General features: G+C 43.6%; 1 protein-coding gene and 1 pseudogene across 1 annotated transcript; one reads left to right on the forward strand and one right to left on the reverse strand.

Moving 5' to 3' along the window:
* Window positions 1-2,083: 2,083 nt before the first annotated feature.
* On the forward strand, window positions 2,084-38,762 carry TMEM185A (transmembrane protein 185A). The gene is made up of 7 exons (XM_049767515.1): window positions 2,084-2,247; window positions 26,689-26,865; window positions 29,440-29,647; window positions 32,554-32,637; window positions 36,111-36,287; window positions 36,741-36,864; window positions 37,366-38,762. The coding sequence occupies exons 1-7, from the start codon at window positions 2,210-2,212 to the stop codon at window positions 37,608-37,610; spliced, it is 1,053 nt and encodes a 350-aa protein (XP_049623472.1). The 5' UTR covers window positions 2,084-2,209; the 3' UTR covers window positions 37,611-38,762.
* LOC125999373 (protein O-mannose kinase-like) lies at window positions 24,136-26,425 on the reverse strand (annotated as a pseudogene).
* Window positions 38,763-72,089: the final 33,327 nt, after the last annotated feature.

The following is a 72,089-nucleotide window of genomic DNA, read 5'->3' on the forward strand; positions in this document are numbered from 1 at the left end:
CAGAAGTGAAGGGGAGAATTTTCAGGTCTGGCCAACTCTAAGATGGGAAATGTGAGGCCCTGTGACTTTCCAGTTCCCCCAAATGTCCTCATGAACAAGCCCATGTGTTCCAGTGGCAAGATAGCTCATAAGAACAATGGGATACATCGATGCTTAATTCATAGACTATGTTCTGTTCCCGTTAGGCAGCTACCAGAGCTTGTTCCTTTCCTGGGGGACTATGGGCCTGTAGCACATTAGTTGAGCTCTGAGTTCCTATGGGACCTCCACATATATTTCTGTTAGTGACTTTCTGAAGGTTCTATCACAGTGTTTTCCCAAATGGGCAGTACATCCCATGGGTGGACACTGAACTAGTGGGTGGGTGGCAATAATGGCTCTGGTGCAATTGTGAGGCACTGCTTTCTGTTTTCTTATTTAAAGGTGTATTGCTAGGGGTCACCAGGTTATATTTTCCTGAAATAGGATGGTAGGTCAAGGTAGAAATGGTTTAACAACCTTAGCTTAAGACTCTGAGCTCTCTGCCTAGTCTCCTAGGCAGCGCTTTAAAGGACAACAGTTCTGTGACTCAAGCATCTTAACTGACAACCTCACTCTTAATGCTTGTTTGGAATGAGGCCACCTATAATTAAGATGGTGTCGACTTGTCTGGTTACTGGTCACTCAAGAACCTCTTCTTTGTTTTTGTTTTTGTGGTTCTCAGCAAGAACACAGTTGTATTTTTGCTCCTTCTCCCTACCTAGCTGGGTAGCTAAATTGGCAGACATAGCAGCTCTGCCCCTAACCTTTCTCATATATATATATATGTGTGTGTGTGTGTGTGTGTGTGTGTGTGTGTGTGTGTGTGTGTGTCCACTGGCATCTCCTCAGAGGTAGACAATAGACTGTATTCAGAAGCTGGACAGGAGAGTTGAAACCAAAAATGTCTGGGCCAAGGTCCTGGTGCTTCAACTGCTGACAAAGTTGCTCAGGTTACTCATCCTCCAAACCAGCTCATGTAATAATAATCATTCCCAAGTGGAGTTGGAAAAGAATAATTAGCACTTGTGAAATATTTTAAGGTTCTCAGAAGAAAGGTGATACATCTTGGTAAAGTATGACTACCATATTGTGATCTTGTCATGCTGCTTCGGGGATAACCACTAGAAAGTTGCTATTCATGAAACTCTACTATTGTCATTAAGTACAGCTATTATCCATAATGACATTCAACTAATGTCTAAAGAATTGCTGTACTCGTGGTAAATTCTTAAATCAGTTGGAAGTGAAGGAGGTGGACGTGGTCACTCTGTGAGTCTGTCCGGTTCTCCAATTCTAAAAGCAACCCTGCAAAGATGGGTCTTTGAGAAAAACAGTAGATGTAACCACATTCTCTGACCAAATCCTAGAACTGGCAGCAGGGCTCAAGTGTTCTCACCGATTAGGAAGTTAGGTGTGGCTATTTCCATTTCAAAGAAAGATAGGGGCACAAAGATCTTGACTGGCCCAAGGATGGTGAAGTTGGCAGTCACAAGAACAAGGGCCCAGAGCAGAGGAATAGGTCAGTGAGAAGCACCACACAGGTGACTGCAAGCGAGTGTGCGTCTCCCATTCACACTCTGGGGCATTCCCCTGCTGGGGACCCCACCCCCCTACCAGGCCCAGATGCCCCCCAGGAGAGGCCAGGTTGGGGAGGAAGACTAGCACACTTCGGAGGCCAGAGGCCTCTGTCGTACAGTGCCCTGGGTTTGGGTCAGTCTAGCTGCATTTGCTGCCCTGGTTTCTGGAAAGGAAGTGGTGACAGCAACTTGGGGTCACTGACAGATCTGACAGGCCACGCCCAGGCTGCAGCCAGGAGCCCAAGTGGCTCTTGTGTACAGGCCACATCCCTGCCTGGGCCCTGGTCTCCACGGGGCCCAACGCCACAGGTGTCTGCAAAGCCGCTCCCCATCTGCAGACCTCGCGCCCTTCCTCACCCCCAGACACCCCCCGCTGGCTCTTGGGGCGGCCCCGCGCGAGTGGAGGCGAGGCGCATGCGCAGCCGCCCTACGGAAGCCCAGGAGGCGGGGCGGACGGCGCGCGCACGCGGGACCGCGGGGACGGGGACGGGCTCGGAGCCGCGGGGACAGACGCGGGGCCGCGGGCGGCGCGGGCACCATGACCCCGCGCTGAGGCGCAGGCGGCAGGGGGGCGGGGCGCGAGGGACGCCACCGCCGGGAAGTTCTCCGCCATGAACCTGAGGGGCCTCTTCCAGGACTTCAACCCCAGGTGAGGCGCCGCCGCCACGGACGGTCCCCGGGGGCCGCTAGGCTCAGCCCGAACGTCTACGCTGCGCCCCCCGGGACGGGCACTCGGGGCCCCTGGCAGTACCCGCGTGACCCTCGCCGCACCCAGTCCCTGGCCGCTTCGGAGCTGGCGCGCTTGGTCCCCCATGGCCCGGCCCGGGCGGGTCTCAGCCGGCCCCGCCACCGGCCCTGCCCCAGGTGTGTCCTCCAGCGCCTCCGCCGCACCCTCGACGGCCCCGCTATGGGCACGCAACTCCTGGAGGGTTTGGCTGCCCGCGGAGCTGTGGGCCAGGACAGGCTTCAGCCTTGGCCCCGGGGGCTAGCTGTGCCTTACATAATCGCCCAGGCGCCTGAAGCTGTCCAATCCCCCTATGCCTGCCGGTCCGTCTGTCCAGCCATAGTGGAAGTTTCTGTGCAGAAAGTAGCTCGTTGCAGCCCCGATTCCCAGACGGCCAATGGTCACTGCATATTGGACATTGAACAGTGCAGAGAACCATGTTGTGATTCCATGGCCCAGGGTGTGAGTGCCCTGAAATCCAGACCATGGATCTCTTGCTCTCCCTACTCCCCACCCCACCCAATACTGCCTCTAGCAGTGTCAGCCACTTAGTTTCTGGGGAACTAAACTTAGCCTGCAGAACAATCATGTACTAGACTATAGAACCCAGAGGATTCTCTGCCCATCTATCTAGCACGGAATTTCCTTGCCCCCTTTGGGTCATAATATTAGGGAAAGCGTATCTGTGCTCCTTATTTGTGATGGAAGGTACATTTAGTCAATCTTTTCCGATGGCAACCTTCAGTCTATGGGTTTTGGATGTTGGGAGGTTAGTTGGACACTGGAGAAGGAAATGTAAGTGTATAGGATTTCAGAACTTGGTGAAACTGTACTTTGGTGGTGGTAGGGTTGTTGGAGAACAAGTCAGGTCTGCTGTGAGAAATGAAAGGAATTTTGGGGCGTTGGGAAAAGGGCACCCACATGGGATTGGTGCTCAGATGCCTCTGAGATGTGCCCCATGTATATTTTAGTGTGCCAGGGCCCACTCACAGCACAGTCATTTGTCACGTTTGATCAGGAGGACACACTGCATTGCTTGTTGGTTGAGAATTGGTAAAGGACAACTTTAGTACCTTTATCTGCTGCCTCCATCTCTCTGCAGGGTTTCTACATTTGTCCAGTAAAAGTGATAAAAAGTGGGTGCAAAGCTGAATTGTGTGTGTCTTTGGTCCACTCACAAATCTATTTTATCTGCAGGAGCATAATCTTTTTTGCTGCATAGGAAAGTAAATGAATGATTGATTGCTCCTTGTTCTACAGATAGAAAGTTCCAGTACTATAATGCAAGGTGACAGAGAATTCAGAAACTACGAGCATTTGCCATGAACAATCTTAACTGGGTGACAGACTTGGTGAAGCAAGTAGTGCTGCCAGTCCTGCATTTCCTCAACTTTGCCCCACTTTGGGGAGGGAGCTTGCTTCTGTCCTCCATTAGAGTGTGAAAATGAAAATGAAGACTTATGGTCGAGTACAGGATTGTTCTTTGGGCTGAATCTAGTTCTCCAAAATTATTAAGTGTCAGGCTCTGCTGGAGATGGGGAGTAAGGGGAGCAAGAGATAGAAGGTCTGGATTGCGGGGAGCTCATAGACTGGGAGATGGTATGCTATTGGGAGCCAAGCAGCTTCATTCCAGTAATCAACATGAATCTTCAACACCAGGATTCTGTGCTTCTATGCCAGAAAAATGGGAAGTGGTGTTCTGGGGTGCTCTCTTGGTCAATTTTGTTTTTCTCATGGAGTTTCCTGTCTCCTGTGGGCTCCTGAGCCTGTACTTGACATCATTATTTTCCTCTTGTTCCATGTTGAGGGTCATCTCACCATCGGTTGGAGAGAATATTGAGGGGGGTAAAAGGGATAGCAGTTTGTGCTGTGGCCTCAGACCTGGCTATTGCCACCTCACTCCCTGCCACATCAGTATCGCCCTCCTGCCCCAGTATCTTGGCACATACTTTTATTATTTATTTTTTGCTAGGACTGTTTCCTCTCCTTTTGACTTAATTAAGTCCAATTTCTCCTGGAGCGCCCAACTTGTTATTTGCTGCAACACCATTTAAACATCCTCTGGTCAGCACTGTTTTCCTTCATTAGCACTTTTTTGTACCTTTCTGTGTATGGGCTGATTTGATAAATGGTTATCTCCTTACTAACAAAACTCTTTTAAGTTCTGTAGGACCTAGACCATGACTGTCTTACATTATTACATCCTATGGATTGGAACAGTACGCAGATACAATGATAGCCTCTAGTAAAATGAATGATGAGAAGAGCCTAAAAGACAATTCTAGAGCACTATTTCTTGACATTTTCCCAACCATCCTCATTTCATGATTTCCTTTCTGGGTCCCCTTTTCATAGCACTTGGCTCCTTAGTCTTGAGTCACAGCTCCTCATTTATTCAGTGTTCATCTGTGGCCCCTTTTGAATATTCTGGGGCCCTCTGGGAGCTGTAATAGCACCTGGTTGAAAATCAACTGCTGCTCTGGCTTTGGTTTTCCACTCACTGAATTGCTTCCCAGTTGTCTTGCTGGCTGGCTAGTTTCCTAGCTGCCTTGATGCTCAGTTGTCCCTCCTTCAGAATGCAGTCACTGCTGTAGAGAGATGGAAAAGAGCATGGTCCTCAGGGAGAAGGTGGCTGCCTTTAGTTTGTGAATGATGTTTGTGTTGAAGAAACAGTCACTTATAAGATTGATGATTCCCAAGGCCTGGGCTGTGGTGCCAGATTGCTTTCCCAACCTCTCAGTCTGGGGTTGTCTGAACCTGCTGTTGTCTTGCCAAGGCTCTGGATAACTGCGGTGATGGGATGAATCACGGGTTTCCACACTCACTCAGACACTGGGGCTGTCAGCCGACCTAGTGCCTATTTCTATCTGGCACAGAATTGGTTGATCATCAACTTCTTTTTACATACTAAATTTAAGAGGCGCTGAAACAGACACTCAACCTTCCACATCTTCTCCTGAGCACCAGAAACTTCCTAACAACTGGGCAGCTTTGTACACAAAATAGATGAATGATTAGAACTAGGCAGAATTGGCAGCCCTCCCTGAGTTGGTCCTGAGGGCTAAGGATCTGGGAGTGAGTAGCCCTGAGCCAGGCTTGGTGCACATCATGGAGTCTCGGGATTTTTATATGAATTTAGTGGAGTTGTTGCCCCAGAGGATCAGGCTCTTCTGCCCTTGTGACCATTGAGAGTGCCTGAGTCAACATACTCTGTAGGTGTGCTGGACTGCACATTCTGTGGATCACTGCTGAGGGGGCCAGCAGAGGGATCTGTGGGCATGGTGTCCCGTGGAGAGCAGACATATTTAGAAACTTCCCTGTGCTGCCACTTCCACAGTTGTTTTGGGGTCTGTGCAAGTTACCTTGTCTCCACTTTAAGTCGGGAAGGTGGAATGAAGGAGATGACTGGCAGTTGTTAAGAGAAGACAATTACCTGACCTTTGATGGTGGTTTTCAAAATGTTCGTCTTAAAGAGTGTTCATTTGCCAAGCAACATCTCCCAAGTTTCTGCTGTGTTGCCAAGAGATGCTCTCTGTTGATTCAAGTGTTCTGAGCACATCGAGTGGGATGCATCCCCTTTGCATGCCCAAGTGTAATGGGTGGAGAGATCATTGACAGCAACAGAGTGAGACATTCCAGAGATAGTGACCACTGGCTGCCAATGGGTAGGGTGGTGGTGTACACTGGTCAGAGCCGAGGATGCTGGTTAGGGCAAACAGGCAAGGATCCACAGCTTAATCCTAAAGGAAAATTGTGGGCAAATGTCAGACCAGAGGACAATAAAGACATCTTAGGAGCGCAAAGCATTCTAAGACCCATCTTCATACTAGGTCCTCCTAGTATGTTCAAACTATAGTGAAGGTCAATGTTGGGGAAGTACTTCGACCAAAATGGATCACCCAGTTGACAAATTCGACATCCAGTGTAAGAAAAGACTATTTATGGATTACTGTCCTCAGGAAAGCGCAAGCTCCACATTTGTCAGTAGTGACTGGAGGTCAGTGCAGGTAATGAACTCCTCTCCACCCAAATGTTTTTGTATTTGTTTTCCTGAAACAGTTTATCTATATCCATCTAAGAAACCTCTTGATTATACTGACCATACTTTTAGTAATAGCTGTAACTGATGGGTCACCTGCCAGGTGCCAGGCACATTGTCAGGGCCTGTAAGCACTAGCTGGCATCTTGATAGTCCTGCCAGGCAGATATCAACCATATTTTGCAGCGTCTGACAAAGCTCTTGAATTCCTGAGATGGCAATGCAACGAAGGGCCTAGTGGGTTTTTTACCCATGTTGGTTCGCTTCTGAAGTCCATACTTGTTCCTGCATCTCTAGTCCGTCCAACCTACTGAGGAGAGGTCTGTGTGACTAGACAGACTCAGTGCAAGTCTTCAGAGAAGTTTCTTAGGGAAAGGAGAAAATATCCCTTTGCTTCTACTCCATGTTACTCATCTAGAATTTTCTCCCAATCATTATAAAATACATCTCATTCTTAACCATTTCTGATTGTTTTTGTTTTTGTTTTTGGGTCACACCTGGCAGCTCTCAGGGGTTCCTCCTGGCTCTACGCTCAGAAATTGCTTCTGGCAGGCACAGGGGACCATATGGGATGCTGAGATTTGAACCACCATCCTTCAGCATGCAAGGCAAACGCCTTACCTCCATGCTATCTCTCCGGCCCCCTATTTCTGATTTTGAACCAAAATCTTGCCAACGTAGTCTGATCACTTAGACATACAGTTTGTGATGCTTTGGCTTATTCTGACTCTTGAATGTCTCCAAAGATTGAGTCTTACTTTCCTACCATTGAAACTATTCAGAAAAATCATCCCTATGTTCTCTGGGTGATTCCAGAAATAATCTCCAAAAATGGTTTGAGCAATGAAGTGGTGCTTCTTGCCTTGTTTCAAGGAGACAGGTCTAATTTGAATGTGTTGTTTCTGGTTTTGAAAGTTCCCTCACTTGGTAATATACACGCGGCTGTGAGTCCTGAGAAGCAGGTGAGGTGTTGTATTACTGATCCTACCCTAATCAATAATTGTGCCCCACCCTAGAGTGTGACCTGGTGATAGTATATTGGATTATTGCTTATTTGGTATTCTGTTCCCACCCTAGGGTGGTACCTGATCCTTGTCAATAAAAGCAAGGGTCTGAGGAAGGCTGGGGATTGATTCTTCAGCCTTATACACTGAATAAAGCTGATATCTCCAGAAGCCTGACTGCCTGTGAGTTTTCTACCTGCCGCTATCCTGAACCCTCAGATTCGCCGGCTGAACAGGGTGGCAAACGAGTGGTCCGAGCTGCAGGAGAAAGACTTCATCCTCCGTCCCATTACCTTCCAGCCCCATCAAGGGCTGAATTGCAACAGTGAGGCATCCCGTGGTCAAAGTAGACATGCCCTAGTGGGGACTTTTGTCTTATAGGATAGGCTGTGGGTTGTTGTAGGTGATTTCCATGGACTCCGGGAGTTAAGCTTCCCAAGACAGAGGTTTCTAATTACCTTGCCTGATCATAGGCTCTGCCTGTACAAGGCGCTTTAGAATTTCAAATGAAAACCTTCAGCTGAACTTTAGAGATAGGTGCATTCTAACCAGTGATTCATGTTTTGTCAGGTGTGACCCAATAGTGAGAAGAATGATTGCTAAATGAGATATTATAACTTTTCTCTGTGAGGTACTACCAGCAGCTCAAGAGGGTGAATCATTAGCCTCATTTTGGGCATCCCCTTCTCTGAAAGTATTGCTGTGTGAGCAACCCTGGTTGGAATCAGGCTGGGGCAGAGTGAGTGTCCTGCCTGAGGGCATGCTTCCTTGCCTGGGCTCTGACTCTTTCTAGTCTCTTCCAGACTGATTTGATTTTGGACTTGCTTTTTGATGAAGCAAGATAACTTTTCTAGAAGCTTATTTATAAAGATATGATAGGAGAGAAAGAGATAAGTTCTCTCAAGAACAGAGGCTTCTCCTAAGTGGAAACAAGCAAAGAAACAGAGAGACAAGCCAGTGAGATCCGTGTTCAAGTGAGATCACGGGCTTGAAGAGCAAGGCTGGACTTTCAGTTTGCTGCTTAGATGCTTTTAAGCAGGTTTCATCTTAAAACCAGAAACATTATCACTGAATGTTTTTTCAGTTCTCTTCCCTTTTGAACACTTTGAGGGGTGTCAGTTAATGATTTGTGGATTAGAGTCACTCAGAAAAGCCTCCCAGGAACCTGTGTGCATATGCATATGTTCTTGTTTGCACGGGGCCCTGCTGCAGTTGGACCAGCAGCTTTTATTGCAGGACTCCGATGGGTTTTATATTTTTTTCTTTATGTTTATTTGGGTCTTGGGGTCACACCGGCAGTTCTTGGGATTGTTCTTGACGGTGTTTAGAAAACCTTGTGGTGCTGGAATTGGCCCCAGCCTTCTGCTTGCCTTAGGTCATTGATCTTCCAAATGGGTTTTTTGAAGAGTATAGTTGCACTCATTTGATTCTTAGAGACTAGATACTAGAATTTTGCACTCATAGTTATCTCATTACACATATATGCCTGGCCAAGGTCTTTTTTGACTCCCCCGACAAAATGGAGAAAGGAAATTTGAGCCCAGAGCACTCTAGTTAGGATCATGCCCTACCATTACAGATCCAGATGAAAGTGAAATAGGTTCATTTTAAAGGAATAACTGAAGGGATTGGAGATAGTACAGGGGTTAAAGCACATCCCTTGCATAGGGTTGACCCTGGTTCCAGCTCCATTTCCACATGGGTCCCCTAGCAGCACCCAAGAAAGGCAGGGATTGAAATCAGGCCCACTGCATATGAGGCAAGTGCCTTCCCACCTTCCCTCCTGTGATCTCTCCCTCTCTCACCTTGGTCTTAGGAAATTAGGCAGTTTCTCTCTGTGGACATTAGTCTGAATACTTCTTTATTTTGATGAAGCAAGATAGTTTTTATGGAAACTTACTTAGAAAGATGTGAGGGGGAGTGTGTGTTCAAGAGAGAACAGTTTCTCAAGGGAAATAGGCAAGCAAAGACAGAGAGCGACAAGCAAGTGAGGTACATGTTCAAGGGAGAACACAGGCTGGAAGAGCGAGCCTCTAGTCTGAATGTTTCAGAAGAAAACAATTTAAGCTTTGACAGCAACATTTCCAATTACTGTCATTGTTGAACCATATTTTCTTCTTGCCATTCAGGCTTGGCATATCGTCTTTGACATTCCTCTTTTATCCTTGGCTCTTGGATGTGTGGGGATAGTTGAGATACCATTACTTCCTTACTCCCATTAAAGATGTGCTTGTACATTACATTTTTGTTAACCTTCCTTGCTTTTTTGGCCACACCTGGTGGTTCTCACAGCTTGCTCCTGGCTCTGTGCTCAGGCATCACTCCTGGCAGATCTCAGGAGACCAGATGGCATGTCAGGGATTAAACATAGGTCATTTGTTTGCAAGACAAACAAGCCCCTTACCCACTCTGCTCTCTTCTTTGCTCCTATCTTTTGAGAATTTCTGATTTGTATTCATTTGGGTTATGTTGTCAAATTTGTGGTTTGGTCACTTTTTTTCAAAGAGCCATCTGTTGGCTTTCCTTTTAGCTTTGACTCTGTTTTATTGTAATTTTAGTTTTATTATTTACATTTTTTTTCTCCCTAACTTTCTTAGTTAAGAAATCAGTGTGGCAGTTTCCTCTTTTGGTTTTATTTTTCTTTGTTTTTGCTTTTACTTGAAACTTTGGGAGTAGACATTTTCTATAATTACTAGCAATCTAGCTGTTTTGATATTTTCCATAATATTCCTGAATAGTTGTTTTGTGTTTGATTACCTCATTATTTAGGGAAAGAATGTAACACTTACTGAGAGTCAGTGCTGAGCCCTAAGCCCTTAAATCCTTGCCTCAGCATTACCTTGAAGAGGTGGTGTCACCTCTATGCATGTTGCCTTTGAGGAAACTGAGACCCAAAGTTGCATAAATTATTACTTCAACTCTACTATACAGTGGAACAAGTTAATCTTGGAAAAAGCTCGCATGGTAAGGCAATTTTCATTATTCTAGTCTCTGGCTTACTATCTATTTCTCACACTTTTGTATTGGGTACAGTTTCACACACCTCTTTAACAATCTCTTTAGTATATATCTTCTTTTTCTCTTGCGCCCAAAACCTTCAGTGCAATGACTCCCTATGGTCTAATATTATTATCCTGCCAGGACAGCTAGCTGGTAGGCTGCCATCTTCCCAGCATTTCAACTTGGTCTTCATTCCTACCCTGGGATCTACAGGGTGGCAGGCAGGACATTGCACAGAAATAGACAGTCATAGGAGAAAGTGCTTAAGGTCAGGGGGCTTCACACTTCCTGGATGAAGCTGAGCCAGTACTGTTCTTTCCCAGCCAACTTCCTTAATTCACCTGAGGGCATAGTTAACAAAACAAAAAAGTACTTATGCTCATTAAGCCTAGGTTGGGCCTCTAATCCATCCTAGGTGGGGTTTTTTTAATTACTCAATAAGGGTCGGAGGAGGAAAGGAAAAGCAAGGAGTGATCTAAGAATCCAATACAAGTGTCTACAATACCCCAAGGAGCATGCCTTGACTTTTAAATGGTAACCAAAACCTTAATCCCTCTGGTACCCTTTCTCCCTTCTTTCACCCACCCCAGTTTACTTATAAATATATGCCATGAATTCCTATCTCTCAGGATATGAACCTTATACTTTCAAAAATCTTAGCCCTGGAACTCCCTGTCCACAGCCTGCTACCCAAATTCCAGCACCCTGCTCAGCTTTCCCAAGGAAATCAATTCACATCCCATGCTATGTAGTGACTTATTCAGAAGCAGCCCCCTCTGCTTCTATTGGTCCTTGAGCATCCACAAGGGTAGAGGCACTTTCTGGCCATTCTTTATATACCCACACGTTGCAAGCATTTGAGCAATGTTATAAATTTTAAATTAGATTTAAGTTTGTTTTTTTATGGATGCCCCCCAGAAGAATATATATGCATGCAAGAAAGCAAGTATTTTTATTTCTTTGAAAGCAGATGCACACTGGCAATGCTCAGGGCTAACTCCTGGCTTCAGGGATTTATGACTTACAGGATCACTCCTGGGGTGCTGGGATCAAAAAATGGTTGGCTACATGCAGGGCAAGCACTGTATTATTGCTCCAACCCCAGGAATCATATTTTTGTACTGTCATTTGCCTTACTGATTTTCATATGTTTATGTAATAGACCCAGTCTTTTTTTTTTTTGGTTTTTGGGCCACACCAGGTGTTTCTCAGGGGTTACTCCTGGCTGTCTGCTCAGAAATAGCTCCTGGCAGGCACGGGGGACCATATGGGACACCGGGATTCGAACCAACCACCTTTGGTTCTGGATCGGCTGCTTGCAAGGCAAACGGCGTTGTGCTATCTCTCCGGGCCCAGATCCAGTCTTTTTAAATAGTTTTTAAATAAGTTTTATTGTGACCAATGTGAATTACAAGTCTTTCACCATTATATTTAAAGTACATAGTGACAGTGAATTAGGGCCATTCCTACCACCAGTGTTGTCGTCCCCCCACCCCTGCTCCCAGTATCACATACCACCTCCGTGTCCCCTGGAATGCTAGTGTAACAGGTCCCCTTTGTGTATAGCTTGCTGTATATTGGGTTATCATGATTCTGTTGTCATTGACTTTGGGTTTGGTGTTTAGGTCTGATCATTTTTTATTTCCTCTCAATGCTCATGTGATATTTGCTCTTGGTACCATCCACTTTATTTTTTCCCTCAATTTTTGAGGCAGAACAAGAAGATTCAAGTTTTGTGGTTCTGTTGGAAAAAGAAAGAAAAAAAGCTGGGATGAGTTTGTTGAGAAGCTATAAATATGGATTTAAAAGAAAAAAAGAAAGGGCTGGAGTGGTGGCGCAAGCAGTTAGGCATTTGCCTTGCGTGTACTAACCTAGGACAGACCACAGTTCGATCCCCTGGTGTCTCATATAGTTCCCCAAGCCAGGAGAGGTTTCTGAGCTCATAGCCAGGAGTAACCCCCTCAGCATCACTGGGGTGTGGCCCAAAAAAACAAAAGCAAACATAAAAACAAAACAAAAAACAAAACAAGCAATAACAAAAAACACAATAACTAAAGAAAAACAACAATAAAACAACAACAAGAGGAAAAAAGGAAGGGGGGCTGATGTGGCAAGGTATTTTTTTTTGCATAGGCACAGGAAGTGTTGAGGAAATTAGAAAGGGAATTCCCTTGACCTAGGAGATACAGGGTTTCTCCACCCTTGAAGCATACTGTCATGGAAACAACTACAGACTCTGTACATGCTCATTGTTGAACCCCAAGGTCTTTTTATGATGCCAGTAAACCTTCTCAGAGTGGCTGTAAAATCAGTTCTCTATAATTAGAGATCCTGGTATTTGCAAAGGTCATAGGACAAATTTTAGGATAGAGTCGAGTCTTTCTTTATGGATCCAGACGTTATGCTCCATCCTGGTTGTTGTAGTAATTCTTCTGTTATTAGTGATCTTGGTTTTTGCATAGAGGACAGAGCCTAAGATAGAATTTTCCCTTCTGGTTCAGAAGTTCTGTTCAGTGGCATTTGTCAAAGTCAGACCTCTGGAATTAGAGATCTTGTTTTTTGCACAAATCCTAGACCAAAGCCTAGGCTACGGTTTTTCTTTTTGGTCCCAGGAAAAGCTCTGCTCAATTGCAGTTGTCAAAGTCAGTCTTCTATAGTTAGTGATCTTGGGTTTTGCACAGATACAAGGATGGAGTGTTCTGATTTCATCTTACCATTAGGTGATGAGGTAGGTCAACCTGCTCTTAGATCAAGTTGTTGGTATTTCCTCGTTATCAGGCTGTCGTATCAACTTGCAAGTTGGTGCCAGAGCAGTATTAGGCACTCCCCGGAGGGTGTTTGATTCCTGGTGCTGTTGCAGGGAACTGTGTCACTTCTACGGTAGGGATCTGGGGTTTGGGGTTGGACTACAACTGTCCATTCACATGGAGTCTAGGTCAAGTCCCCATGACAAATGTTCAGGGTGGGAGATACACATGTGTTATAAAATGCATGGGTTCTTATCCCTAGTAGATAAGAGGTTGTTTCTATACATAAGATTTCCCCTCTTATTTAGTATGCCTATGCAAAAGGGAACGGTACCATATTATATTTCTGCTGCATTTGGGGGTAAGAATGACAGGTTATACAATCTCTGTGCTGTTTTAGAGGTGAGATTTTATTCCAAGCATGACTTTTTCTTCTAGAATTTCATACCAAGCAGAACCAAAACAAGCAAAATTAAAAAAATACATAAATGAAAAAATAAATTAATTAATGAATATAAAGGATGGAAGAGCTACCTTTACTTTTGTAAATAAACACACTAAGGTATAACTATTGAGGTATTAAACATACAAAGAAAATATATATCTCTACTAAGTCTTTTGAGATATTCTTGGGGGGGGTGAGATCCAGGACACATTTTTATCCCACACCGTGATCTTATTGAGTTTGAGAAATGGTTTGCAGCAGTAAGTGATCAGGTAATGTCCTTGAGTTGAGGGTCCTTCTGAAGCTGAATTCGGTAGTGTAGTATATGAAAAAGTTTTCATAAGATTATTCTTGGAATTGTTGTATATAAAAGTATTTCCTTAGGATTGTTCTGTGACTATTGCCCCACCTAGACATTCCAGGTGGGGGCGCTGTGGAGTTGGCAATAAATAGCTTGATGGAGAGGGGAGAGGGGGCCTTTTGCGAAAGCTGCAGGCTGCAAGAGGATTCTCTCGCTCTCTTTGCCCAATCTTTTACACCCTACCCTTCTTGTCTGTGTGGATTATTATTTGCTGCAGATAAATATTACCAAGGTCTCCCCCTGAAAGGGGACAAGGGGATGGGAAGTAATTTCTCGTTCTGGGGACTGTTCTTGGATTCACAAATACCCAACAAAGGATTTAACAGCCCAGATAATTTACAGGTAGCATGCAGCAGTCCACATTTGGGGAATGAGAAGGGCCACATAGAATGAGTCATTGGAAATGGCGGTTGCATCTTCTTGACAGGGCCCGAGATTACTGTCTTTTCACTTCGGGAGCTGGATGGTGGCTAGCTGGGGCAGGAGGTCCTTCCCGGTACCTAATGAGTTAAAATCTGAGGGTAAAGAGGTTTAAATGGGGGTGGATAACAGATTAGGACTGGGGGGGGAGAGAATAGGAGTTCTGAAGGGGGAGGAGGGATAATATATATGAGGGGCTATATACAATATAGGTATGGATTGTTTGCAGTATAGGTTGGGTAGACAAAGAGGAGTCCATTATATACAAACTCATGCCCACTTACAGACAGACATTAGATGTCTATTCATAAGTTGTTGGAGACCTGACCCTAATAGGATGGGTTTGAGCACTTAAATAATTGATGTAAGAAAAGATAAATAAATAGCTAAGGTATAGATTTGGAGAGAAAGAAAAAAAAGATAAGATGGAAAAAATAAAGAAGAAATAAATTTAAAAAAAGCAGGAAGGTTTTCCAATTTCTAGGCTCTTCATCCATGACAGGGGTGAACTTTGCTAAATGAAGCTTTTATGGTTAGATTGTAGCTGGAGCATAAGTGTAATTTTCATGTCTAGAGTACTAAGCAATATGGTAGGGAGCACTATAATAGGTGTCTACCCTATGTAGTCTCATCTTCCATGTCTTGTGCATTGAGGTTCCTTTCCTAAGAAGAAACTGTTATCATGGTATTTATGATATAATAGTAACATATGTTGAATTGAAGAAGAAAGAAAAGAAGGAAAAAAAAGAGAAAAAAGGAAAAGGGAAAATAGTAATTTGCATAAATGTACTCAATGAGTGTAACCTGTAGTATAAGTCTGCATGGTTATCTGTTCCAGTGGTTTCAATGGTCATATTCTTTACGCCCTAATAGAAAACAAGCAGAAGGAAATAGGTAAATTGGAGTATTTTGCCACGACATTGTCATAATGGGCACTGTATATGATGTCTAATATGACTGAGCAGTGGGTTGCAAAATTAGGGTGTCCACCCTTTATATCCAAGAACCACTGTGGACAAAGAAACTGAACAATTACCAAAAAAGTGGGGCTGTAGTGATAGCACAGTGGTAGGGCATTTGCCTTGCATGCAGCCAATTCAGGATGGTCTGTGGTTAGAATCCCGGCATCCCATATGGTTTCCCAAGCCAGGAGCGATTTCTGAGTGCATAGCCAGGAGTGACCCCTGAGCATCACTGGGTGTGGCCCCCCAAAAACAAACAAAAAGAAACTGAAGAATTATTTTATACCTCATATAATTAAAGCATTAGAACATATTGATAGTAAGCACTTCAGTGGAGTCCCTGGCTTCCGGTCATATCTGCACCTGGTTCTATGGAAAGTACATTAGAACATTTTTATAGGCCTTTGTAGTGAAAGGTTGATTGAATAGCTGTTCACTCTAAAGGACTGTTTCTGTTGTTGCCAGTTTCTTTATGGTATAAAAGATAGTCAAGGCTTTGTGTTTCCCCTCTTTGCTTGATTTGATTGCTTCTCCTTGCTATACCTCGCTATGGTGTTTGGAACTTCTACCATTTAGACTAGTGGTTTTCAAACTACGACCCACGGGCCACATATTGTATTTGTTCTTGTTTTACTTCTTCACTTCAAAATAAGATATATGCAGTGTGCATAGAAATTTGTTCATAATTTTTGTTTTCACTATAGTACAGATCTCCAATGGTCTAAAGGACAGTGAACTGACTCTGTTTAAAAAGTTTGAGGACCACTGATTTAGACTATTGTTTCTTTATAAAGTATTGTATGTATATATGGTATATATTCTAGATACCTCAAATAAGTACTATCATTCTGTAGTTATTCTTCTTCTGGCTTACTTTATTTTTAACACAATATTTTCTAGTTACATCCATTTTGCTGCAAATTGCATGATTGTATCATTTCTTACTGCTATGTAGTTTTTCATTGTGTTTATGTACCACATCTTCATGATCCACTCATTTGTTGTTGAACATCTAGGGTTATACCAACTCTTGGCTATTGTTCTGAGTGCTGTAATGAATAGTGGTGTGCATACATATTTTTGGGCGAATGTTCTTCTGTCTTGGGGATAGATACCCAGTAGTGTGATTGCTGGGTCAAATGACAGTTCAATTCTGAGTTCACTGAGCACCCTCCATACTGCTTTCCATAGGGGTTGGATCATGCAGCATTCCCACCAGCAGTAGATGAGAGTCCCTTTCTTACCACATCTTCACCAACAGATTGCTTCCATTATTTTTGATGTGTGCCATCCTCACTGGTGTAAGGTGCTACCTCATTATTGTCTTGATTTGGATTTCCCTAATGATGAGCAATGGTTAACATGTGTCTATTGGCCATCTGTTGGTCTTCCTCAGAGAAGTGTCTATTCATTTCTTCTCCCAATTTTTCTATGGCTTTATTAAGTTTTGTGGAGCTAACCTTTCTGAATGCTTTGTATGTTCTAGATATCAACCCTTTATCTGATGTGTTGAGTGCAAAAGATTTTCCCATTCTGTTAGCTGTCTTCTAGTTTAACTAGTGTTTCTTTCGCCATATAGAAACTTTTCAGTTTGAGGTAGTCCCATTTATTTAGGTTTGATACTATAGCTCTTGCCATTGGCATCCTATCATCAAAGACTTCTTTGAGATATAAGTCTTGGAGTGTTCTGCCAATGTTTACTCCATGAACTTTTTAGCTTCGGGTCTGATTTCTAGGTCTTGATTCCATTTGAGTTGACTTTAGTTTCTTATAGGTGGTTATTTAGTTGTTCCAACACCATTTGTTGAAGAGATTGTCTTTGTTTCATTTCAAATTCTTGGCATATTTGTCAAATATTACTTGACCATATATTTGGGGGTATGTCACTGGATATTCTATTCTGACCCATTGGTCTGAGATTCTGTCTTTGTTTCAGTACTGTGCCATTTTGATTTGGCTAACCTGTAGGCCCAGTCCTTTTTTAGTTTGTTTTGTTTTGGGGTCATAGTCAGAAATCCTCAGTTGTTGTTTCAGTTTGGTACTTTGGGTTGCTACTGGAAGTGCTAAGGGACCACACCACGTGGAGCCATAGGCCTTACACATGCAATGCATGCAATCAACCTTTTGAGCTCTCTCTAGACCATAGACCCAGAATTCTTAATTTTCCTATTAGTTACATCATTACAAAATTATAAAATCACTTTTCCAACTTTTAAAATATTTGGGACTTCTATTTTCATTATTTTTATGAATCTTTTATTAAGATTGTCTTAGAGAAGACAAGCTTACAAGATTTACTCTCCTTTAATCTCATATTTTTGTTTATAGTCCGAAATATTTTTTTGGTTTTGGGGCTATACCTGGCAGTGATCAGTATTGCTTCTGGCTCTTTATTCAGGAATTATTTCTGCTGGTTCTCAGGAGACAAAATGGAATACCAGGAATAGAACCCAGTTGACTGCATTATAAGGAAAGCACTCTGGCCCTTGAATTTTTAGAAGACTTTTATCTCCATATTCTCATTTACCTTTGAGTTATTTGTTTATTATCTTTTTATTCCTTTATAAAATAATTTTTATTATAACACTATGATCTCCCAAATTGTTCATAATAGTTGTTTCAGGCATTAAATGTTCCAACACCAATCCCACCATCAGGGTGACATTCCTTTCACCAATGTCCCTAGTTTCCCAACTAACACCACAGCCTTCCCCCGTGTAGGTAAAAATTTACTTAATACTGTTTTGTTTCAACACAAAGGCAAATGGAATTATCAAAACTTAGATCAATAGAACTCATTTTGCAATAATTGTTATATCTCTCATTGTCAAGGATTTACTGTGTTGTGGTTGTTGCTGGTTGAGCTTTCTTTGTAACTGTTTAACTCACTGAGCTTGGTGGTTTTCTATGCAATTTTCCCACCAAATTTGCTGTAATGGTACTGGACTGACACTGCTATGAAATTTTGAGGTGCTGTGGCCAGGCCAATATATATAGAACTGGAATAATTTGGTGATGTAGCAGCTTGATAAGATTCCTTTGTGCAGCTGGGCTGTTTATGACAGAGGGTGTCAGGTATGACTATGAGCTGTTGTGCCTTCAGGCAGAAAGGGGAATCTTCCTAACTCCATTCCAAGAAAGCCCCAGTATCTTTTCTTTCCTTTTTTTTTTGGAGGGGGGGCACACCTGGTGATGCTCAGGGGTTACTTTTGGCTATGCGCTCAGAAATCACACCTGGCTTGTGAAACCATTCGGGATACAGAGGGTATCAAACCACAGTCTTGCCTAGATTAGCATGTGCAAGGCACTCTACTGCTTGTGACACTGCTCCAGCCCCACCAAGTATCTTTTTAATTTTTAGTGTTCTAGTTCATTTTTTTTTCTTGTTAAATATTCTGTCTTCAAGTCCATTGTTTTTGGTTGAGCTTTGGTTGATAGGTTAGTTCAGACTTTCTTGACTTTGTGATATATATCCCCTTATACTTACACAGAGAAAGTCATCTCAGCTGGTTTCTTTCTTTGTGATATCACTTGTTTCTCAGACTAGTGATTTGCCTATTACCCTAGCCCAAGAGCCCTGGCCTTCTCCAGAATGTAGCACAGTTATTCTGATTTTGGCATCTCTCAGTCTTACTTTATCCTTTTCTTCATAGCAGCTTATGAGTGCTTCTCCTTGTCTGGAGCATTTAAAAGCATATTTATTAATCATGAGTATGTTGTGCAGCATATGATTATCAAGTTGTTACAGGCCTGCCAGGGAACTGAGAGCCTTTATAAGGATCTACAAGTGCAAAACTATTCAGAATAATGTTAAGTTCTTTGAAGTTTTCTCCATGTTGACATTTACAATGATGATACAAGATGCAGTATGGCAACTGGGTGGAAGCAGTGGTCCAAAAGTAGATTTGCCACCATCAAGCCACCATGCATGGGTTGTTGAACAAAGTCAACTCCAATAGAATAACCAAAACATGTTGTAAAGAATGAGAATCTCATTCAGTGGTAGTCCTCAGGCACACTGAATCTTCTGGGTGACAGCAAAGAGGAATGCATAAGGGCTAGTACATGAACTGAACTATGCTGGTTGGTTCAAGGAGCAGTGCTCATGCACTTGAGTGGCTGACTGCTTTTTTCATGGACCATGTTTTAACTAGGACGAGTAACAGACAAGATGTGATTATTTGTTTTGATAAAGATTTCCTTGAAAATACATAAGGATCTGTCACTTCCAGGAAAACTGATGGTAGTGATTTAAAAATGGTAACTTTTGGGCCAGAGCGATAGCACAGATGTAGGCCATTTATTTGTCTTGCACGTGGATGACCCAGGTTGAATCTGGGTTCAGTCCCCAGCATCCCATATGGTTCCCTGAGCCTGCCAGGAGCGATTTCTGAGTGCAAAGCCAAGAATAACCCCTTAGCGTCACTGGGGTGGCCCCAAAAAACAAAACAAAACAAAAAACTACAAATGGTAAATTTAAGCAATCATGGAAAATACTGTATTTTGGAAATTATATATTTACCACTATAAAATATTTCTGATAAAGTATATCTTGATAATAGCTAATTTGATTTAATTTTTGCTATTGTATATCAAAAGGGTCAGCATACGAGGGATACTCATTCATTATTCATCAAATTAGTATTTTCCACTTGACCCACATGGAGATTACACAATTATGCAGTAATAAAAGATTCATTCCAAGTGCAAGAGAGACCAGTGGATTTTAATGTTACAAAGTAGAATAAGATCATTTATAACATTTCATATTACACATCACTGCTAACCCTTCAAGAAACCACCACTTGCTGAATTTTAGTGTTCTTTTAGAAGAGGTTACATCATTCTCAGAACAAGCTATTAAAACACTCAATTCTTTTCTAACTGCACATTTCTGTGAAGCCATAATCTCTCCATATATTTGAACCAAAGCAGATTCATGGATAACTGCATATATAAATAAAATGATCCTTTTAATCCTCTATGAAGACAGACATTTAAAATATCTGGCAAATTTGTAAAATAGTTTTGAATATTTTATAAAATTATGTTTCTTGAGGGCTGGAGAGATAGCATGGACGTAGGGTGTTTGTCTTGCATGCAGAAGGACGGTGCTTCAAATCCCGGTATCCCATATGGTCACCTGAACCTGCCAAGAGCGATTTCTGAGCGTAGAGCCAGGAGTAGTCCCTGAGCACTGCTGGGTGTGACCCAAAAACAAAAAAAAATATGTGTTTTGCAGGTTCAGAGCAATAGCAAAGTGGTAGGGTGTTTGCCTTGCACGTGGCCAATCCAGGATGGACGGACCTTGATTCCATCCCCAGCGTCTCATATGGTCCCTTAAGCCAGAAGCGATTTCTGAGCACATAGCCAGGAGTAACCCCTGAACATCACTGGGTGTGGCCCAAGAAACAAAAACAAAATAAAAATTATGTGTCTTGCATTAATATGTAATTGTGTCAATTTAAAATTAACAGATACTTCAAAATAGCGATTTTGAGCTGAGTTAAAGTACATATCAGAGTGTAACCCGTGAAAACAAAGCTTTTTGAAAGAATAAAGAAATTGAGACACTAAATCTTTTGAGAACCACCTGTTTATTTCTTTACAGAAAATACTTTTGATATTAGCTTATATTCATATCCACTTTATGAAATATTTAATACTCTGATTTTACAGATGAGTATGAGTATGGCAAAGGAAAAGGATGTATAAGAGCATAGACTCTTGCTCTCCAAATCTGATGTTTCTTCCACTGTAGTTTACATTCTTGAAATTTGACTTCTGGCTTGAATTTTATAGGTTCCATCTTCTATTTTTCCTAGTTGATACTCTTGTTTTTCATGTTATAAAAGCTGTACATGGGTCTTGCAGAAAATTAGTAGCAAAAGACCTTATTGGGGAGCTTTGTAGTAGTAGGATTTTATATTATACACACACACACACACACACACACATATAGTAGTCAGGATTTTATATTACTCAGTTAAAAGAACTTTAGTGTCAAATAGATCTCAGCTTGAATCATAGCTTTGTGAGCTTCTATATGCTTAGAAAAATTGTTTAACACCTAGACCTCTTACCTGTAAATGGGAAATAGTGACAGTTCTTCTCTATAGGGCTTCTGCGAGATCTGAGAGAATACATGAAAAACAGTACAGTACCTGGACTTTTAGAAACATTCAATAAGCATTGGCTTTAGATGTTTTGTATGTGAGATTAGTAGATAAACCAAGTTTATTGACATTTATCTGTACAATATCTCCTTTTTGGGAGATGTGAATTTTGATGACTATATTATTTTTTTAAACTTTATTTATTGATTAATTGATTGATTGATTGTTGGGCCACACCCAGCAGTGCTCAGGGGTTACTCCTGGATCTGCATTCAGAAATTGCCTCTGGCAGGCTGGGGGACCATATGGGTGCCTGGAATCAAACTGGGTCCCTCCCAGGTCAGCCGCATGCAAGGCAAATGCTCTACCACTGTGCTATCTACAGGTCTGACTCTATATTACTGTATAACTACCAGCCAAAGACACAGATATAGAAAAGGCCACTCACCGTGGCCTTTGTCATCAAAATGTTCCATCAACATAAATACTTCTAACTACACTGATATGTTCCTGTGTCTCTACTTTTGACTTTTCTGAAAGGGCTGTGCTAGCCCTTTACTAATTAACTTACTCTTTACTAGTTTATTGACATTTGTGCTATTTCCATGACTGTATGAATAAAATGTCTTTATTATTTTGCATTCCCACCAGAATATATGAGCTTTCCAATTGCTTCACATCCTAGTGACAATGATCATAGTTGATAGTTTTAATTTTAGCCATTAGAGTGTATATATCTTCTTAATGACTGAAAATATAGTGTTTCTCTTCTTTTGCTCATTTGCTTATATGGAGTGTGCTTATATTTTTGTCATTTTTGGTCAGACAGTTTTTCTTACCTTTGAATAGTTTTTTCATTTTTTTAAATCTTACTGAAGCACCATGATTTACATGATTCACAGTTTAATCTTAGACATACACTGTTCCAGCACCAATCCCACCACCTGTGTCAATTTTCTTACACCAGTGTTCCTAGTTCTTTCTTATACACCACTATCTCCTCATAACCTGCCATGTGAACAGGTACCTTTTAAAGTTTCATTGTTAAAGTTAGGGTCTTATGATTTCAGTGTTGTTGACTGCTTAGATATTTAGCTCTGTCCTTCCTTAACACCACTGATGTACCTGAATCCCCTTGGCCCCTGCCCCCTTTCTTCTCATTTGTTTCTTTTCATGCTCACTTTTATTATATTTATTATCTTCATCCTGTACTCTGGGGACAAAAGTGATATAGGCAAACCTACCCTTTAAACAATTGTATTCTATAATACAGTTATTCTAAATACCACATATAAGTGATATCATACAGTTACTTTTTATTACAGCCTAGGTAATAAGGTTCTGATAATGTTTAAATTTATAGTATTGATGTATGAGGTTAATGCATGTCACAGAAATACCCGTGATCTTTCACCAGTGGCCATATGTCATGCCTGGTTCTGTATAGAATTCTACTAGCTGTTGCTGATTGGTAGTAATGTATTTGGTACACAGAAAACTCAAGTTTAACTCAATTTACCACCACTTATGTGCCCAGCATCCTCTATCAGTTACCTTGTATTACTTCTGGTCCACCTCATCATTCCCATAATCTTTTTCCCCTCAAACTAATATTTTCAGGTCTATAATCAAGTTCCCATTGTTATTGTCAATTGATAATAGCTCTGTCCTTAAGAGTATGTCCTGCTTCTGGTTTACTTTCTAAGTGTAATTCCCTCCGGTTCCATCCAAGTTGCTGGGAACTGCATGATTGAATTTTTCTCCAGTTGCTGTAGAGTATTTCATTGTGTATATAAACTACACAATGATTTTATGTACATTTATTGTTATTGGACATTTGGGTTGCTTCCATATCCTTTTTGTTTTATTCAGTGCTTCAATGATCATGGATGCTCATATATCTTTTTGGATTAAAGTTTCTGTGTTGGGAAAGACGATGGATAGCTGGCTCATATATGAGCCTCATTATATACATATTCATATATATATTGAAATATCTATTGTTTTCCATACAGCTTGGACCATATTACATTCTGACCAATAGAGAGTGAAAATTATTTTTACCATTTCATCCTTGCTAACACAGTATGATATATATAAACTATACATATGATTTCTATGTATGCGCCATTTTCATTAGTGTGAAACACCTCCTTGTCATTTTAATTTGCATTTTCCTGATAGTAAGTGATGAGGAACACTTTTTTATAACTTCAAACACTATAGTTTGCAGGTATACAAAATTGTTCATAGTACAGTTGTTTAGGGCAGTAAATGTTACACTACTAATTCCACTACTAGTGTGACTTTCTCTCCACCACTGTCCCCACTTTCCCTTGAAAAGCACAAAATAATTTATATTGATTGTTACAACAAAATAGTAAGTGGAATTATCAAAAATTAATTCAGTAAAAGAAAACTTGTGAAAACTGTTCTATCTCCCAGTGGTGTTATTAAAGTTATTGTCTATGGACTTACTGAACTGTTGCTATTTGAGCCTTTTGCATTATTGTTTTCGCTTATTGAACATAGTGGCCTTCTAATGCTACTTTCCCATGAAACTTGTTGTGCACCTACTGAGCTGTTAGTGTTATAGAATTTTGAGTTGTTGCGTAGCTGCTTATCCTCAAGGAGTTCCAGGATCTGTGGAACTGACTCAATTCTTGGCCTGTCCCTCCTAAGGAAATGTTGCTAGTGCTTATCACTCATAGACTGGATTTCAGAGCATTTATCTTGCCTGAGGCATTAAAGTGTCTCTAAGTATACTCAAACCTTTTTCCTAAGTGTCTTTGACACTGGGCCTTTCTGAGGGAGTCTAGCTCTTACATGTCTTATGAATATCAAACAAATGGAAGCAGACCATATCACTCACTTTCACATGTCCTAAAAGGAAACTTGAGATATCTGGAATCGTCTAAAGGTCAATCTTCTCATCATATGAAGGCATGAGATCATCCTGAAAAGGCACATCCTCCCCATGGGGCCACAGCTGCTCCAGAGCCACAAAGTCCTGATGAAGCTGCCTGTGGCCATACTTTCACAGAGTCCCAGAGATGTTATTCACCAGGGATAGGGCATCCAGATCATTGGCCACATTACAGAGGTTACTGCTCAACAAATACTGGAGCAGCATCTTTGGAAAATCACTATAATCACATGACCCGAGTGCCCAAGGGGCTGTGGTGCAAGTAGTCAATGATGCCCATATAATCTGTAGCCAGCTATTGTTGCTGCTGCTGCCATGTGTTTACATTCTGGTCTCTTCCAAGTTGCTCAAGGAACCTAAGGGGTGATACTCAGTAAGGATAATATTATCTCTCACAATATCCAAACAATGTGATAACATGTTTGCTTTGTAGAGATTTCAGCATCTGCAGTCCATGCAGGAAATCCTCTTGCATTTCCAGACTGGTGAGTTGTGAGAGAGCAACATTATGCTCCTAGTACTCAGAAAGAAAGACTCTCTTGACAGCTCCTTCTCCCACATGCACCAGCTGTCTCACTTCTGCCTTTAGCTTCTCATAGGACAGCCAGGGCGAACACTTTCTCATCTGTCCCATTCTGAAGTAACCAGGGGGACAATGACTGAAGTTCATTGCAGAGTGTTGAGGGGAAATGAAGAACCAACCCAGGAAGAGATAGAGTATTAATGAGGCTGGTAAGATGTTTAGGGCTTACTTCTGATTCTGCACTCAGGCAAACTCCTAGTGGTGCTTGAGGCACCATGTGGCATGTTGGGGGATCAAACCTGGGTAGACAAACGGCAGGGCAAACACCTTAATTGCAGTACTATCGCTCCAGGCCCAAGATCTACTTTATAAGTTCCATCCAAGTTGCTGTGACTGTATGATTGAATTTTTATCCAGTGGCTATAGAGTATCTCATTGTATGTATATACTACACAATGATTTTTGTACATTTATCTGTTGTTGGACATATCCTTTTTGTTTTACTCAGTGTTTCAATGATCATGGATGATCATATATTTTTTTGGATTACAGCAGACAGTCAAAGAAAGGTACTGGAAATCTGTTGCCGACAATATGAATGAGTTTGACTGCAGATTCTTTCCAGAGACCCTTTGATAAGAATTTATTAAATTAATATCTTGATTTTCTTATTGAGACTAAGAAGAGAAACCAACCGAACCTATCTGAACCTATCTGGACTTCTGACATACACACCGAAAATTATGGTTTGTTAAGTTTACAACAAGTTTTTGTTGCAGCCACAGAAAATGAAAACAGATTAATATAGTCAGTCCTGATCTCTTTTGGTTAGTGTTTCCTTGGTAATTTTTCTGTCCTTTCACCTTCAATCAGTAACTTTTTAGATAATATGGAGTTCTTATTGATGGTATCTAATTATCTTGATAATTTAAAAATAATTGGACAATATCAGTTATTTAACTGGTATTAGACCATTAATATTTAATAAACTGTCAAAATAGTTGGACTTTATCTGTCTCTTTTCTCCTACCTATATACTGCACCCAGGCATATAGGTGGGCAGTATAAATCGACTTCCTTTTGTTTTTTTTTCTTTCTGCCACCACAGTCTTAGTGTCTAAAAACTGTTCTTTTATGTGTTTTATTTATTTTCTTAAGGTGGGATAAAAAGCCCCATTCCACCTGTTATATCAAAGCCAGAAGTAGAAGTCCTCAACAATGTAATATTAGGTTCTCATACATTAAGAGCATTCTTTTCAGAAATGATATGATGTGAAGTGCATGTGTATGTGGGGGGGGGGGGCTTTGTGGTGGTGGTGGTGGTAATGATGATGGTACACCTTAAAAAAGAAGAATAAAGTACTGAATTAACTAACTGTTCTGAGTATGTCCACCTTTTCTAGCCTTAGTATCTGGTATGCTTAGATCCATCAGTAGGTCTACATCTCACACATTCCCTTCGTGTTAGATATGTACACATTCTCCAAAATCAGATATAGTCATCATCTCTTTCCTTACCAGAATCCCCAAACAATTCTCCTTTTTTTTCTGGGCTCTCATCGCCCACTCTGCTCACAGTACATTATAGAACACAGAATTCTCTATTTTAATTATTTCTATGAATCAACACAGAAGCCCAGGAAAACAGGGAACATATTTTTGTCTCTTTATGTTGCTCTATCCCCTTACACAAATGTTTCTATTACATAGAACTTTTAATGAATATTTGTTAAGTTCGTGACTCATTTTGACATGATGGGAAATAAGCATGGTCATATGTTGGTAAAAGAAAATTGACTTTAGTACTTTTTCTTTTCTTCTAGTAAATTCCTCATCTATGCCTGCCTGCTGCTGTTCTCTGTACTGCTGGCCCTTCGTCTGGACGGCGTCATTCAGTGCAGTTACTGGGCTGTCTTTGCTCCGATATGGTTGTGGAAATTAATGGTCATTGTTGGAGCCTCAGTTGGAACTGGAGTTTGGGCACGGAATCCCCAATATCGGTAATACTGCCTTATAAAACTATTGTTTTCTTCCTTGGATAAAAATAGCATTTTTAAAAAAAAACTTTTGATTAAGAAAGGGCTACTTTAATTTTAACTGGCCTGGAATTTTATAAGAACTATATTGAGGCTGGATGGGAGATAGTATTATAGTTATAGCACTTGTCTATCATGTGCTCAACCAGCTACTGGTTATAGATTTACTACTGGTTTACAGGTTACTCCCATCACAACATGGTCCCTGTAGCATCGCCAGGTGCAATCCTGTGGTATCCCAAGAATCTTCGGAGTCACCCAATTATTCCCAGCACTACAAGGCTGAACAGTATCGCATCCTGGAGCCTTGGCACTGCACTGCTGGCCCAGTTAGCTGAGAATCACTGGTGGGGCCCTTGGACCTCCTATGCATCACTTGGGAACCCCTCCCCACAAAAAAGTACTATAATATTGGCAAGCTGTGTCCTAAGTTTTAAAACTTTAGTATTTAATATGAATTTTCTTGTAAAAACATTATTATTTTTCTGGGTTAAGATCCTCACTAACCCACAAAAGCTTATGCAGTCTACTTGATTTTTAATCAAGATGTATAGCACCCCAAAGTATACAAGTGTTATCTTATGCTCCACTAAGAAGCATGAAACCATCAGGATTGTAGGAGTCATTCTATAAAGCAAAATTGTCACTTCAGTTAAAGACTCTAATTTTGTCCTATTCAGTCCTGAGACTGTGACCCCTGGAAATTTTAGCATTTGGAGGACAGATAACTGTAAGACAGGGAAAAAGGAAACCCTGATGCTGCACAGGAGAGCAGAGCCTTTGGAGGCTGGGAAGAAGGATGACCATTCCCTATGTGCACCCATGCCTTTCATCTTGGATGCCTCCATTGCCCTGTTCTCTGGGAGTCGGTTCACTTCAGTGTACTGATGTGCCTGTGCAAGTCTCTTTTCCATATAATGGGACTTCTAGAAGGAAAAAGTTGTGGTACTTAACTCTTGAAATAGAGCCTAATTCAACTTTTGTTCAGGGGTTACTCCTGGACCTGTGCCTAGTGGTGCTTAGGAGACCATATGGGATGCTGGGGATTAACTGGGGTTGGCTGTGTGCAAGGCAAATGCCCTACACACTGTGCTATTATTATGGCCTGAACTTATCTCATTTTTGATTATTAACTTTTTAAAAAGACTTAGATTACATAAAATACATTGCCATACATATTAATATCACATATCTTAGGCCATTTGAATGGCCATACAAACCTTGGGAGGTGAAAGGCACTCATTAACTGTTTTAAAGTTCTTAAATCTTTTTTGTCTATGATTCCCTGTGGTGTCTGTTATAAGTTGACACATCTAATGTTTGTAATAGAAGAATGAAAACTTTAGATCCCACTATTTGATATTTCCAAACCATTTGAACTTTTTTTTTGTGGTTTTTGGGTCACACCTGGCAGTGCTCAGGGGTTATTCCTGGCTCCAGGCTCAGAAATTGCTCCTGGCAGGTACAGGGGACCACGTGGGACACCGGGATTTGAACCGATGACCTCCTGCATGAAAGGCAAACACCCTACCTCCATGCTATCTCTCCGGCCCCTCCATTTGAACTTTTTAATGTTGGTTTGAGTTTGTCCAAGAAAGAGAAGGAATGTATGTGTACATTATACAGTTATGGTCATTCTGATGTTCATGATATCTAGTGTCTACAGAGAGAGAAAAATGTGGGTCCTATAAGAATAACCCCTCAACCCCTTTTTAGGGGTCCTGTAAATCTGTACCCTAGATTTTGGGGTATTTATTTGCAAAAGACATGTCAGAAATTTTCATCTTTAATTTTGAATGAAACAGCATAGGCCTTTCAAGTGCATTATTAGGCAGTTTCCCAATTTGAGACCTTATTAACAATTTTTCATTGTTTCGAAAGGTCATGCATGGCATATAACCAGCTAATTAATTTCACTTTACTTGTGAACTGTTTTAACACTTGCTATTTATTCTCTTTGATCTTTAGATGTTAATTCATTCTAATAGAATATAAATGAAAGTTGAACAGCATTCATATTTTTATTTTATTTTTAAGTAATACCTACCAATAGTTAACTATAAATTTTTGAAATATAGCCTACTATGCTCATAATGCATATTGTGGAGTAATTGATGATGTGTGCGATAGGATTTCATGGTTTGTAATTTGTAAAGAGATTTGAACATAATAAGTTAGGGGACATTTGTCAGTTTTTAATAGTGGAAAAACTCTTTGATCAATCATGAGTCTAGTTGACTTCAGAATTCTGAACAAGAGAGTTTATATACTGTCAGGATATGATGACTGTAAGTTCTGAAAATACCAAACAGTTAAAACATTAAGTCCAGTTTGCTTGCAATGTTTTGTTCTTTGGATGGGGTTGTAGTTCTTTGAAATTTGGCAAATTATTTATTCAAGGTCAGTTTCAGTAAACTTTTTTACCTAGTTTTTCCCTTTGCTTTTAGTCAGGTTTTTCAATTGTACTTGAAACCATCAAAGTATGTTCTGTGTTTGGAAAATTCTAACTGAGGATACTTTTCTTCCATCACTTTGCAGAGCAGAAGGAGAAACATGTGTGGAGTTTAAAGCCATGCTCATTGCCGTGGGCATCCATCTGCTCTTGTTGATGTTTGAAGTTTTGGTGTGTGACAGGATCGAGCGAGGAAGCCACTTCTGGCTTCTAGTCTTTATGCCACTCTTCTTTGTATCCCCTGTGTCTGTTGCTGCCTGTGTGTGGGGCTTTCGACATGACAGGTCACTGGAGGTAAGAGGTCATATATTTAAGAATGTTTTCTCTAGTGCCATAGTAATAGTACAGCTAGTAGGGTGTTTGTCTGGCATGTGGCCAACCTGGCTTCAATCCCCAGCATCCCATATGGTCCCCTGAGCCTGCCTGGCAGAGCCTGAAATAACCCCTGAGTACTACTAGATGTGGCTGGTCCCAAAATAAAATCAAAGAAAGGAATGTTTTATGAAATCAAATGTTTCAATTAGTTACTAGAATATGGTATGCGGGTTTGCTTCTTATTACAAAGGGAGTGATCTTTTACTACAGGTCATGCACATAAGGAAACCAACACAGTGGGAATAAGCATATTTCTCTTTCTTGACTTTTCAGCCAGGCTGTCAGACTTTGTCCAGTTTCCCTTCCTTTCCTTTCTGCCCACAAACATGGGTCTGATTCTGAGACCTCGATTTCAGAGGGTAGGAGTTGATTCAAATACAAGTAGATTTAGTGTGAGGAGCTGCTCAACAGGTATGAGGCTGGGCAGGACTGATATGCATTGGACAGAGTCAGGAGGCCCAGTTTTCTTCTCTTGGGACAACTGAGTTTGTGAATACAGTCTTTCAATGGATTGAATAGACCCATGCACCTTACCAAGAGGACCATTATCTTTGCTGCAAAGACTAGATTAACGTTTGAAATGAGAACTGGACACAGTGACATCTAAAATTCTCCACTTTGGCCTTTTAGCCAATACTTCCCCTCCTCTTTGATTAACTTTAAGCCCCTTTTTGCCTGAACTTAGGGGTTACCCAGGTGGGAAAAAAGTGGTACTAGCAATACTAACATGGGTAATTAGAAGTCATTGTAGAGAATGCTTACTGAATACTGGCAGTGTGATAGGTACTAACTAGCCCCTTCCTAGGTGCAGTATCTCAGGCTAGAGTCGTGCTGATCCTGATAGTTGGAGATAGTCACTTATGTGCCTCAGAGAATCAGCAGGAACTAAATGAGCCCACATTCATGCCCTGACCCAGAGGATGAGGCCCTTTGCCCTCTTTTCAGGTCAAGATCCAGAGCTGTAGAAAATTTGAGCTGGGTTTGGAGCCACGGATAAATGTAGAGGAAGGAGACTGCAGAGGAGCATAAGGGTAGATATGTAAAACTTCAGGGGGAATATTATAGAGCCAGACTCTGGGAGAACTCCCAGAGTTCTGGGACACCTTGGCCTTGATTCAAGAGAATAGACCTCCACTCTGGTGCTGGAAAAGGAAGAGGCATTCCTGATGGTGGCTTCTTACCAGCTGCAAATCTCCTTGTGGAAAGCAGCTAATGAGGGTGGGACTGTCTTGAGAAATGGAAATATATATGCTACACACACAGCCCTTTTGGTGTTAATTGAGGGTTATTTGAGAATAAAATGAAAGTAACTTTGTCATGGGAATTTTTTTCAGATAAGCCATAATTTCGATCCTGATGATTAGCTCAGTGGGACCAGGGCACTCTTTGACCCATAGTTCTGTAAAAGACCTGCCACCTTAGTAAATGCCCTCTCCTGAGCACTGAAAACTTAGAGGATGCAGGATTAGGCCCATTTGCTTTGCTGACTTTTCACTGTACAGACTGGGACGCCACTGCAAAGCAGCCAAAGGGCAACCTGGAGGACCAGGGAGTCGACCTCCAACTCTAGTGGCTGGCAGGGAATGGGGCCATTGTGAGAGGAGCTGGACTAGGTAGCGGTACTGACAGCATGTACTGGCTACCTGAGATTGGGGAAAGACATCCGGGCACACCTGCACAGTGAACAGAGAAATGGGATGAGTCTATAATGAACTCTCTTTGGATCACATTCCTTTGGAAGTATCTCAGCAGGCCAGATAGGTGGGTAGTAGTGACTTTGAAGACCAGGCAGTAAGCAATCATGCAAGCCAGGGCTGAGAGTACAAAGGGGGGTAGTGTTTGAGTAGTACTGCCCAGTCAGGAGTAAGAAGAGAGGCTGAGGCTCTCAGAGAAGTACTCCAAGGCCCCAGAGGTTGTGCTGCCTGTATGAGGCAGTTTCTGGGTGTCCTAGGACAGAGGCCAGAGCCAAGAAGGTGGCACTGAGCAGGACAGGGGAGACTAAAGGGGCAGATGTCTCCAGGGTGTTGCATGAATCTGCACTGAAATGGGCAGGGAGTTGGGCCACAGAACTACTGCCTCAAGAGAACTCCACTTGATCTTGGGGTTTTGAGGAATAGAACTTGTTGCTGGTGAAATAAGTGTGGTTTATCATGTATCAAAGTGCTTGCAGTCCAAGTCTTGGCATCATAGGGTCCCTCCCCCAGGAGCCAGGAAGGAATACCTGGAGTGTCTGAGTATGAAAAGTAGAAGGTATGTGGTGGTCCTGGCTAGAGATATCTGGTAAAAGGGGCAGGAGGGGGGCCAGAGCAGTGGCACAAGTGGTAGGGTGTTTGCCTTGCATGCGCTAACCTAGGACGGACTGTGGTTTGATCCCTCAGCATCCCATATGGTGCCTTAAGCCAGGAGAGATTTCTGAGTGCATAGCCAGGAGTAACCCCTGAGCATCACCAGGTATGGCTGAAAACCAAAAAAGGGGGGGCAGGAGGGAAGCTTGGGGACTTCCCCACAAATTGCCTCCATACTTGTGAACCTAGAAGCAAGGCCAAAAACCAAAAAGGGGGGGCAGGAGGGAAGCTTGGGGACTTCCCCACAAATTGCCTCCATACTTGTGAACCTAGAAGAAAGGCCATTGCCTGAGTGAGCAGACAATGCAGAAGGGCAAGGCAGGGGACCACGAACAGATTCCTCCATGGCATGACACAGTTTATTTCTCTAATGCTAAAAGTAAGGTGTGTCCAGTGTGCTCTTTGTCAGTGAGGTAACTCAGGAACAGCCATGGTGAATAGAGTGTTTGCTGTGCTTAACTGACTCCTCTTGATTTTCAGTTAGAAATCCTGTGTTCCGTCAACATTCTCCAGTTTATATTCATTGCCTTAAGACTGGACAAGATCATCCACTGGCCCTGGCTTGTATGTAACTGATTTTACATCTTTAATGAAAATGTTTTATATTTTAAAATTAATTAGTGTTCATTGTATGACATTGGGTAAAAAGAGACAGGCATAGGTATTAGGAAAAGCACTCCAAATCCATGGGTTATAGTCTAGCTAATGTGTTTGATTGTGTGGTGTGAGAGTTGATTGTGCTAGAAAGATAGATGAAAGCAACTGTGTCTGTAATTTTCTATCCTACTATTTTATTCCAATATTGCATCCTTAGCATTTCCATGTTAATTAAAGTGCTCTATAAATACCACCTTTAGGATTTAATTGACCTCAAATAATCTTCAAATGTATTCCCTAGACCCCTTCTTTCTAAGTATTTCTGTTCTTAGCAATGCTGTTAGAGTTAGAAAGCATAATACACCACTATTTTTGACCAAAAATGATTTGCATGCATTTTCTTAGTTTTCTTAGGAAATACTCCAGAAACCCTGTTACTGAGCCAGAGGGTGAGGACTTGGTATTTGGGAATCAGTGCAGTTTACCTACTTTTCTATAAAAACACATACCTGCCAGAGTAAAGCTCATATTGTCCTTGTAACCTGTGGCTTCCATCCACAGATCTTTGATTAAAATGGACTATGCATATGGATCAAAGGGAGGGAATAACAGATTGATGCATATATGGATGGATGGAACTAGAGACAGATACATGGCCAGCCACAAATGAGAACCCAATATGGCTTCATCTGTGACCATATGGAAAGAAAGTTAAAACAAAGGCAGAAGAATTTTATTTCTGCTAGAGGAGAGATGATGCTGATGGTTGTCCTTACTGATTAATGTGCAGTGTTATGCCCAAGACATTTCCTCTAACTGATTTGATTTATTTTAAAAAGAAATAGAGGTTCAGGGATGTGGCTTAAGTGGTCAAGCATATGTCTTACATATGTGAAGCTTTTGGGTTGATTCCACAACCACACGAACCCCTCGATATCACCTGTTGTTTACTTTGCAGCAGTTTAAAAAATGATAAAAATACAAAAACAAAGAAAGCATACAAAAGAGGTGTCAGAGAGATATTACCGGGGTTAAAATACTTATCTTGCATGTGACCAGTGTCAGTTCAATCCCCTGAGCACTTGGAGTAACTCCCTAATACAGAAGCAGTAGCAGGCCCAAAACTCCACTAGGTTTGTTTCAAAAACAAAACAAAAAGTATAAAACCAAAAAAAATCACTCCTTAAGAGCAGGGAAGAAAATCATAGTATATAACTGCCATTAATAATGATGGAAATCCTCAGTTCCACTCAAAGTTTTGCAAATAAAATCTTCCTAAGAAAAAAATACTGTGAAACTACCCATTCTTTATCATCAGGGTGATGTATCTAGCAATTGGGTTCAAAACTTTCTCCATGTTATAAAGTGGAAGGAAAACATGGATAAATTTATGTTTTAGAGTAAGGGACAATAAAAAAGTAGCAATTTGGAAGTGATTATCTTCTGTCAGTTAACAGACTTTTCTAGCTAGCCCTGTGCAGGTAGTGGCAGATGAGGTAATACACTGATTTCCTATATCTGAAAGGATCACAGGTGAGCTCGTAAGAGTACACTAACTCATGTCCAGGGCTCACTCCTGACTGAGAATCTGATCATAGGCACTTGGTAGCTCAAGCAAAGGTGGGAGAGGCTCTTCAGCCACCTGTGATTAGGAACTGCAAGCTGCTTCCAGAGGGTTACAAGGAAAGCTCCAACTCAAGATGAAAACACTATTCAAAGAATGTGAAGAAAGTCTTTGGGACCAACAATTGGATGAAAAAAATCCTGGAAATGACACCAACAACAAGGTGTTAGTGAAGAAACTCAACATTGAAGTGAAATGAATGAAAAGGATGCAGACAAGAATGTCTCTGTTTGCATGCTCATATTATGCCAGGGTGCTTAAAGTAAGGGGCCATGACCACATATATAATTTTAAAATACTTATATTGGTCTGGAGTCATAGTAGTGTAGGTAGGATGTTTGCTCTGCATATAGCATACTCACCTTCTACTGCAGCACACTAGATGCCCTTTCAAGTATCACCAGGTATGATTCCTGGGTGCAGAGCTAGGAGTAAACATTGAGCATTGCTCCACTGAGTATAGCCCAAGAAGTGAAAAAACACTTTTAAGATAAATTTCTTTATGATCTATTTTTAGTAAGCATTTAATTTTATACCTATTTTAGCTACCTATGTACTAGTAGTCACTTAAGCATTTCTCAGGTAAAAAGGGATGTCAGTGAGAATAGTGCAAGAGACCCTGATCTTAAAGCATGTAAACAAGTCTTAAAACTCGAAAATAATAGAACAGCCTAATTAAAACATTGACAAAAGATTAGTACATTCAGCTTACCAAGAAAGTCTCCACAAATGGGTCAATGAGCACATGGAAAGGATTTTATTTCCCACTGGGGAAAGGCCAAAGCCAGCCTGAGGTGCACTGGCACAGCATCAGAATGGCAGGGATGAAACAGTGAAAGAGGCCAGGCTTAGGGGTGCAGACAGGAAGACACACACCCACCAGTGTCAGGCATGTCATGCTGTGTGCACCTTCCCCAAAAATGCTTTCATTCCTGGCAAGGTCAGCAGACAGGGCCCCAGTACCAGTAGTCCCAGTCCTGGCTAATTCCCCTGGAGAAATGTCAAGCAGCAGCCATAGAAAAAACCTGAGAGAAGGCAGAGCAAGAAACTACCCTGCTCCTCTGGTGGCAGTGGAACAGACTGACCAGCTAAGCCAGGCACACGTGGAGCACTGAGCCTGCTGATGGAGCAAAGAGGGGGAAATGTGTGAGTCTAAAATAGAAAAACTCTGGAGAAGCCTAGAGGAGCGGGGCCAGGACTCCATTAGTGGCTCCTGGTGTGATGATGTGACACCACTATGACACACAGCCCTAGACTCTTGTTGGGGGCAAAGCTGCCCCATGTCCTGCCTGTGGTACAGGCCAGCACTGGACCCTAGGGAGAAGCAGGTTTTATGGTAGCAGAAGGCTCAGGTATGACACACCTTGTACCAGAGGGGCACCCAAGGGAGAAGGAACTTTGGGGAGTTTTGTCTGGCCAGTTGGACGCCCAGGACAGGTCTTGGAGGTAATTGTAGTGTGGAGGGGGGGAAATGTGGGGAGCGCAGTCTTTCTAGTACAATTAATAGCTAGGGAGGCTGTGGAAGGAATGGATCTGCATGATCCTCAGATTACAGGGCAGTGCTCCAGTAAGTGGGCACATCAGGGAGGTAAAGTGCCAGGAGGGCAGCAGAGTCCAGGCAGACATGACAAGAAGAGAAGTAACTGTATCCCCAGGGGTCCTGCAATGAGTATCTCCCGCCCACCACAGGCATCTCTGGGCCCACTCTGGGCCATCCTGACCTCACAGCAGTCCTGCAGTATAGTAGGGTCTGCTTGCATTCTGACCCCCATCCCCCAGCTGCTCAGCAAACTGTAGATCTGTGTTTCCCTGGCAGGTGGTGTGTGTCCCCCTGTGGATTCTCATGTCCTTCCTGTGCCTGGTCGTCCTGTACTACATTGTATGGTCCGTCCTGTTCCTGCGCTCCATGGATGTGATCGCAGAGCAGAGGAGGACACACATCACAATGGCCCTGAGCTGGATGACCATCGTCGTGCCTCTCCTCACTTTCGAGGTGAGCTGTGAGCAGCCCAGAAGCCCACCTTCCCCATGACCCTGTCCTGCTCACCTCATGGAACGCTGCTCCCTGCAGAGTACCCAGAGCCCACTGTGAAGAGCTTATTTCCCGAGCATGTTCTCGCTCACAGTTTTGGGGAGGAGCAGGCACAGGGGTCTGCAGAGAGCATGCACCTTGCCAGCCACCAGGTATCCCTTTTGAAGGAGGATTGCCACAGTGGCAGAATGGCATGTTTGAATTTGCCTGCAAATCTTCATATGTGCACCCTTAGCCTTTAGACCCAGTGGCAGCAGGTGGAAGAGTACTTGGGCACTGATCAGGAAGGCTTGGTCCTGCACCTTTCCCTACACTGGAGGGGTCTGGATCAATTCCGGAGATGTGAGGCAAGAACTCATCCCAAGGGAGGGGTGCGCACTGCAGATTCGACCTCACTTGTTGTTCTTCCTTCAGATTCTGCTGGTTCACAAACTGGATGGCCACAATGCTTTCTCATGCATCCCGATATTTGTCCCCCTTTGGCTGTCGCTGATCACTCTCATGGCCACCACATTTGGGCAAAAAGGAGGAAACCACTGTAAGTACTCAGCAACTCAGAGCCCTGTGCGTGGCTGTGTGAGGGTTAAAAGTGAGTATATGTGAGTGTGGGCGGGTAGCAGCCCTAGCCCTGGAGCTAGGGGCTCCACTGTTTCCCATGTGGATGAGTAAGCTCTGCCTCCTCTTGCAAGATTTTACCCACTGTCTCTTTTTCTGAAGTAATCACTTGGAGACCTCTATTTTTTCCTTTTAGTTTTTTGGGCCACACCTTATGGAGTTTAGGCATTACTCCTGGCAGGCTCAGGGGACTATATGGGATGCCAGAGATTGAACCCAGGTTAGCCATGTGCAAGACAAAGCCCCGCTTCTGTACTGTTACTTTAGCCCCTTAGGGGCCCCTTTCTTTAAGGAGGCTACCAGAAAGTGCTCAAAGGCCACTGCCCCCTCCAGTCATTCTCATGTCCCTGGGAGAGGGGATACCACCCAGATGAGGGGATTGTAACTTGAAATTGGGAGCCTAAAGTAAGAATTTCTCTTGCAGGGTGGTTTGGTATTCGCAAGGACTTCTGCCAGTTTCTGCTTGAAATCTTCCCATTTTTGAGAGAATACGGAAACATCTCTTATGACCTCCATCATGAAGATAATGAGGAAATGGAAGAGACCCCGGTTCCAGAACCTCCTAAAATCGCTCCCCTATTTCGAAAGAAGACCAGGGTTGTCATCACACAGAGCCCTGGGAAGTACGTCCTGCCACCCCCCAAATTAAATATCGAAATGCCAGATTAGACAGCCATGTGCTCAGGATGCACTCTCTTCTCCCTGCCTCCTCAGCCTCTTTGTTCACCCCCAGAACTGGCGCTGGAACTGGGGCTCCAGGACCTCCATCTCATGCCTTGTTTGCAAATGCCTGCCAGTGACTCGGTGCTGGGGAATCCATAGGGCCGTAGCAGTGGATGTGATGAGGTGAGAGAGACCGAAGAAGTGTCTCTCTGCAGACTGGGCCTCGGGGTGGTGGGGACAGGATGCTTGCCCCTGTTGGGTATGAAGCCAGAAGGGCTACTTGTAGGCGGCTGCTTTGCCAAGTGCTAAAGTGCTCACGGCAAGTATTTGTTAGTGCGCAGTTTGGCTTCCCCTGTGGGGGATGCTGTGGCAGGGGAGCTGGAAGGTCTGGCCCCACATACACACCATCAGCATTGTGTGTGACTGGCAGCAAGTGACCAATCGTCCACCTGGCCCTGTGCCTGCAACTCTCCAGGACTGGCTTTGCGCCTGTGCAGTATTTATATAACTTTAAGCATTGTTATATACCTTGTGCACTCCTCGTTCTGTACAGGCAATTCTGCAAAGTATTTTTTTACAAGCTTGGATGGACCTGTACATGTGATGTACCAATCGTCAAAGTCAGTGGCATGCCTGCCCCAGCCACGGCAGTGCCAGTCTTTTCCCTTAGGAATTTCTCCACCTATACTGTGTCTGCAGCAGCCAGAATGGCCACAGCAAGAAAAGCCAGGGCTCCTGGGAACCCCTGACAGCCCACCAGCACCCCAAGATGCTGCCAAGACCTGAGATAGATGTGTGGAGGTTAAGGGCTGATGCTTTCTGTTTCCTTCCCTCTTGTAACAGCTGTGCTCGTGCATTAAGAGATGCAGGAGGAACCCAGAGTCAGGGAAGGGACCCAAATCCCCAGACAGAATTTTCTGCCCAGAAGCACAGGAGGTGATAGTACTGGCTCCCCCCGCCGGGACAGTACTCCCTGGTTCCCAGAAGAAGCTCTGCTGCCCCCCACCACCACAAGTATGATCACCTTCTGTTCTGTTGAGGGCGGGGACTTGGGGAAGGATGTCCTCATTTTCCCTGCCTGCTGTGTGACAAATGTAGCTCCATCACCTTTTTGGATCCCTTTAGCTGTTCAATAAACTGGCTCCTCGTTTTCCATAATTTATGTGGGACTCTGGCTTAAACATGCTAGGACACAGGGATCATAGTTAACCAGTTACTATAAATGGCAACATTCTGCTGCCATGAGCAATTAGGGCTGGAGGGTGGGTGCACATCCTCAGGGAACACCACAAGTGTAGCCTGGACTCAGATTCTTTGGGGGCTTGTGTGGGGGTCAGGGAGCTTGTATCTTCTTTTTTGTTTTCCTTTGGGTCCACACCTGGTGGCACTCAGGGATTAATACTGGCTCTTTACTCAGGGATTACTCCTGGTTTTTCTCTCAGAAATCACTCCTGGCAGGCTCGGGGAAGCATATGGGATTCTGGGAATCAAACCCGGGTCCGTCCCAGGCAATGTGCAAGGCAAATGCCCCACTGCTGTGCAACTGCTCTGGCCCAGCTTGTACCTTCTTAGCTAACAATTGTCGCTCCTTGAAAGTCTTTACTCACATATTCTCCAGTGTCCAGATGGTCTCACACTGAAATCAGCATCTTCAAATAAATCTGCTTTCTGCCTGGCTCACTCACCCGTCTGTACATATTCACAGGCTCTTAATTCAGGCATTTGAGTACATGATTTTCTGCAGTTTATGGGAAAAGCAACGTGCCATGGCAGTGGAATGGCAGTTTATGGGAAAAGCAAAGTGCCATGGCAGTGCCATGGCAGAGGCCCTATGGTAGCCAAGGTCACACAGAACGTTCCATTAGTTCTTTCATTGTCAGCCTTGCTGTACAGGAATCTTTCAAGTAGTCACTGTGACTGTGACCTGACAAGTAACTTGCTCTCTATTCACCAGCACACACCAACACCTTGACCATGACTCATGCTCACAAGATCAGACCTCATGGCTGTGCAGGGAGGTACTTGGGTCCTGGGAGGTTGCACCAGTGGGAAATGGCTAAGCGCTTAGTCCAAAAGGCCATGAGTGTTGGAGAACTCTAATTTTCATCCATTGTGCCTATGTAGTGTCTTTGGGAGTAACTTCTTAAGTTGGAAGTGATTTCTTCTCCACGAAACTAGTAAATCTCTGAGGTCTGCACCCCAAATTCCATGGTTGGGGGAGCCTCTGGGAAGAATGGTAGTGGCCCCCTGCCAATTTGGATCTCAACACCAGCCCACAAAGGCAGGATGGCAAATCTCAGACTTCTCAGCAATGCAGGGGTAGTGCACAAGCACAAAGAGTCCTTGGAGCATGGCAGGGTCCATGCCTGTTCCAGAGACCTTAACAGACTCAGTTGGTAGCTAGGTGCCTCCCCACTCAGAGCAGAGGGCAGGTGTGAGTTGCAATGCCCAAATATGCCTGCTCCTTGGGCTGTACAATTCAATTTGTGCCCTGAGAGTCAGGTACCACTAGCCATCTGGTAACCAAAGGCAGCAACTCATGTTGGGGTGCAAGGAGTCTGTGCAGGTTCTTGCCGTGACACTGAGTAAGAAGGCCTGGCTACAACCTTGATTCTAGTTGTCTATCCTGTATTAATGGAGCTATTCCACAGAACCATTTGGCAGTTGAAGGAAATCCTCAGTTTCCCTGGAAACAACATGCATTCATTCTGTTGATCTCCAGAAAGGGTTTTAAAAAGAAACAGTGACATCATCTTCAACTCCTCACTCACTGTGAAGGTGAGGAAATGTTCAGTCTATGAACCACAGAGACAGAAAGGGTGATATGTATGGCATATGTATATCTAGGAGAAGGAACAGCTGCACATGGGATGAGCTTATGAACAGGCCACACACCCTCCCACCATACCATGAGAAGCCAAAGCAATAAAACAGGGCTGCCCGTATTTTCAATCCATCACCTGGAATCCATTGAGAGGCAATGTGTTAAGCGACCAAGAATCATAGAGAATTGAGCAAAGCTATGGCTGGAACTTATACCAAGAGATGTTACCACTGGTCACCACTCATTTCTAGCCAGTTGGCATGGTTCTGGGCTTGACTTGAGTACCCCAAGAAGAAATTCTTAGGCTGAAATGAGTTCCAGCATTTTCTCAGGGATTTGATGACACAGAATTGGAACCACATTAGTCCTGTTCTGAGTGTAGTCTCACCTCCACAACTCCGAGAGCAAGTCAGTAATATTACCCTGGAAGACAGACAATACTTTGAAAAATAAAACAAGAGAGATCCAAGTATTGCACCTACATCCAACCTCCAAATATACTGCATTTAAATCAGACAACCAAACTATATTTTGCCCCCCCCCCCCAATTGTCCTGTTTTTATTTCAAAACATTCTACAACCCCATTTATGTCAAAAACATGGGTGCTTTTCCATAATTTCCCCAGACTTAGCAATTTCCCAACTAATGGGCCCATTATCCTAAGGAAAAACACACAATGACTCTGGGGCACATAACAGTGCATTTATTTCTCTTACACAGAAGGGGACCTTTCCGAACCCAAGAGAAAGCACAGTAGCTAAGGCACTTATCTCAAACACAGCAGCCTGGATCTGTGAACCCTGGCACTGCATACAGGGAAATATAGACAGCAAAAGAGATACAGGGACTGGCATTTGCAAATGACAGTTCAAGTAGGGATCTTGATAGCACCTTTGTGGGCCCATTGGTCCCGTGGGCCTGTCAACTGTGGTCCATTTGTCATCTGTCACCTGACCTATGGTCCTCAGAACCAGGAGCACAGTGTCAGGAAGAGACTCTGCACACCATCGAGTGTGGCCCCAGAAGAAAAAGAAGCAGAAAAGAGGCTGTGGTGTGAGTCAGAGGCCACAGAGGAGACATGGCAGGGAAGAGGGAGGTGACATCTTCCTTTGCTGGCTTTGGCCCTGGGACCCACGTGGCAGCTGCAGCTGGGACCAAAGTGGTCATTGGACATGTCACTTCCCTTATTCTTTATGGTCAGCACCAAAATAGACAAGGCTCTCAAGAACTAGGCTCCCTGTTCAGGCATTCTTATCCCTTAGAGCCTCCAGCAGCCTGTGGCTCCCCTGCAGAAATGGAGTCCCCAGGCAGGACGGATGGACCAAATAGCCTGAGGAAAGCAGAGAAGGGACAACAACTATGCGGGAGCCTCAGGGTGAATAAAAGAACCCTGTTAGTTTACTTTACTCTATGAGATTTGATCACTCCCACCCTGGTGCCGGTAGGCCAGAGGAGCCCCAAAGTGCCCCAGAGGCTGGGGCATGAGGGCTTCCATAAGCTACACTTGAGGTTCCTAGAAACCCCCACCAAGCCCGGAATTCAGTCATACCACCAGGGATGAACATGCTGTTGCCTGTGAGGTACACCAAACAAGTACCTCAGACCAACCTTTGGCCCTGTTGAGCACTCAATTGGGAGTATTTCCCATGGAACCAGGGTATAGCATGCAGAGCAGGAAACAGTGGTGCGAAAACACACATGGTGGGTACCAGTGGTGGAAGAGATAGGCATGGGACAGGGGCTGCAGGGCTGGGTCCACTACAGTCAGGTTTGGGACCAGCGCAAGGTCTCGGGCCATTCCTGGCTGGGTGTCCATGCGGGCATGCGGTGCTGGGGGGAGCGACTGGTGGTGGTGGCGGTGGGGGCTGCGAATCTTGGCGGGAAATGACCTAGTCCAGACTTCTTGACAAGCTTCTGGCTTGTCCCGAGCCCCACAATACCCTTAGTAGTTCCCAGGAAATGGCACATTCCAGATGGGCATGTCTCTGGGTCAGGCACCCCAAGCTGCTAGTGCAATTACCACCAGGGCCACAGCCAATGGGGAACAACCCCAAGGGGGTGCGGCGGCCTGTGTCTTTAAACCCCTGAGGTCTCAGCCCCTTTAAGGGTGGAATGTCCAGGACTCCAGGAACAGAACTGGGTCCCCTCGACCATTGATGACTTCGGCTCGGAATGCCACCCCCCTCCCAGAGCCATTTTGCCCCTTATGGGAACTGCCTCCCGAGGGACCCATGGAGAGGCCTGCACAAGGCAGGGCACCTGGTGAGGCCCCTCCTGGGACAGTGGAGCGCAGTCCTCACTTCTCGCTGGGGCCTGCTGCACCCCCAGCCCACGCTGAACTGGTTGCAGAGGGGGCTTTTGCCCCTGAACGTGAGCAGAGTGCCACGAGCCCTGGGCCTGCTCAGGCAGAAGATGAAGCCTGGAGGGCGGTGGCCTTCATGGCCGTACATAGGGAGCGAGGGCAGCAGGGATCCCTAGCCAGGAGTGCAGACCCCCCAGTTTTGGTCTCCAGGAGAGACTCTCTCTCCCGGAGCCTGCCCAGGAGGCGCTCCCTGAGCAGCAGGCGCCAAGGGCATGGTCAGCGGCTGCAGGACCTGCCCTTCCCCAGGAAGCTCTGGGAGTTGGTTAACTGCAAGCAGGTCTGCTCCCTGAGGTGGTCTGAGGACGGCACCACGCTGTGCATGGACAAGGACCTTTTCCAGAGTGAAGTCCTGGACCAGCCAGCCCCTTGCAAAGTGTTTGAGACCTGCTCTATCAAGACCTTTGTCCGCCAGCTCCAGCTGTATGGCTTCAAGCAGAGAAGCCTGGAGACGGAGGCCAAGGAGCTGCACATTGGTCTGAGCACGAGCCTGTACAGCTGTTCCAAGGTCAGGGGCAGCTGGACCGCAAGCACCACTTGGCCCTGCGGGTCATGCCACAGGTGGGCTGGGGATGGCGGTAGGGAGCCCTGTGGTGGACTGTCACGTGTCCCCTTCAGGTCTACCAGTACAGCCACCCCTGTTTCCAAAGAGACAGAGGCCAGCTCCTGAAGAGCATGCGCAGGAGAGTGGGAGTCCACTTGGCCAGGAAGCAGCCCAGCAGCCGCAACGTGGAGCAGCCTCTCGACCTCCAGGCACTCATGCGCCCAGGCCCCCAGAGCACTCGGGGTGGCCTTGATGCTCTCAGGGAGGAGTTTTACCCCAGAGAGCTCAGTGCCAGTGCTGCCACCACTGCTCCTGCAGAGGCTGCTCAGGAAGCCAGCCCCAGGGCCTCTGCCAGGGCAGTCCAGCATCCCCAACTGCTGCCTCTAGAACCCATCCCTGGTGGTGACCCTCAGGGATCCTTGGGCAAGTCATCTTCCTGGCAGAGCCCCCAGATGCCCCTGACTCTCTGCCCAGTGACCTCTGGGCCCTCTCGGGCACTCACACTCCACCCAAGGGCTCCTGAGCCCCCACAGGGTGTGGCACTCTGCCCAATTGTACCAGAATCCCCTCGGGATGTGACTTGGTGCCAAGTGGCTCCTGGGCCCCCTAAGGCCAGGAAGTTCCTCCCAATTGCGCCTAAGCCCCCTGAGCCAAAGAGGCTGCCCAATTTTACTCAGCCCACTCAGGCTGTGCCTATGTGCCAGATTGCTCCTGAGTCCTCTCAGGTTCTGACTCTCTGCCCACCTGTGCCTGAGCCACCTGTGGCCCAGATTCTCAGCTCGATTGTTCCCCTTTCCCATCTCTCAGGTCCTGACTGTCAGCCCAGGTGTGCCTGAGCATCCTCATCCCTCTAGTCTCCATGTGCTTGCCACCCAGTGCTATGGCACAAATGTTTGTTTACTGCAGCTCCAGCTGCCCCTACCCGCAGCTGCCAGGGGAAGGAGCCTTTGCCTCAATGCCCATTGCACCCCCAGGTGTGAATTGTTCCCCGAAACAAAGGGCCAATAAAGCCATCTGTTCTGCACTACATCCGGCCTCCTGTTCTTTCTGCTCTTTCCTGCAGCTCTGGAATCCACCCCATAGAGGGGGCCTGTGTGTCCATACTAGTCCTCTTCCAATAGGGCCTGTGAGAATACTTAAGACTCTGTTCAGTGTGAGGCAGAAGTGCTCACCCTTTCCGCCCTCCCTCCCCTCCTGTCCTCATTCCCTTTCCTCCCCTTTTATTCCATTCAGCCCCCTTTCACTTCTAGCCATCCTGTCTCTCTCCTTTTCTTTCCCCTCCTATGAGGCCCTCATGACAAAAGCATGAGTGGGTGGCCTTGCAGACCTCCGACACATGGCAGGCAGGTGGGCTTGGTAGTTCCCATCACAGATCAATACCCTTAGTAGCCCCTTTCCAATCCTGTTGGTATGGGTTTGGTTCCCAAGCATTGTTAGATTACTTCACGTAGCTGCAATAGCTCACCAAGGAATGCCATGTGAGCCCATGGGACTGTTTGCCCAGACTCTGGTGGTTCCTATCAGCGAGTGTGTGCACCCCTGCTGCTCAAGGGGTTTGCAGGATCTAAACTGCTTGGCAAATGTCGCCTTGGTGCTCTCCAAGACCAATGGCCCTGGTGACTCCTAGCCCAGGAATGTAGCCCTGAGTTACCAAAAACCAGCAATCATGGTCTGCAGACCTTCAAATCTGTGTAGATTCTTGGGACCCACTTAGTACCACCTTGGGCAGATGTGAGACTTAGAGGCCCCAGCACAGCTCTAAAGCTAGCACTCTTCTTCTCATCTGCTACACCACACCTATGCTGAAATCTCCTAGGCTCACACTTCTGACACCAGAGAATCTTTTCCCCCACAGCATGCAATTCTGTGACACCCAATAGGTGCCCTATGATTTAACTCAACTCAGTTCAGAAACCCTCCACCGAGATATTGAACACCAGTTTCCAAGGGTTCGACACACTCGCCCAAGCTCACTCTGCAGCTCTATGCTCCCTCTCCCATAGGAGAATCCATGAATTGGCAGATCCCTCCAGATCTGTGTTCCATGGCATCTGTGATGGCAGTTCGCCTTCCAGACTGGCCATTGAGAGGGATAGAAGAGCATGTGATGGCTGCTCATCATATTCTTTTCTTTTTTTATATTTTTTTCTTTAATAAATGTACTTAATAATTTCCTCTATTTCTTTTCTTCTTCTAAATCTACTATTTAATTAGAGCCAGCTCTTTTTTTTTTTTTTTTTTTTTGGTTTTTGGGCCACACCCGGCGTTGCTCAGGGGTTACTCCTGGCTGTCTGCTCAGAAATAGCTCCTGGCAGGCACGGGGGATCATGTGGGACACCGGGATTCGAACCAACCAGATCCTGGATCGGCTGCTTGCAAGGCAAACACCACTGTGCTATCTCTCCGGGCCCTAGAGCCAGCTCTTATTTTTCTAAAAAGGCCTTCTTTTCCTAAATTTTTTCTAATATACAGCCAGCAAAGATCTGGGGGGAATTTTGGAGATGTCCAAATATTTTCCTCAGATTTTTCTCATCTCTCATATCTTTTGATCTGTTACTCATCTTTATATGGTTTTTCAATTTGTGTGCTGTGAAAATGTAAAAGTTTATTTGCGTGGTGCATTGAAATTGTGCGTTGAGATCGTGTGTTGAAACCCTGAGTGCATTTTACTATGACTAAGCACCTTGTAGATATGTAAACTTTAATCAGCCACTTTTCCAAGGTCAAAACTGGCTGCAAAGGAAAAAAATGTGCTAGCCTTTTAAATCCTAGCAGCTTCAAGGTTTTAAAACTTGCTCCTTTCCCTGGGAGACAAAAGAATCTCCCCAGGGAGCCCATTGTCTGTATACTAATAGTAAACAAATAACCAGTTAGGGAAAGAAAAAGCTTGGGTTTTTTAATGTTTCCAAGTTTCTCTAACTATAGAAGTTATCTAGAATAAAAAATTGCTTTAATAATGTTGCAATTTAGTATGGTTAAAATGTTTTAGATGGGGCCCGGGTAGGTGGCGCTGGAGGTAAGGTGTCTGCCTTGCAAGCGCTAGCCAAGGAAGGACCGCGGTTCGATCCCCCGGCGTCCCATATGGTCCCCCCAAGCCAGGGGCGATTTCTGAGCACATAGCCAGGAGTAACCCCTGAGCGTCAAACGGGTGTGGCCCAAAAACCAAAAAAAAAATGTTTTAGATAATATTGCTAATTTTGTAAGTGCATAATATTGTTAAAAACTTAATTTCATTGACAATTTTAAATTTAATGTTGATCATAAGATAAATTTTATATGCATGATATTATTTATGGATCAGAATAGTATTAGAAATGCTATCTGATTATAGTGATACTTTTGTCATCCTAAAAATGGTTGGTCAGATGATAACTTTTAAATGTCTTTAACGTCTAACACAGAAGCAGATTTTGTATTTTTCTCCTTAAACCTTAAGTTTTAAAATGATACTTAACGTATTTGCCGGTGTATAAGAAGACTGGGCGTATAAGACAACCCCCTAATTTTGCAGTTAAAACGTAGGTTTAGGCCTATATTCGCTGTATCAGACATAACGTTCCTGTGCTGCAACTGTATGTACCACAGTGAGCCAATCACAGCAAGCAAAGGTTCAAAGGTTATACTGTAATAGACTTCCTCTCTGACTCTGGCCAATCTGAGCAGGCTTGTTACAGTGTAGATCGGGTCCAGAACATTGTCTAATTTGCATGCATAAAAAGCCTGCTTGGATTGGCTGAGTTAGAGAGGCGGTCCGAGCAGCCTTGCAGTGATTGGTGCAGGATCAAGTTGGAAACAATTTTCGTTTAGCGGCATATTGAAACATTTTTCGGGATATACTCGGCGTACAAGAGGACCCCTGATTTTCGGTTGACTTTTTTGTTTCAAAAGTCGTCTTATACACCGAAAAATACGGTAATAAACTGGAGTGCCCTTAGAACAAGCTTGAGCATCTAGCACACAAATTCCTTCCAGAGCTCTGAGCTGGGGTTTTTTGCCCTGCCAGGCAGCACTGGCTTTTAATCTAGCCAAGAGCAATGCTGACTCAAATTTGTCAAGTACTGCAGAAAAACTTTGGGGTGTAATTCATCCTCAAAGAATGCCCTCAATTTTTACCAGATTTAAATATTTTATTTGGTAAAAGAGGATCTGTCCCCATAGTCTAAAGACTTTAACTCTTGTGGCTAATGGCACTAAAGCTAATTAATCAGGCCATTATAATCAATTAGTGAAAAATTCTTTTCAGCTATGACTACTAACGAATTTGAAAACCCACCTTCACTCCTAGAGGCCTCATTTGGCACATAAAACAAGTGGAGTGAATTTACCATTTTATTTAAGATAAATTATTATCATATATAGTGACCTTGGTAATCAACATCATATAGTAATAAGGAGATTAGAGATAGGAGTGCAACTGTGAGTCAAAATAAATAGTGAAATTATGACATTGCATGATCAAACTGATTAATATTTCTAAATTAGAATTAATTTAATAATGTTCTATATAGAAAATTGTAGGAAATAGAAACTTAGATGGTCTTAAACTCATTACAGTGCTCATAATATGGATCTATATAAATTATAAAAAACCTAAATTATCAAGTTGCATTTAAAAAGTTTAACGGTTGTTACAGGTGGGGGTTGGGTGGGATGGAGGGAGATTTCGGACATTGGTGGTGGGAATGTTGCATTGGTGAAGGGGGGTGTTCTTTATATGACTTAAATTCAACCATAATCATGTTTGTAATCAAGGTGTTTAAATAAAGATATTTTTAAAAAAGAAGAAGTCAGACTCTAGAAAGAGAGGGGAAAGAGTGAATGATGACTTTATTCGGCCTAAATTTTTATCTGTATAAATGATGACTTGATACATGGGCACATAACAGATCTTCAGAATAACTATAACTCCACTAATTTATTGTAATAAAGTTTTTCATAAATAAAAGAAAATTAACAGTTGTTCTGTGTGTTCTGTAAATTTGACAAAGATTTTGCCTTTTTTCTTGGCATTTCCAGTATTTATTCTAGTTGTTCTAATTCTTAATAGCTATGTTACTTTGCATATATATATACAGACATATGTATATATACATATATATGTATATACATAGGCAAGATACTCTCTCTGCGGTGCGGATTAATCCTTATACAGACAGTGACATTTAAACCAGCTAAGGGACTCTACAGCCATCAATGGGTGTCCCTAGTGGAGATTTTCAAATCTTACTGAATTGATGCCAAGAACATACATAAAATTATTCAGCTATCTGGAAATAAAATTTAAAATTAAGGTGTAAAGAGCAACTAAATTTCTGTAGTATATTGAATTAAATACATTTTGGAGAATTTAACTTAAATCCCAATCCTCTTGGTTATGTGGAAGTTACTGATTGTAACAGACTGATCATAGGTAACAGATAGCTTAAATGCAATCACTAATCTGGTTTAAACTTTACCAGGGTAAATTTACCCTGAAATAAAGTGAAAAATAACAGTAAGGTTAACTCAGCTGTGTTTTCTCCCTACGTAGCAACATCTGTATAGCATAAAAACACTTTTCCCAAGTAAGACTGGCAGTGTGTCTTCATACAAATGCCAGGTAACAAGTATAATCTTCTACATTAATAATTTTCACAAATATTACTTGCAACTTAATTCTTTCCATTTTATTTAACTAAAAACTTTTTAGAATAGAATACTTATTTTATAATCTTGTGTATAGCTAAATTCAAATAAAACTTGCAATTATGGCAAAATTTTTGCTTCTTTTATTTTCCTTATTGTATTTCTCAGTCTCAAATAAGTATACCAACCACTCCTTCATTAATTACTTATATATAAAATACATTTTGATATTGTGACTAAAGAATTTACCCTAACAATTTTGAAATAAATAATGCTATAATGCTTTGACTTAATTTCTGTGTAATTATTAAAAAAAACTCAATCCTTCCAGAAAGAGAGGGCTACTTGCAGCTCCAGGACCTGATCGACTCAAGTAATATTCCATTATCTAATTAATCTGATCTTTTTCCAAAATTGAAACTGCAAAAATAAAACAGAAAATTGCATCATTTGAAGTCAGGTAGCATAAATTTCATCTTTTCTTGTAGGTAGAAGCTACAGCCCTTTGCCATCCTGAAGAAGACTGAGGACAGACCCTTTTGGCCCACACTCCCTTTGTATTAATTCTAAGATAATTGAACCTCTGGAATATAAATCTAGAAAGAAAGCTTGTGACTTTCCCTGAAACTTAAGCTATTAGAAATTAAGACAGGTCTGGAGACATTTTCTCTGGGACCCAGTTAAGAATGAGCAACAATATTATTGTTTAATAATAATAATAATAATAACTACACTAACACCTAGCTAAGTTTGCAGTTTTTATTATCTTTATTTAAACACCTTGATTACAAATATGATTGTAGTTGGGTTTCAGTCATGTAGAGAACACCCCCCTTCACCAGTGCAAAATTCCCACCACCAATGTCCAAATCTCCCTCCACCCCACCCCCTGGCCTTTATTTTAGACAGGTTTTCTACTTCCCTCATTTATTCACATTTTTATAATAGTTCTCAGTGTAGTTGTTTCTCTAACAAATCTCACCACTCTGTGTGGTAAGCTTTATGTCATGAGCTGGACCTTCCAGCCCTCCTCTCTTTTGTCTCTAAGAATTATTGCAAAAATGTCTTTTATATTTCTTAAAACCCATACATGAGTGAGACTATTCTGCATCTATCTCTCTCCCTCTGACTTATGTGAAATAGGCTTGAGTACTCAGAGAATGTCCCCCAGAACGGAAATCCTATTCTGGAGCAAGGAAAGACTCTTCAACAAGTGGTGTTGGAACAACTAGTTAGCCTCTTGCAAAAAAAAGCAAACTCAGACCCCAAGCTAACATCATTTACGAAGGCAAAATCCAAATGGATTAAAGACCTTGATATCAGATCTGAAACCATAAATATAGAACAATATGTAGGTAAAACACTCCTGGACATTGAGACTAAAGGCATCTTTAAGGAGGAAACAGCACTCTCCAAACAAGTAGAAGCAGAGATAAACAGATGGGAATATATTAAGCTGAGAAGCTTCTGCACCTCAAAGGAAATAGTGCCCAAGATACAAGAGTGGAAGAAACTATTCACCCTATACCCTTCAGATAAGGGACTAATATCCAAAATATACAAGGCAATGACAGAACTTTACAAGAAATAATCATTTAATCTCATTAAAACTTGAAAATTCAAAAACTTGAATCTCATTAAAACTTGAAAATTCAAAAACTTGAAATCGAGCTCCCATATGATCCAGCTATACCACTCCTAGGAATATACCCTAAGAACACAAAAATACAGTACAAAAACCCCTTCCTTACACCCATATTCATTGCAGCACTATTTACCATAGCAAGACTCTGGAAACAACCAAGATGCCCTTCAACAGATGAATGGCTAAAGAAACTGTGGTACATATACACAATGGAATATTATGCAGCTGTCAGGAGAGATGAAGTCATGAAATTTTCCTATACATGGATGTACACGGAATCTATTATGCTGAGTGAAATAAGTCAGAGAGAGAGAGAAAAACGCAGAATGGTCTCACTCATCTATGGGTTTTAAGAAAAATGAAAGACATTCTTGCAATAATAATTTTCAGACACTAAAGAGAAAAGAGCTGGAAGTTCCAGCTCACCTCAGGAAGCTCACCACAAAGAGTGATGAGTTTAGTTAGAGAAATAACTACATTCTGAACTTTCCTAATAATGAGAATATATGAGGGAAATGGAGAGCCTGTTTAGAGTACAGGCAGGGGTTAGGTGGGGAGGAGGGAGACTTGGGACATTGGTGGTGGGAATGTTGCACTGGTGATGGGTGGCGTTCTTTACATGACTGAAACCCAAACACAATCATGTATGTAATCAAGGTGTTTAAATAAAAAAATGGGGAGAAGAAATGAACAGATACTTTGATAAAGAAGAAATACAAATGAACAAAAGACACATGAAAAAAATGCTCCACATCACTAACCATCAGATAGATGCAACTCAAAACAACTATGAAGTACCATCTCATGCCACAGAGATTGGCACACATCACAAAGAATGAGAACAAGCAGTGCTGGTGGGGATGTGGAGAGACAGGAACTCATCCACTGCTGGTGGGAATGCCGCCTAGTTCAACCTCTATGGAAAACAATACAGAGATTCCTCCAAAAACTGGAAATTGAGCTCCCATACGATCCAGCTATACCACTCCTATAATACCCTAGGAAGACAAAATATACAATACAAAAACTCCTTCTTTACCCCTATATTTATTGCAGCACTATTTACCATAGCAAGACTCTGGAAACAACCAAGATGCCCTTCAACAGATGAATGGCTGAAGAAACTTTGGTACATATACACAATGGAATATTATGCAGCCGCCAGGAGAGATGAAGTCATGCATTTTTCCTATACATGGATGTACATGGAATATATTATGCTGAGTGAAATAAATCAGAGAGAAAGAGAAAGACGGAGAATGGTCTCACTCATTTATAGGTTTTATGTAAAATGAAAGATATTTCTTAACAATTTTCAGAGACAAAAGCAGAGAGGGCTGGACGTTACAGCCCACCTCATGAACCTCACCACAAGGAGTGATGAGTTTAGTTAGAGAAATAACTACATTGCGAACTATCCTAACAATGAGGATATATGAGGGAAATAGAAAGCCTGTCTAGAGTACAGGTGGGGGCAGGGAGGGGAGGAGGGATATTTGGGTCATTGGTGATGGGAATATTACACTGGTGATGGGGAGTGTCATCTTATATTACTGAAACCCAACCACAATCATGTTAGCAACCAAGGTGTTTAAATAAAAATATTTAAAAAAATAAAGAATAAGTTCCAGGACCTGATCGGCTCATAGATGGACAAAAGGATCAATCCATAAAAATGGACTACATCTGGTGGGCTTCCTGAGTTTTCCTTAAATGGAGATGTCTATGCATGGTGTGGCATTACACCCCCTTTTTTTGGGTCACATCCAGCGGTGCTCGGGGGTCAATCCTGGCTCTCTGCTCAGAAGTCACTCCCAGAAGTGAGGTGGCCACCAAACACACACTCACACATAGATCAGCTCAAGTAATATTCCACTATCTAAATACATATATATACAATATAAACATTAAACATGAACATTTATTTAGTTCTTTCTTCTTGTGTATGTCCATTTCTTTTTTCCGGGAAGATAATTCCATCGCTGCTGCAGCAGTAGCACGGGTGCTTATGTTACAACTTCTGTGTAAATTCAAAGGAACAATATAAATCAGCCCAGCTGGATTTGCTGAAGACAGTCCACAGCATGGAGAGAAGGGCTTGAAAAGCACCATTGGCATGTGAAAGAACGGCCCATGGTCCTCTCCAGTGGCTCATCCTACACAATGGTCTGCTCTATGTCATTGCTCTGGCTGCTGTTGCTGCTGCTGCTGTCAGAGTCACTCAAGTCTTTGAATTGTGAGTCATCCTCAAAGAAGAAGGCAGGCACACGGCTGTTGCTGATGTGTTCTCAGTGGTCAATTTCTACCACTTCAATTAACCATAGACTGTTGCTCACAACTGCTTTCGGCTTTTGAGTGATCCTCGGAATGACGGCATTTCCTGATCTGTGAATGCTGTGAGCCATTTTTTTTCAGAATTCACAAGACTGCTTGGCAAACAAAAGTTGGGCTCCTTCATTTATCTACTCTCCTCAAACTATCTCAAAAGACTTAGGGGATATATATATATATATATATACATACATACATACATACATACATACATATATATACACCCTCTGTGTACATTTCTCAAGTGTATTTCTTTAACATGTATATTCTCTATGTTGTATTATGCTTTCTCCTTTTTATTTAGATTTGCTAGTAGAAATTCTTAGAGGATAGCAGAGATAGTAACAATGAAATCTTTGTGCTTTTAATAGAACCAAGATATGGATTGTTTGATTTATTATCTTCCCCTTAGGCCCCAATAGTTTTCCATGGCACTGTTACTTTGGCATAGGAGCATTAACATTGGAAAATATTAGAAACTAAGAGGAGTTTTATCCATTAGGGATGAGAACTCAGTAATTTCTGGCTACACGGGGCCTTTCACCCTGAACATTTGCCTTGGTGACTTAGGCTTTATTCACTTGGACATCAGCTGTTTGCCCCTGAACCTGGGTCCAACATGTTTCTCTGCACCTATAGCAGGAATCAACCATATCCCAGTATGGACCCTGGATCTGCACTGACTGGCCACAGCCTAGTATCTTCTCTCAATATCTAGAATAGATCTAAATATTGGAGTCTCTCCCAAACCTGACAGACCCCATTTTAACAGGACAATTCTAGAGATGATGAAAGGCCCAAGGCCACCTTCTGGCTCATCATTTTGATTTGACCTTTGCAGCTTTACATTGACCAAACCTAGATAGCCATGATGTTACAAGAAGATCATAAAGGAAGGTTGGCCTAGGAAATTTGGAGATCATCTAGGAATGAATGGAACTGTTTTGGCACTTACTTGCTCTAGGATGGGCTAACATGCTAACCCAGTGCTTCTCAATTATTTTCTGTCATGTCCCCCTAGAAAGAAAAAGATAGTGTCTTTATTAAAAAAAGCTTTAACCTGCAAAACAAAAATATAGAAAATAATTTTAGCTGATTTTTTAATCAGTGGTGATGTCTGGATTAATGGCTACAATGAGCACGTTTTGCAATGCATAGCTTTTCAAATCAGGGTTTGAAGCAGGACACAGCAACTCTCAGCTCCAGAGACATACAGAGACATAAACAGGGGGTTTAGCTTGCTATGACAGTGTTTGCCGAGGTCAAACGCACCCCCGTATATGGAGCCTCGTGCACCCCCTGGGTGGATCACCCCACTATTTGAGAAACACTGTGCTAATCTGACAGTGAAAACTGTGTTTAAGGAGAACATTTCCTGGGAGAATCTGGCTCCCTATCCAGTAATGGGAACCACCAACACCTTGACCATGACTCATGCTCACATAACCATGAGGATTAGGATGTAAGTTAAATTCTCCAAAATGTATTTAATTCAGTATACTACAGAAATTTAGTTGCTCTTTACACCTTAACTTTAAATTTTATTTCCAAATAGCAGAATAATTTTACTTATGTTCTTGGCATAAATTTAGTAAGATTTGAAAATCTCCACTAGGCACACCCATTGATGGCTGTAGAGTCCCTTACCTGGCTTAAATTTCACTGTCTGCATAAGGATTAATCCGACCTCAGAGAGAGTATCCTGCCTATATATATATATATATATATATATATATATATATATATATATATATATATGGATATATGTGTATATATCCATATATATGCAAACTAACATAGCTATTAAGAATCAATACTGAGATGCCAAGAAAAAAGGCAAAATCTTTGTCAAATTTACAAAACACACAGAGCAACCGTTAAAACTTTAAATTGCAATTTGATAATTTAGGCTTTTTATAATTTATATAGATCCATATTAGGAGCACTGTAATTAGTTTAAGAGCATCTAAGTTTCTTATTCCTAGAATTTTCTATATAGAGCATTATTAAATTAATTCTAATTTATAAAAAATAAATCAGTTTGATCATGCAATGTCATAAATTCACTATTTATTTAATTCGCAGTTGCACTCCTATCTCTAATCTCCTTATTACTATATGATGTTGACTACCAAGGTCACTATATGTGATAGCAACTTATCTTAAATAAAGAATGTAAATTCACTCCGCTGGATTCATGTGCCAAATGATGCCTGTAGGAGTGAAGGTAGGTTTTTAAATTTGTTAGTAGCCACGGCTGTAAATAATTTTTCACTAATTGACTAAATGGCCTGATTAATTAGCTTTAGTGCCGTTAGCCACAAGAGTTAAAGTCTTTAGACTATGGGGATAGGTCCTCTTTTACCAAATATAGTACTTAAATATGGTAAAAATTGAGGACATTCTTTGAAGTTTTTCTGCAGTACTTGACAAATTTGAGTCAGCATTGCCCTTGGCTAGATTAAAAGCCAGTGCTGCCTGGCAGGGCAAATAACCCCAGCTCAGAACTCTAGAAGAAATTTGTGTGCTAGGTGCTCAAGTATGTTCTCAGAGCACTCCATTTTATTAAGTAGCATTTTAAAACTTAAGGTTTAAGGAGAAAAATATAAAATCTGCTTTTGTGTTAGACGTTAAAGATATTTAAAAGTTATCATCAGACAACCATTTTAGGATGACAAAAGTATCACTATAATCAGAAAGCATTTATATATATATATTGGTTTTTGTTTCACACCCAGCAGCTCTCAGGGGTTACTCCTGGCTCTACTAAGAAAATGGCCCCTGGCAGGCACAGGGGACCATATGAGATGCTGGGATTCAAGCCACCCACTGTCCTGCATGAAAGGCAAACGCCTAACCTCCATGCTATCTCTCCAGCCCCCATCAAATAGCATTTCTAATATTATTCTGATCCATAAACAATATCATGCATTTAAAATTAATCTTTTGATCAACATTGAATTTAAAATTCTCAATGAAATTAAGTTTTTAACAATATTATGCACTTACAAAATTAGCAATAGTACCTAAAACATGTTAACCTTAATAAATTGCAACATTATTAAAGCAATTTTTTATTCTAGAAAACTTCTGTAGTTAGAGAAACTTGGAAACATTAAAAAACCCAAGCTTTTTCTTTCCCTAAGTGGTTATCTGTTTACTATTAGTATACAGACAATAGGCTCTCTGGGAGGATTCTTTTTCCCCACAGGGAAAGGAGCAAGTTTTAAAACTTTGAAGCTGCTTGGACTTAAAAAGCTAGCACAGGGGTCTCAAACTCAATTTACCTGGGGGCCGCAGGAGGCAAAGTCGGGGTGAGTCAGGGCCTCATAAGGGATTTCACTTACCGAATATTCGCAATAAAATATCGCTTTAGTAAGAAAAAAATCGCGGGCCCGGAGAGATAGCACAGCGGCGTTTGCCTTGCAAGCAGCCTATCCAGGACCAAAGGTGGTTGGTTCGAATCCCTCTGTCCGATATGGTCCCCCGTGCCTGCCAGGAGCTGTTTCTGAGCAGACAGCAAGGAGTAACCCCTGAGCACTGCCGGGTATGACCCAAAAACCAAAAAAAAAAAGAAAAAAAAAAGAAAAAAATCACATTAAACATTTGCATACCCCGAAGGGAACTGCTCGGGGTATGCGAATGTTTAATGCGATTTTTTTTCTTACTAATGTGATTTTTATTGCGATTATTTTGTAAGCGAATAACCGTGAATACTGCGATATTTGAAGGCCAGCCACGGGCCACAAAATGATGTACGGCGGGCACAAAATATTGTACGGAGGGCCGCGAGTTTGAGACTCCTGGGCTAGCACATCATTTTTTCTTTGCAGCCAGTTTTGACCTTGGAAAAGTGGCTGATTAAAGTTTACATATCTACAAGGTGCTTAGTCATAGTAAAATGCACTCAGGGTTTCAACACACGATTTCAACGCACAATTTCAATGCACCACTCAAATAAACTTTTACATTTTCACAGCACACAAATTGAAAAACCGAATAAAGATGAGTAACAGATCAAAAGATATGAGAGATGAGAAAAATCTGAGGAAAATATTTGGACATCTCCAAAATTCCCCCCAGATCTTTGCTGGCTATATATTAGAAAAAAATTAGGAAAAGAAGGTCTTTTTAGAAAAATAAGAGCTGGCTCTAATTAAATAGTAGCTTTAGAAGAAGAAAAGGAATAGAAGAAATTAAGTGCATTTAATAATTTCTTTAAATTCTTAGTTGCTAAATCCTATTTTTGTTGCATCAGATATTATATGCAAATTTCAACAAGTTGATTATTTTTGCATAAAATTGAGCAGAGACTTGTAATGAAGCTTTACTCATTTTTAGATGTTAGTTACCATGATGTTTAGACATATTTTTAGTATATCTCTTCCCCACAAGGTATATGATAAGTGAGGTAGAACATAGGGCTGGAAATTTTCTTTGCTTACACCATCATCCCAGATGAAAATAATTGCACTTTTAGTCGCAATACTTGCTAATCCTAGGCCCATCAAAGGAGAGGAAACATGTTCCATAGACCATGAATAGGGCCAGTTCATTTCCAGCAATGCAAGAAGTATCTACCAGAATCTAAGAATCTTTCCTTTCCCGGAACCTTCTAGAAATTAAAGGCCTTTTACTTTCTAGTTTCTGATTTCTATAAGGCAAAGGTTGCCCTAAGGCATCCTCATATTTCTCAAACATTACAGGAGAATAAAACTCTGAGGCTCTAGAAATTGCAGTAATAGGACAAATTAGTTCTGAGAAATTTCTAATCGTTTGTATAGGAGGGGCAGTAGTGAAAGCCAACAGAGATGTATTTTCAAAGAACTTTTTCTCCAGTTCTGAGTCTACCTCATAATTCAGCCAATTTTTACATGCTTTTTCTTTATAGACTTTATAACCTCAGAAGGCCCATGATAGTCTAATTTAGACTTTAGAGCCATACATTCTAATTCAGGTCTATCATATATAAGATTCCTAGTTTGTCTCCATATAGAGGAGGACACTGCCAGATGAGCGTTCTGTTGTGTCTTATTGTTCATGAGACTTCAGAATGCCCTGATCCATCCTATTCCAGTCTGTTAGGCACAGAATACGTTCCTTAAGGAACTAACTTTAGGTACAGCCTAAAGAAATTTCTGTCATTGTAGTCTAGTCAATACGGTTATGATCCTGTCATTCCGTTTTTTAGAGTAAAATTGCACTTTTACCTTCTTGTCTTTTTAACCTGGTCTGATGTGCCAGGAAGTCCTAGATACTCTCGGTGAGGTCCTGATTCGTGCACCTAAAAAATAAAAGTGAAACAAAAACAAAGGAGAGAAAGACAGCATACTTCCCCCGATGATTTAACCTCATGGTTAGAGGGCTTAGCTGACATGAGCATCCTTGGGAGCTCAGACAAAGGTCATTTACTTGGAGAAGAAAAGGGGACATCAACTGATCTCACTTCTATATGGGATGCAGAAAAGAAAGGCACAGTACATCACTGGAAAAAAAGCAACTGAAAACAGATGCCTGGATGAAAACCAAACAATGTCATTTCAGCACAAGGGCATCGGGTGTTCAGTGGACTTGAAGGAAGGATACAGAGAAGTTTGGTATGAGTTTGCTTGGTAACAAACTTCTAAGAGGCATGAAATTTTCACTAAAGCCCAGATACAGTCGGTTAATGATATGGCAGTGGTCAAGCAAGCCACTTAGAACCATAGGTAAGGGCCAGAGAGATAGCATGGAAGTAGGGCGTTTGCCTTACATCCAGAAGGACAGTGGTTCGAATCCCAGAATCCCATATGGTCCCCCGTGCCTACCAGGGGAGATTTCTGAGCGAAGAGCCAGAAAACCCCCTGAGCACTGCAGGGTGTGATCCAAAAAAAAAATTAAAAATTAAAAAAAAAGAACCATAGGTGATTATCCTGGCTTGCATGAATATCGACTGTTATCCTAGGTCTGTCCTCCTCGGCATATCACCAAAGACTAAAATAAAACAAAATGATATGGCATCCTAAGGTGGTGTGAGCCAAGACTCAGCTCTTGGCTGACATAGCGATGCAAGAAACTGAGGACACTGAACAGATTCCTTCTGCTCTTTGGTGGGACTAATTTCCAATCTCACAGTTTGCCTAGATCTGAGAGGGCACTGCAGAAAGACAATGCTGAATATGTCCCTGGAGCATAGCAGTTGTGACAATAAAATCAAAACATAATATGAGAGTTGGAGTGACAATACAAAAAGGGACCATGATAACTCCCTGTTCAGGGCTAAATGGCCCCGGAAGCCTGTTAACTGTGGTCCTTCTGTTATCTGACCTGTCACCTGTGGTCCTGAGGCCCAGGAATAGAGGGTCAAGAGGAGCCTCTGCGAACTATCGAGTGTGGCCCCAGAAGAAAAAGAAGAGGAAAAGAGGCGGTAGTGTGAGTCAGAGGCCACAGAGGGGACACGGCGGGGAAGAGGGACGTGACATCTTCCTCTGCTGGCTCTGGACCTGGGGCCCCCGGGGCAGCTGGAAACAAAGTGGCCATCGGACAAGGAGGATTCCATGTCACTTCCCTTATTCTTTATGGGCAGCACCGAGTTAGAGGGGGCTCTCAAGAACTAGGCTCCCTGTTCAGGCACTCTCATCCCTCAGAGCCTCCAGCAGCCTGTGGCTTCCCTGCAGAAAGGGAGATTCCCCGGGAAGGACAGATGCGGGGTGGACGGACCAAATAATAGCCTGAGGAAAGCAGAGAAGGGACAGCCACTACGCGGGGGCCTCAGGGTGAGTAAAAGCACCCTGTTAGTTTATTTTACTTTATGAGATTTGATGTCTCCCACCCTGGTGCCACTGGGCCAGAGGACCCCAAAGGAGCCCCAGAGGCTGGGGTATGAGGGCTTCCATAAGCTACACTTGAGGTTCCTAGAAACCCCCTCCAAGCCCGGAATTCCGTCATCCCCACCAGGGATGAACATGCTGGCGCCTGTGAGGTACACCAAACAAGTATCTCAGAACACCCTTTGGCCCTGTTGAGCACTCAAGTGGGAGTATTTCCCATGGAACCAGGTTATAGCATGCAGAGCAGAAAACAGGGGTTCAAAAGCACACATGGTGGGAACCAGACGTGGGAGACAGACCTGGACAGGGGCTGCAGGGATGGGTCCGCTCCATTCAGGTTTGGGACCAGCGCAAGGTCTCGGGCCATTCCGGCTGGGTGTCCATGCGGGCATCAGGTGACTGGGGGGAGTGAGTGGTGGTGGTGGTGGTGGCTGCGAATCTTGGCGGGAAATGGCCTAGTCCAGAGTTGTTGACAAGCTTCTGGCTTGTCCCGAGCCCCACAATACCCTTAGAGTAGTTCCCAGGAAAGGGCACCTTCCAGGCAGGCATGTCTCTGGGTCAGGCACCCCAAGCTGCTGGTGATATCAGCGCCAGGGCCACCGCCACTGGGGAAACAACCCCAGGGGGGTGGGGCGTCCTGTGTCTTTAAATCCCTGGGGTCTCGGCCCCTTTAAGGTGGAATGTCCAGGATGTGGGGAATAGAACCGGGTCCCCTGGAGCCAATTATGACGTCGGCTTGAACTGCCCCCCCCCCCAACCGCCATTTTGCTCCGTGTAGGCACGGCCTAACCAGGGACACATGGAAAGGCCTGCATCAGGCAGGGCGCCTGGTGAGGCCCCTCCGGGGCCAGCAGAGCGCAGCCCTCGCTTCTCACTGGGGCCTGCTGCGCCCCCAGCCCACACTGAGCTGGTTGCAGAGGGGGCTGCTGCCCCTGAACTTAGGCCGAGCGCCACCAGTCCTGGGTCGGATCAGGCAGAAGATGAAGCCTGGAGGATGGTAAGCCTGGCCAGGAGCACAGACCCCCCAGGTTTTGGCTCCAGGAGAGACTCTCTCTCCCGGAGCCTGCCCAGGAGGCGCTCCCTGAGCAGCAAGCACCAAGGGCATGGTCAGCGGCTGCAGGACCTGCCCTTCCCCAGGAAGCTCTGGGAGTTGGTTAACTGCAAGCAGGTCTGCTCCCTGAGGTGGTCTGAGGACGGCACCGCGCTGTGCATCGACAAGGACCTTTTCCAGAGTGAAGTCCTGGACCAGCCAGCCCCTTGCAAAGTGTTTGAGACCTGCTCCTTCGAGACCTTTGCCCGCCAGCTCCAGCTGCATGGCTTCAAGCAGAAAAGCCTGGAGACGGAGACCAAGGAGCTGCACATTGGTCTGAGCACGAGCCTGTACAGCTGTTCCAAGGTCAGGGGCAGCTGGACCTCAGGCACCACTGGGCCTGCGGGATGGGCCAGGAGAGCAGAGCAGGAGGGGTCATGCCACAGGTGGGCTGGGAATGCGGTAGGGAGCCCAAGGGCAGCTGGACGTTGGGGCTGGGAGGCCCCTCAAGACAGACCTGGGCCACTGTCCCCGGGAGTTGTGGGGAGTGGGAGCCTCCCTGCTCCCCAGCGGGGTTGTCCATGGGTGCCCTGATGGACTGTCACTTGCCCCCTGCAGGTTTACCAGTACAGCCACCCCTGTTTCCAGAGAGACAGAGGCCAGCTCCTGAAGAGCATGCACAGGAGAGTGGGAGTCCACTTGGCCAGGAAGCAGCCCAACAGCCGCAACGTGGAGCAGCCTCTCGAACTCCAGGCACTCATGCCCCCGGGCCCCCAGAGCACTCGGGGTGGCCTTGATGCTCCCAGGGAGGAGCTTCACCCCAGAGAGCTCAGTGCCAGTGCTGCCACCACTGCTCCTGCAGAGGCTGCTCAGGAAGCCAGCCCCAGGGCCTCTGCCGGGGCAGTCCAGCATCCCCAACTGCTGCCTCTAGAACCCATCCCTGGTGGTGACCCTCAGGGATCCTTGGGCAAGTCATCTTCCTGGCAGAGCTCCCAGATGCCCCTGACTCTCTGCCCAGTGACCTCTGGGCCCTCTCGGGCACTCACACTCCACCCAAGGGCTCCTGAGCCCCCACAGGGTGTGGCACTCTGCCCAATTGTACCAGAATCCCCTCGGGATGTGACTTGGTGCCAAGTGGCTCCTGGGGCTCCTAAGGCCAGGAAGTTCCTCCCAATTGCTCCTAAGTCCCTGGGCCAGAGATGATGCCCTATATTACCTCAGCCCACTCAGGCTGTGCCTATGTGCCAGATTGCTCCTGAGTCCTCTCAGGTCCTGACTCTCTGCCCACCTGTGCCTGTGCCACCTCTGGCCGTGACTCTCAGCACGGATGTGCCCTTGCCCCATCTCTCAGGTCCTGACTGTCAGCCCAGGTGTACCTGAGCATCCTCATCCCCCTAGTCTCCATGCGCTTGCCACCCAGTGCTGTGGCACAAATGTTTGTTTACTGCAGCTTCAGCTGCCCCCACCCGCAGCTGCCAGGGGAAGGAGCCCTCTGTCTCAATGGCCATGGCACCCCCAGGTGTGGAGTGGTTCCCCGAAACAAAGGGCCAATAAAGTCATCTGTTCTGCACTACATCCGGCCTCCTGTTCTTTCTGCTCTCTCCTGCAGCTCTGGACTCCACCCCATAGAGGGGGCCTGTATGTGTCCATACAATCCACTTCCAATAGCGCCTGTGAGAATACTTAAGACTGTCCAGTGGGAGGCAGAAGTGCTCATCCTTTCTGCCCTCCCTCCCCTCCTGTCCCCATTCCCTTTCCTCCCCCTTTTTTACACAACAGTGTTCACTAATTACAACTCTGCACAATAAGTAGAACTTGCTACCTTAATGACATATTATCACATATGCCAGGACCCTGTAATATTGCGAGAGACCCTGCAAATATAGTTGGCCTCATTCTGGTAGTGTGACTCCATCGTTAATGCTCACAACCATGTGGTACAGCATATATTTCTACAATTGTAAGCCTTGCTACAAAAGCACTCAGAACCTGTTTACATCAAGCACATACGATCTCATTCTGGTATCCCTGGTCCAATGACTCTAGGAAATGAATTCACTGATCACCTGGCAACGCCACTATTTACATCACTGGTAGAAGAACATATTGTTCTACATACAAAATGTCCATCAACTTTATGTGCAAGATCAAATTCCACTAAGACAAGCCATACATACTATTTGGAACTGTTTATTGTGTGTTCCTCTGCACTGCAAAAGTCATAATGTAAGAGCTAACCCTTGTGGTCAGAGAACAAATGAACTATGGCAAATGAATGTGACCTTATTTATTTAAATGACAGACATTTATTAGTATATATAACGGCTAATCTTACACAGTGATATTTAAGGTACACAGTGACAATAAATGAGGGCCACTCCACCAGCAGAGTTGTGTTCCCTTCATCCATGCTCCCAAGCATATATCCCTTATCTCCCTCCTTTATCCCCCAGAATGCTGGTATCACTAAAAGCATATATGTTAACACTAATGTAAACCGTTTTTTGCAGTTCCAGATATTTTTACTAGTGGTTTCTTAAAGGTTTGGAGGCAAAGGAGCACTGTAAAAACAATGTTAGTTTGGCAATTCTCGTTTATACGGGCCCACCAAAGTATGGGGGTCAGGGAAAGGAAAAACTTTGGTCTAAGTACAAGGAGACCCTATCCCTGAAGTTTCCTGACATAAGACCATTTCTAGGCTCCAGGCAAACTATTTTGTCCAATCCCGGTCATTGTCTGTAGTGCCCATACAGTTATATTTTTCACAGTCTCTGTTGTTGATCTCATGTTTCTGTATTGAAGGTCCTGGAATCTGTATATCCTACATTGAAGTCAGGATGGTGCGGAGCGGCGTCTAATTTCAACTGGCAATTCCTCCCCTTTTATTGCCTTCAGCTCTTTTCCCCTCCTAGCCGTCCTGTCTTCCTCCTTCTTTTCTTTCCCCTCCTGTGAGGCCATCGTGAAAAAAGCATGAGTGGGTGACCTCGCAGACCTCTGACACATGGCAGGCAGGTGAGCCTGGTAGCCCCCATCACACATAATGCCCTTGGTAGCCCCTTTTCGATCCTATTGGGTATGGGTTTGGTTCCCAAGAATTGTTAGTCTATTTCACATAGCCCCAATAGCCCACCAGGGAATGTGACGTGGTCCATGGGGACTGTTTGCCCAGGCCCTGGTGGTTCCCATCAGCGGGGGTGTGCACCCCTGCTGTCCGAAGTCTGCAGGATATAAACAAGAGCCCCTTTGGTGGTCCCCAAGCCCAATGGCAGTGGCCATGGAAACTGTTTGCTCAAGCCTTGGTGGTTCCCATTACTGGGTGTGTGCACCCCTGCTGCCCATGATCTGCAGGATCTACGAAGTCTGGCAAGTGTCGCCTTGGTGCTCTCCAAGACCAATGAGGGTGGCCATGGGAAATTTTTGCCCAAGCCCTGGTGCTTGCCATCAATGGGGGTGTCCACCCTGAATGCCCAAGATCTTCAGGATCTACACTGCTTGGCAAGTGTCTCCTTGGTGCTCTCTAAGACCAATGGGGTGGTCCTAGCTCAGTAGTGTAGCCAATAGTTACCCGAGGACCATCAAGCATGGTCTGGAGACCCCTTGTGATGCTAGAGAGATTCTTGGGAGCCTCTTAGTACCATCATTGCCAGCCCTAGGACGTACAGGCTTCAGCACAGCTCTGCAGCCCTTAAGGGAATCGGTGCGGCTCTGTGTAGGTCGGAAAGCCCTTGCAGTACACAGGTTGTATCCTGGGAAACCTCCCACTGCACAGAGGCTCACACTCAGACTCACACACACACTCACACACACATGCACCCTCCATGCTGTGTTTGAACCCACAGGCTCAATAGCCATAAAATCATATCCTGTGAGACCTCAAGTGACAGGAACCCTTTCTGGATTCTCACTGGGAGTGACCCCTGGGTCCCACAGCACTGCTTGGAATGCACCCAAATGCTGGAGTGAATGCAGTAAACTCATTCTTCAATAATGCAAACCATTGAGTTACAAATTACTGGGAGATTTCAAGCCTGGGCCAAGATCTCCTTAACAGCATTGAGTTTAGAACTCATTTCCTCTAATGCCCTACAGTTCATCTATGCTAAAATTTCCTACGCTCACACTTCTGACACCAAAGATTTGGTTTTCTCCCCACATCACACAATCATTTGACACACACACACACACACACACACACACACACACAAAGTGCCCTATGATGAAATTCAACGCAATTTACGGACCCTTCACCTGGGTATTGAACACCAATTTCCAAGGGGTCATGGCACTTGTTCAAGCTCTGCAGCTCTATATTCCTTTTTCCAATCAGAAGTCCAAGACTTGGCTGACGCCTCCAGATCTGTATTCAGTGGCCAGGGTGAAATCAATGTTCCTCCCACCGACCATGTCCAGATGTAGAGGAGCATGTAACTGCTGTACATCAGACTCTACTAACTTCCTAGCTTTACATGTGACCTGGAGCATGTGGTGGCAACTGACAGGATACCCATGTTTCCTGCACATATTGGAATCTTTAGCCAATGACCATTGTCACCAGGCAACCCAATGCGATTTCTGTGACTTCCAGGGAACATTTGCAGTTGAAAGCTTCTCCTTCCATCCAACTTGTGGGGGAGTCCAGGCTAACCCCAGGGAAACAATGAGCACCCTCATCGTAAAGCACCTTAATGGTGGACAGGAGGGCACACGGGAGAATTGTGGGGAGTCTTCCATATATTCTCAGACTCTCTAGAAATGCCCATAGGGCTGTCAGCTGTCAGAAAGCTCAGGAACTCAAGCAGTGGGGTGCCACATTGTCACAGCCTGCTTGGTCCAGACACTAAGAGAATTCTCCGTGTTCCTTTTCTGCAAGCTGGGAGCATGGAGTGGGCAATGGGATCAGGTTAAAACACACAGAAGTGAGGTTGCATCTTGTCTCTTTATTCTTGTCTCTACACTCTGGGCTTCCACAAGGTACTTAGACTAAATTTCTTGTCAAAACATCATAATGGCAGACAGAACTGTGAGTTCTCACACTGTCCCAGAGCAATGCACAGGGCAAGCTTCATGTTCATCTTCACCGACTCAAGGCAGGGCATAGCCTTAAGTTTCTGTGTTCCTCCAGCAAAATCAGTTCCCAGAGACTGGCGTTTTCTATTGTTTTGGCCTTGCTCCAGTTCCTGCATTCTGAGACGAGGCCTGAAATATTGACCCTTAACATGATTGCACCTAGGCTAAGAGCAAAGCTAGGTCTACGGGCAGTTTCTAATTTTGTAAAGACTAACAAAGAATTTTTTGAGCATACACAACTGATCATGACAGAGTGGGTTTACAGAAATCTGAGTAGTCTTTAAGAGAGGCTCAAAGAAAGGTCCTTGAGATGCTAGTGAAGTTATGTCTCAAATAATATTTTTCAACTGTAACCCATGGATTTATCCTTAGTGTATGCAGATATATGCACTTTATTATATGTGTTTGCTATACCAATGTCTGTCCAATGCCTTCTGTGGCATATGTCTATTTCTGGTATTGACTCCGCATAAGTGTTCATTGTCATTTCACTTAGCTTTCTAGACTCAAATAGTATAATTTTTTCTAGAAAGGCCCTATACATCATCTAGTCCACAAAGCCTCACTTCAGTATAGTCTATCCTCACCAAGCATGACTGTTCTAGAATATGGAAAACCTTTATATCAGACTCGCTGGCATTATCTTCTTTATGTTTAAGCATTCTTTCCCATTTCACCTAGGTCAGCTTCTCGACTGTAACCCATGGGTCGATCCTCTGTGTCTGATGATGTATACACGTGAGTGTCTAGGTCCGCCATGCATGTCTGTTTAATGTACGTTTGCAATATACAGAATGCCTGTGTTGTATACTGTCCTTCCCCCCTTTTGCTCATCACCTTACAAACTCGTGTCTAGCTCATCACTCCCTCGCCCCCACCTGGTATTACCCACCATTTAACCCTCTTCACCCTAGTTCTTGGCTTCTCAAGAAGCAGATCATTATCCCCACTCCAGCCAGCTGCCAACCAGCTCCCAAAGTGAAAAGATAGACTCTCAGCCCTACAAGAAACCAATACTCTGTTGCTATTGATTTGCTCTCAGAGGCCTGCCTCCTTTCCCCCACCTTCCTTCACTGTGGACCTTTGCTTGCTATCACACTCTGTTTCTGAGAAGTCCCCCGCTCAAGGACATTTCCGGATATGTGTTATTTTTTAATTTTTTCATCCCATTTGATTTCTGCCAAGGTCAGTTTAATGATTACGACGTGCTTTAAGTTTTATTTTTAAGGGCCATATCTCTCCTCTTTGAATGAAAATATAGGAGTATAAAGTGTAACACTTGGTCATTTTTTTCATCAGCATGTTAATTATATTTTATCATGACATTCTGCCCTGCAGTGCTTTCACTGAAGAATCCCCAGATTGTACTTTAGAAGGCTCTTTATTTGAGTTCTTTTAAAATTTTAATTTAGTTAAGAACAGTTTTTGAAGATTATGTGGAGTCTTAGGCATACAATATTCCAGAACTAATCCCACCACTAGTGTCAACTTCCCTCCACTGGTGTGGCCATGTTCCCCCCAGTCCCTCCCACCACCCCTCCCCACTCCCACATGCCACCTTCTAAGGCACATTTCAAAGTTCTGTGGTTGTAGGTTAGCGCTCATGTTACAGTGTTGTAGAGTGTGTTTGGGTACAGGGCTAGACCACTCTCCCACGTTACTGGTATATGTTATTTTATAGAATCTGCTGGTGCGAGCCAGTTTTTTTCTCTGTGTAATAGGAACCCTTTGTATTGGTCCTCATATTGCTTTCTAATTAGATGTCTTTCACTTGGTTCCTTTAGTTTACATGTTAAAGGGATGTTTCCCATTGTCTCCTCATTTGACTCTTCCCTAACCTTGGGGATGGGCTTTGGCTTTTTCTAATAAAGATTACTTTGGAGGACTGGAGGGGAGCTTCCATTTTGGCTCATTGTTCCATGTGGTCGAGCTACTGGCTTGCAGGTAAACAACTTGCGGTGTGATTTTCCGGCCTGCTATTCCTTCCCAACAGTGTGTGGATTATTTCCTGTGTCAGAATGACTGCTGGATTTTCATCTCTTGTCCTACACAGATTGGAGGCATGGGGATCCCTCTCCCTCTCTGGGGATTGTGAAATGCACAACCCACTATTTCACTGGTACATGTTATTTTATAGAATATTTTAAAAGAGTCTCTCCTTACCTTTTCTTTATTCCACTGTAATTGTACAGTGGCTCAGTGGCTGACTGGATGTATTTTGTGTGAACCTCTTTGAATACGATGTGTGTTTCCTCCAAAAAATTTGGTAAAAACCACATATATTGATTCTTGAAATACTATTCCTCTGAATTTATTGTTTGATTTTGATTCTGGGGCTCCCGGGAAGCCATTTTTCCTTTTGGTTTAACCCAGGAGACTCTCAGTGGGTTTTGTGAATTTCGGGTATTTAGTTTCCTTGAGAAACTCTTTGTATGTTGGTCACTCCCCTGGATCTTTAAATGCTTGCCATTTTGTTGACTCTTCTCTTTTGAAGACTAGACCCTGTGAGTGGTTGTTGGTTTGTTTGTTTCATGTTAGAGCTGAAGGTAAGGTATGGGGGTGAGGGCGCCAGGGGTCAGATATGATAGGGATATAAAGAAATAATAGGGCAATATGTGCATACCACAAACCCAATTATATTGAAAATATGAGATCGAAACCGTAACCAGGAAAACCTAAAGCTTTGCTTGCCAAGGAGAAAGGCTAGTGGAGGGAGAACCTGGGGACAGTGGTGGAGAAATAATGATGTGGTGGGATTTATGCTGGAACATTCTCTAAGTCTAAAACTAAAGTATGAACAACACTGTAAATCACAATGTGTTAATCAAATGTATATAAAAATAAATAAAAGCTTCGCACTTTCTTTTTTTTTTTTTTTTGGTTTTTGGGCCACACCCGTTTGACGCTCAGGGGTTACTCCTGGCTATGCGCTCAGAAGTCGCTCCTGGCTTGGGGGGACCATATTGGACACCGGGGGATCGAACCGCGGTCCGTCCTACGCTAACGCTTGCAAGGCAGACACCTTACCTCTAGCGCCACCTTCCCGGCCCCAGCTTCGCACTTTCTACTATAAATGAGCATAATCCCACACTATCACTTTTATTCTGTGTATGGATGAATCCCACCAATCCCTGAACTCCATTAGTAACTTGTGGACTTCGGAAGAGCAGAGACTCTGTGAATATCTGGAAAATGAGAGAACATTAGGAATAATCTATTAAACTCCAAGGAATGCACATTTTATTTTTTTCAGAGAACTTAAGACTGATAGGACAAACATCGCTTTCTTTGGTTATTTTTTAATGTGTGTGCCGATTTTATTAAACCTTTAAACTCCTGTTACATAGCAATTCATTCCCAGTGTTAAGTTATATGTTACAAGTCACATTCCGGACAAGCAAGTTTCTCCAGTATTGAATAAAACATATAAAAGAATGCATGAACTTAGCAAGTGCACACACTTGAGAGATCAGTCATTTATAAACTCAGAGAAAATTCAAAATGTCCTTCTAGGTAACAGAACAAGATTTAAAATTAGATTCAAGACAACCAAAATTAATTTACAAGTCATCAAGAGAACAGGCTCCTCACGATGCTCTCCCTGGATGCCCCACTTGCCTGGGTCTCAACTGCTTAGAAATCAGACTGTTGGTTATAATTCTGTCACACCCACTCGGGATCCATCTCCCTCTTCTTTGCATCTAGTTCTTGGCTTAGGAACAGGAGGGAATTCTGATCCCCTTGAACCAAAAAACTCCATGAATTCTACTTTGCTGATTTCTATGTGGGCTCTGGGTCCCCAGAAGAACCGATAATAAGTTGGGTAACTTCCTGGCACTAGCTTGGATTGCAGATATTGCTCCCAAACCCACACATTGGTGAGGAGCTCCATGGGCTCCCCAAAGATGAAGTGTTTCCTCCCGGGATAAACTCCTCTTAAGCTCAAGTGTTCCCAGACCACTTTCTCAGAAGCACAACCGCCCTCTAGCAGGATGATCCCTAGCATTGTACCAGCAGGCCCGTTGTGGGCATGATTTGCTGAGGACCAACCATCCCATTATAAGTGAGGCCCAGGGTAGTGACCAGAGCATATCTGTGGGCTTGGCGGTCTACTTCCTTCACATCAATGCCAAAGACCAACTGCAAGCACTCGGAGACTTTGCTTAGGATGAAATAAGTTATCCACATCATTGTCAAGGATTCTCAGCATCACTTCCCTAGTGGTCAGCTGCATAGTGCGGTACTTGTGGAGCAAAAACTCTACCAGACTATACATCTTGTCAGGTAAGGCCTCAGCTTCTGCTGCCTCCTCCCCACCATCTGCCCCCATATTTGCCCAGCTGCTGCTATTGTATATCTGGACATAGAGCTCTAGAGTGTGAGCCATGGTCTTCAGGAAGTGACGGACTCTGAGAGCACAACAGGTAGGATCACTGGGAACACTGACTATTCCAGCAGCTGCTGCCTCCTCTAGGGTATCCTCCAAGGGGACAGAGGCAGGGATGAATGGATGGTGCCTTCTCCACCATCCACCAGCCTGCTCTGCCTCAGCCCAGTGTGTGGATCGATCTCCACATGCAGATCATCTTGTGGGTCCTGATTTTCTTCTTCAGTCCTGAAGGTCACAAACGGAGCACAACGAGGCATGGCATGTGTCACACAGATGGCAGGCGTGCGTGCACGTGGTGGTTGTGAAGTGGCAAGCCTGAGGGAGAGAAGAAGTGTGAGGGGCCCTGCTGATATGTGCATTCTGGAGCACCCATGAGGCTGACTCCCATGAAGGAGAGGAACTAGCAGGTGGTCTCATTCGCGTGTGGGCCACAGAGGGGAAAGCTCAGCCACAAACAAAACCAAATGCAGACAAAGTGGAGAAAGACCACAGAGCTGTGGTCCCAGAGGGGCCTTTGGCAGTGGGGTCACCAGGAAGGGGATTCATTTCACTGTGTGGTTCAGGATCTGGAGACTCTCTGCTGGGCTTTGGTGGGTGCCATATACATTCTGAGGCAGGAGCTGTACCTAAGAAGGAAACAGGAACGTTAATGGTACCTCAGTGAGATTATGAAAGCTTCTTTCTCTCTTAAGGGGACTTACCTGGGTGAAGTGAAGAGTTGAAAGGAACCTCACAGATTCTGTCTTTCTGGGCAGCTGTCACTGAAGCCTGGGAGGAAAGAATTAGGTTACATCCTGGGCACAGGTTTCCCACCTCAGCCTGTTCTTTTAGTTACTTTATTTAAACACCATTATTACAAGGCTGTTCACAATACAGTCGTTTTATTCTCAGTTACAAAGCTATTCACGATTGAGTATCAGTCGCACAGTGTCCAACACCCTTCACTAGGGCACATTTTTAGCCACCATAGTCCCCACATCTTACCTGGCATTGGGATATGTGTGTTTTGGGGATATTGAACATATCACCACTGTTCTTTTGGGGTTCATCTTTATACTCACAGTGTGCCCGGGGTCTACCAGACTCCAGGATGCAAAAATTGGTGTCTCCCCCCGTGGAGCTCTGCTTGTTTTGGGGGTCCCTCCTAGCTAACCTGATTTCAGATCCCCAGAACAAGATGCTTCCAGAGAACCACATCTGACATGGAGCAGAGGTCCAGCCTGACATTAAAAGCAGGGAAAGATTCCTGGGGGCCCCATTTGTTCTGGGTGTTCAGTTATATTCACCCCTCCTTCTGTTCCTCACTTAGAGTAGACTGCTGAGTGGATATGGTCCCCTCGATCGATTGACAACATCTGAGTACAAGTTGGGGGTCTTCCCAATTCCCTGAAAGACACAGATGGATGTTTCCTAACATTGCCCCAACATATACACAAATTTGCTGTCCCTCTGATGCTCAAAAATGCTGAAGGGATTGGGGGTCTCTCTATATGGGTTCTCTACATCCTTCTCAGTTTTTCATCATCAGAATATACTAACTCTAAAAGGAATAATGGAAGAAAGTGGCCTAGTAGAAATACATACAACTCTCCACCCCCAGAAAACTGGATACACATGTTTCTCCAGTGCACATTGGTCTTTCGCCAGGATAGGCCACATGCTGCCCAGAAAACATGCCTCCATAAAATCAAGAGGACACACATTGTACAAACTAACTTCTCAGATCACAATAGACTGAAATTTGAAGTAAACTGCAAACAGACACAGAGGAAAGCTTTTACACCTAAAAATTAACAGCTCACTACTGAACAACCAGTGGATCAGAAATAAAATCAAGAGTAAATCAAAAGATTCTGGAAA

This window comes from Suncus etruscus, chromosome X (assembly GCF_024139225.1).
Source record: "Suncus etruscus isolate mSunEtr1 chromosome X, mSunEtr1.pri.cur, whole genome shotgun sequence".
NCBI lineage: Eukaryota > Metazoa > Chordata > Mammalia > Eulipotyphla > Soricidae > Suncus > Suncus etruscus.

Coding starts and splice junctions, on each gene's coding strand:
- TMEM185A (XM_049767515.1), top strand. CDS start 2,210: ATGAACCTGAGGGGCCTCTTCCAGGACTTCAACCCCAG. Junction 36,288..36,740: donor TGCCTCTCCTCACTTTCGAG/GTGAGCTGTGAG, acceptor TTCTTCCTTCAG/ATTCTGCTGGTTCACAAACT. Junction 36,865..37,365: donor GCAAAAAGGAGGAAACCACT/GTAAGTACTCAG, acceptor TTTCTCTTGCAG/GGTGGTTTGGTATTCGCAAG.